Raw genomic sequence first — 72,089 nt, 5'->3', positions numbered from 1 at the left:
AAAATGGACTGAACAGTAAAGGTTAACAAGATACAAAGACTTATAAAAAGACTATAACACGTAGTTAAGATGATAAACAACGTAAGTACCTAGAATCAATATTTAAAAACCTTCATGTATTATTTGTGAAGTAGTTACGGAATATTTATCAACAGGGTATTGGTAAAACCTTCGGCCGACCGTGGGAAATTTAATTTAATTAACTAATGTTTTGAACTTTATTCTTACTTTACAAGTTATTTTAATTTCTATGTTAAAGTAATTTTCAATCAAAATTTCAGAAATAAAATGTATTACTCCTCTTTCTTTATGCATAAAAAGTAAAATAACAAAAATACCGAACCCCGAGGAAAATTCTAAACGGAAAGCCCCTAAGCAAATGGCAAAATCAAAAGCTCAAACACATCAAACGAATGAATAACTGTCATATTCCTGACTTGGTACAGGCATTTTCTTATGTAGAAAATGGGGGATTAAACCTGGTTTTATAGCTAGCTAAACCTCTCACTTGTATGACAGTCGCATAAATTTCCATTATATTGACAACGTTGTGTGAACAAAACAAAGTTACAATTTAATATGTGAAAAAAAAAATGTATTTTTCATTACAATGTTAGTGTCTATGTATTGATTTTACTATTCCAGTGATCCTTGCCCTTGCATGGTAAACATCCAGAATTACTTTGTCATTCCCCGTGCCCCTGGGATGACATTTTGGTTCTGGTCCTCAAAGTCATTCAGGTTGTTGTAGATTGCTGGATATCTCAGTCTGATACGATTGTGAAGGTTCACACAAATTGCGATGATTTTTCTGCATTTTCTGGCCTCTGGTTCATGATCCTGAGCAAAACTAGAAACTTATGTGCCGGAATACCAAAGGCATTCTCCACTAAGCGCCTGGCTCTGGGGAGTCTATATTCTCTCATGGTGCTCCATTTATCTAATGGAAAACGGGTTCATCAGGCGCTTGTTGATCCCAAAAGCATTTCCCCCTACTATGTAGTATGGGACAGGAAAGTCATCACCAGGTAGAAACTTCTCTCAGGGCCGTGAGAACAATGTAGAAGAAACCCTTGTAGTTTCTGTACACAGAGCCAGTATTCCAAGGACAGGTGACCGCCACATGCTTGCCATATAGAATACCACAGCAGTGTGAAAATTTCCATTTCTTCTCAAACTGCTTAGCAATGGCGGTCCACTTCTCAGTTGTAGTAGGACAGTGGATCACCGCAACAGCAAAATCGGCTTTGTTGGCATCGAAGACATCATTAGTAATTAGGGAGATTCTGTTTGGAGCAACTCGGAAGTTGAAGGACAGGCGTCTTGGATAATTGTTACCGCAGGCCAAGTGTCGTAGATTGATGTACAGCTTAAGATGAGGATGGGGACACTTTCTGTACCTTGTGTCTTTCTTCACTATCCTCCCTTATACCCTTCATAGGAATTCATCGAAGACGCCCATCTCGATATGACATCGTATAACCATCGTGTCCTGCGTATAAACATCGTAACAAAAAATCACATCTTTGTGTTGCTTTCGTGTGTTGTTCTGTGCCATCGTGTGACCTTCTGTAGGCAGCGCACTTGCTTCGACTGATGATTGGCTGTTGGGCAAGTTCGGTACATCTTCGCGCGAAATTCAAAATTCCATATTCGTATGGCTATCTGTTGTCAGTTTCGGGGCAATGTGACGCCTGCATAAAGAATTACTACTAAATATGCATTATATTAACATGTTTAGAAGAGACTGATAATTTGTCCACGTTTATATATATTTGTTTCATTTAGAATGCTATTGGTTATCGAATTTTCAATGTTTAAATTATTTATTCTAATAAATATATAATTATCAATCCGGATCTCTGGACTTGCAACTACTTACGTTTATGCATAGTTGTGTTTACTAATTTATCTGTTGGTTCACTGTCTCCCTGTATGTTATGTGCTACCAATCTGACTTCATAATCAGTAAGGGGACTTAATCCATCAAGTTCATATGTAAGTTCTTTGTCGTTGTTATCTTTCGATGTTTCTGGAATCCTGACCCTGTACCACGATGTAGTATTGAGCAGACGATACTCGACAAAAAATCCTTGTGAGTGGCCACCATTGAATGCCGGTACCCACAGAAGGGTAAAACTATTCCTTGAATTTGATAGTATTTTGAATACTCTCGGTGTTTCAGGTACTCCTAGTAAGTCAAAAGGACAATTTTAGTCGTACTTTAAAATGGAAACTACAATATATTTATAATTGTATAAACTTTTTATCACGGTTGGCATTTTATCTTTAATCAAAATAAAAGCGTACATTGAGAAAACTGGAAACTGTTGAATTAAATCTTGTTTTAGTTTCATGTGAATTTATGCAAATGATATAAAAACCCATCTATGAAAGACAATTGATTATGTTTTGTAACATTATGCCATACTAATATATAAAAATAAGAATGTGTGGTATGATTGCCAATGAGACAACTTTCAACCAGAGAACAAATGACGTAGAAGCTAGCAACTATAGGTCGCCGAACGCCCATTAGGAATCGACAAAACTCATCCCGCATAGTAAGCTATGTTAAAGGCCACACATGCCAAATATAAAACAATTCAAACGAGAAAACTAGCAGCCTTATTTAAGTACAAAACAATAAACGACAAACTAATATAATTATCAGCAACAAACGATAACCACTGACTTCAGGCTTTTTATACATATAAAATGTTTCGTGGTTAAACATGTCTTCACCAAGAGTTCCAAGTGGTGAAGTTGAAATCGTCCATTTGAAAATTTTACGAACGCCATCACGAGTTTATTGACTGTTATCGAATATCTGTTTCACAAATGACGACAGATATGTATCAATTGTCGTAACCACAATCCCGTCCTCTTTTCTACGAATGTGACATACCGAATTAGACTTATCACCGGGTTTGTGCTTACATGAGCATGGCTTTGTCAGTTTGTTTTTTTGACGTACATGTATGATGTTGAATATCCCTTTGGTATCTTTCGCCTCTCTTTCAGCGGGCGCCCAACCCTCCCGAACCTGGGATAGTGGTGCAACAGCACAACACAAGAACAAACTATACAAAACAATAAAAAAAAAACAACCTAGGCTGTTTCAAACTATGCAGTACACAATAATATAGTATCCTGTAATCAGAAAAATATTACGTATTGCGTTTGGATAATGATGATCCAATTAAACTGATTAAAAAAACACATAAAAAAGACAAAAATAATTGTACACAATAATTTAAATATATATGATGAAATTTAGACGCGATTTAGAATGTACATTTTGTCAGAAGTTAAAATTTAATATCATTTTACTTAAAAAAATATAAGATTAGTTTTTCATGTTACAAAAAACAAGTAAACTTTTTCTCAAATCAGGATTCAAACAAAAATTATGTATTACATGACTAACATGAGCTGTCAAGAATTCTCTAAAATAAGACACAATTTCCCAAAATTCGGTACAGTATAACCTTACCGCTGGGGTTCAGTTCGAACGTTTTCTCTGCAATACCATAATCATTAACAATACTTATTTTATATTCTGTAAAATCATCCATGGTCACATTGCTGATAGTTAGGGTCAGTTCGAATGCTTCCTTATTGACATTTTGCACAGAATCAAAAACAACAGTTTCACTGTCAGATATTCTATATTTGACAGACTCAGTTATTACGTGCAATTCAAGACGGTTAAGCTTCTTTTGGGTCCTTCTTCTCCTCCTCCTTTGTTCTTTAGAATTTGTGGTTTGATAATACCATCTGACAGCATGGAACTTAGGAATACTACGAACGTATACGCAAATGTGGCCGGTTTTTCCGAGATGAGCGTATTGTGTAACACTAAAATCCGCTACTAGTATAAATATTGGCCAGGCTGAAATCATCGCGGAAATTTAATGAAAGTAACGTGTAAAAGATAATAACAATAAGTATACCAAAACTCTTGTATACTTTATTTTTAGGATGATTTTTTTTATCTTCGGTAATTTTAAACAAAGTTTTTAAACTATTTATGTTGGTAAACAAAAACAGCAAATTAATAGAATGACAGAATTGTTGGGAATATTGTAGTATATGGTCCTGTCTGTTGTTGTTGTGTCAGTTCACACGTCTCAATGATGACTAAAGTTATTTTTTTAATATCAAATACTTATAAAAATAAAGAGATGTGGTATGATTGGCAATGGTACAACTGTCCACAAGAGTTCAAATGACGTGGATGTAAGCAATTATAGGTCCAGTAAGGCTTTCAACAATGATGAAAAGTCATACAGTATATACAGCTATAAAAGGTCCCAACATAAAAATAATGTAAAACATTTCAAAACTAATGATCTTACTTATAACAATTTAGTTTCCGAAAAACAAATATGGCAGACATGAATCAACGACAACCACTGAATTACTTATTATTTTCAACATCAAATACTTATAAAAATAAAGCGATGTGGTATGAATGCCAACTGTCCACAAGAGTTCAGGTTCCTGACTTGGGACAGACAAATAAAGGATGTGGCGGGATTAAACATATTTGTAAGCGCTCAACCCTCCCCTAACCTGGAACAGTGTTGTAACGCTATCATTTTTTCACGAATGCTGAAATTGCTATCTTTTTAAACATGCATATTGCAGTTAAGGAATAAAGCCGTTCTTCAAAGTATTTTAAAAATTCTTTACTTTTGTATCATACAGTATTCTCTACTGTTATCATTATTACAAATACTGAGAAGCACTGGTAAATGTGTTGATATCTCTAATGGACTTCAATGTAAAGGTCAGAGTTACGATTTGTAAACAAAACAAACTCTCCGCCATGATATTGGTCATGATGATGGTTTAAAGAATGACTGCATGGGCTCTACGCCATGAAATTGGTCATTTTGTTGTTTTGAAGTGTAGATGATTACAAAATAAAGATGTCAAAACTAGGGATGTATTTATGGTTTGCAAGAACTGATTATCTTCGGCATATCATTGTTTTGGATTTTCACAGCGAGTTACCGTAACGCAAAGAGGTCTTCATGGCTGGTTAAATTGTGGAACCTCAATATCAAACCGCAAATATCTTAAAAGTGTTTCAGCTTCAAAACGACCCATTGTAGATATTCAACTCCGTGTGATAGACAAAGACATTTGAAGAAAATTATACTATTGCCATCACCGAAATGAATTGCGCATATTGACCTTAATATCTGTCGTTTTTAGTGCTGTTCAGAACATTCTAGCATTCATACTAATGAAACAATTACTACTCTTAATCTTTAGTTGAGTATTTACCATATTAATTATCTTTATTGAGAATTTAAAAATTTACAATTGTATTGTATTGCATATACTGGTGAAGAAAATGCTATTACCGAGTCTCAAAGGCAATACTGATATGAGCATTGATATTTAAAGAAAAGTGCTTATACTCGACAACATTCTAACCTAATATTTTATTCTCGATCAAATACACATCTCCCAGGACGTTTTATTTTTAAATATAACATCTTAGAATAGTATATATAGTATTATACTTACTATGAATAATAACAATGCCAGACCCATTCTGTGACCTTTGTCCATATTTGTCCAAAACACCATTACTAACCATACAGACATATTTACCACTATCCGTATATCTCAATCCTGATCGTGAGTTCATCTCTTTCGATGACAATGTCAACTGTTTACTCCCCGTATCTATTTCTCTTATGAATTCATCGTTAAACGAATACTGCGTCCAACGATAGGTATAATTACTGGGATTTCCATACGCATCGCATGTCAGCGTCACCTTATCAACACGACCAGCTGTCATATTTGGACGGACTTCAACTACAGGTGGGTCTGGAAAATTGACCATAAAAAAGGAAGTTTAATTAATTTTGTTAAGTTTTGCTCTTCTTGAAACAGGTATTCTAACCAAAGGAATATTGTTACAAACATACTCTGAATTAGTCATGTCGTTTTAAAGCTACATTTATTTATTAACGATAGAAATGTCATGTTGTTAACTGAAGAAAACATTTATATACAGCACTTGTAAAGAAGGTACACTAAATGTCTTACGTTTCTATCTTTCTTTGTTTATAGCGCATTCTACATTTCATTGAATAAGGTTGTTGATATCATGTACAAAAATGTATTTTAATATGCACCTAACTATATTTTAAAATCAATACATTCTAATTTAAATTAATTTCTTTTTTTCCCCCATTCAATTCTGTATCTGAAACTGACCGATTTATGATGATTATCAGTAAATAAACGTGTCCGAAAACAATTTGATTTTTTGCGAGAAAAAATACATTATAGTAATTTGTTCATACACTGGGATAATGAAGAATCACTGTAAAAAAAAAAAATAACAGAAATACAATATAATTGTATATTACGAGATTTCAAAAGATATTTCGGTATATAACTTTACAGTGCGGATCGTGCTACTCAATCTGAAGTTTAGTTTTCTGAATGGTATTTTGTGTCTTCTGAAATAACAAGTTTCCGAAATGCGGATATGGTGTATCAATTGTATTCGATATTTACTATCGCTAGGGTTGGTGTCTCATCGGATGAACAGCTTAACCTCTGGGTATATAACTTCTACTTGGCCGATGCCATTTTGGATAGACCGCTAGTCCCCTGTGTATATTACTACCACTGGTTCGATGCCACTTTGAAATGACCGCTAATCCTCTTGGTTTTTCCGACCGCTGTGTTGTTGCCGGTTCCGATTAACCACTAGACCTTTCGGTATATTACTACCAATGGGTCGATTCCATTTCGGATGAACCGCTAGTTTCCTGGATATCACGGTTTTTTAAAGGTTATCCTGTAGATGAACCATAGTTCTTATCAAAATTTTGTATTAATTTTGCATTACTTCTCTTCAATGTTTGACACTAGTATCAAATTAAAAATGATATATTGCATTTTGAATTGCTGATCGAAATACACAAAAAAATTTACTCTTCCTCATCTCAAATGATTATACACGTCCTAATGTTTCTGGTAGGCATGTGCTAATTGTTCCAATCCAACATAAACTACTAAGAGACTTTTTGTCAGTGAGGTCTTGGATGCATATAATTAATTCATTCCGACACAAACCACGAAAATACATATTTTTTGTCCGTTTTGTATTAGTCTTTTTTCAACACGTTCAAAAACATGTTTAAAGCTATTGACATCAATTTTCATCCATTTTCCTTTTGTATTATTAATATGTTATATCTTATAGCAAGAGACAATTCCCGACAAAAAGGTAGAAAAGGGAAGAAATCGATAAGCTGAAGGAAATGACAGAAATAATGCATTTTATATACTTATAAAAAAACAAATTTGATAAAACTTCGCACATATCAAATCTATCAGTTCTATTCTTGTAAATATAAATAAGAAGATGTGGTATGAGTGCCAATGAGACAACTCTCCATCCAAGTCATAATGTATAAAAAGCGAACAATTATAGGTCAAAGTACGGCCTTTAATACGGAGCCTTGGCTCACACCGAACAGCAAGCTACAAAGGGCCCCACAATTACTAGTGTAAAACAATTCAAACACCTATGAACCACACCAACAAACGACAACCACTGAACAACAGGCTCCTGACTTAGGACAGGTGCATAAAAAAAGGTTCGATTCATGATTTATTTCTTTTTTAATGACATTCTGTAAGTTTGTTCTGTATATATGTACGTACCTATGTATGTAGATATGCTAAGTGCATGTGAACTTACTGGCCTGTTCACCTTTTTGTTGGTCAAGTGCCTTTGACCTCTTGAATATTTTGTAAAAAGTTTAACATTTTGGTAGTGTATATTGTTTACTTGGATGTAACCTTAAAGTACTCCCCTACAATATCACATTATAAGGATAGTTACTGCTGGAATAGTAAGGCCTAGTAATCGAACACTTGGATATTTCAGTCAGTGCGTCTTCATTGAATTATTAAAGTTACTGGTATTTCCGTTATTAACTCGATATATGGATTTTTTGGTGTTGTAAGGCTTCTTTCTTCTTTATTTTGATGAAAATACAATTTAAAAAAATAGTTTTGCTTGTTGCATCTTTTGTTTACTAATTTTTTGGATCATAACAATTGTTATTTTTGGTGATGATAAGTTTTTCATCGAAGTATAACAATTCTTTAATTGAAATACATATGTTCGATTTTTAGTTTAAAAATTGGTAACCATTGGATGATGTTAAATTATATTCCCAGCTTCATTAATTGTAGCTAGATTTCATGTTGAACAAGTTTAATCATCAAGTCTTGTCCATGTGGGCGTATCTAAATTCAATTTAAAACTTGGAACGAGACAACTGGAAATTAGAATATTCTGGTATTTATTTTCGCCCGTTTTGACATGTACAGCGTCTTTTCTTTTATTTAATAAACTTACACGAAATATATATCCGTATCCGTTTTGTTATTGGGTTTCGAACTACAGGATTTTTAGCCTGACAAATCATCATCGTTAGATGATAATCTCGTGTGATATTTTGTATAATATACAGAACAGCACCAGATTCACTGTGATTCAGAATTTTATCAAGGAAAATCCACCACACCTCTGACTTCGGTTGCCCTCCTAAAGCAGTACAATTTAAAGTCAAATCTTTTCCTTCTGTACCAAGCAGCTTGTTAGATAAAGTCTGCCCGCCTACTATCACATCGGTAGGTGGCTCTGATAAAACAAAATCTGATATTAAGTAAGACACACACACAACGTCGACAAGTCTTAATAAAATATGCTGGCATGAGAAGTTCTAAAAAAACTCATCAAAGATACCAGGCTTATATAATTATGTACGTCAGACGCGCGTTATGTCTTCAAAAGACTCACTGCATTCAAAACAAAACAAAATAATTTTGAGTTAAATGAACACTTCGATAACAAAAATAAATTATCTTGGTGAAAAAGGGATTAATAATAATATTTGACTAAGCTGTAGTATTACCTAGTAAATAAAGATAAAACATGTAGGCTGGTTCATGGAAATCTTCAATGAAACAACTGTAAACTCCCTCGTCCGTCTTTAATATTTCATCAAGTTGTAAATCATACCATAGATCTCCTTGAGTGAAGTTAATTGCCAATTGTTTTCTAGAAGTTAAAATGTCGGGAAGATCTGTATTCATTTCCAAGCCTAGAAAGTATATAACTGTATCATTGGCATACGGACCCATCCACTTTTTAATGCTGTCTCTGTTTTCATCGGAACACCGTAACAGTACCGTCGAACCCATCTTCTGGTAAATGTTAGTTTCAGTACCGCTCGCTGTACAAAACTGTGGCACTGTCAAAAATACAAGTTGTAAAAAATAGGATATAAGGATAATGAACATGAGACAATAAATAAAAAATGGACACCTGGAAATAACCAATACATTAAAGAGGCACAAAGCTTTAATTGCGTCTTGTCAATATTTGGGTCTTTATATTTATATAACTACATCTAGAAGAGACTCAGAGGCCAAATATACCAAAGGGACATTCAAACTCATAAGTCGAATATACACTGACAACGCCATGGCTAAAAAAGAAAAAAAAAACCAACAGACAAACAACAGTACACAAAACACAACATAGAAAACTAAAGACTGAGCAACACGAACCCCATCAAAAACTGGAGGTGATCTCAGGTGCTCCGGAAGGGTAAGCAGATCCTGCTCCACATGTGCCACCCGTCGTGTTGCTCATGTTAGTACAAACCCGGTAATAAGTCTAATACGGTAGGTCACATTCGGGGAAAATGGCGACAATTGGCTCATATCCTTTGTCATCTGTGAAACAGATATTCAATAACGGTCAACCAACTCGCGATGGCGTCCGTAAAATTTACGAAGAGATGATTTCAACTTCACCACTTGGAACTCTTGGTTTAATAGCTTCCTTGTGAGCTCAACTCTCTAACAAGGAAATCATGATAGGAAATACAAGCCCTGGAATATCGTATAAACTGGGAGATATACTGTAAAAGCAGAAATTTTCGTGGAGGATTTAATTTCGTTTATTTCGTGGAAAGAATATATCCACGAAATTAAAACCCCCACGAAAATTTAACCTACATATAATATCACTTCCATTTAATGGAAAGCACGAAATTAAATCCCCATGAAATTTTATATAGAGACAAAACCACGAAATTTTAACCTCACGAAAATTAATGTTTCTACAGTATGCTCCGAATGTAGGCGCTGCTAGAATGTTGCTACATAGAAATGAAAAGTTCACAATTGGGAAGCTGAAATCATCTCTTTTGTCGTAAAGTTTTTTTTCCAACCGACCCTCATTGTCAATTTCTAGATGTAAGTCAAGATATGAGGCAGACTTGACTGTATCTGTTGCATCCTTTATCTAATGTTCGATAAGATACATGCGTTCAACATAGTCACAAAATTTTGTATTTATTGAGAGAACATCATCTATATAGCGGAAAGTGAAGTGAACAATCTAAGATATATCTGTGCAGTAACTTGGTCTTTTTCTGTCATGAAAAGTATAGTTCGATTTAGTTAGAGTTTTTGCATCTTGCAATATTTGACTTACGTACAAAAAAGTTTAGTTGTACACTAGACAAAGTCGGCTCTAGTACGCTCTTTGTGACCTCTAGATGATTTTCGGTAATTTGTGTCGTTGGGTTGCTATTTCATTGGCGTATATCCTAAATCTATCTAAATACAATTCATGGAATTGTGATCAGTAAAGAAAATCAGAGAACAAATGAATAACTCTTTGATTATAAAAAAGATAATATTAATAAACAACACACTGAACGGGCAAAGTATAAATTAGATAATGATCAGAAGGAAAGAAGGTTGAACTATATTTCCCGGAAATTATTTCACAGCAGGATTATTTTGAAAAAGTCTTCCAACTTTAATTTATTCAAACCAGAATCATTTTATATAGTCTTCCAATCTTTATTAAAATTAGAAGTATGACAACTTCAAGTGTGTCCCTTGAAGAACAACATTATGGTACAACCCTGGTTTATCTGTAAACGTTTGCAATTGCACGCGTACGATAATTTTCTACCACTTTCGATTACCAATAATCACATAAAATCATTATAAGATTATTACATTTAATCTAAAAATTGGTAGCTAACCTAAAAGCCTATAAACTTGGAAACTGTTAAGAAAAATCAGGCCAATATATCTCTTTCTGTTTGAAAATTGTACATTATCTTAGGACAATAAAGTAAAATTATTTACAAATTAAAGGTAAATTTTGCTGAGTTTGAAGACCGTCTGAAGCTGTGAAAAATAAAGGTTGCCTCTGGAAAAAGACGATGCGTTGGATAGGCGCAGAAAACTTATAGTATATCAATAATAGAAAAAGTAAAAGAAAAAAAAAAGAATTGGTCATACAATAAAATTGTCTATCAGACTAACATCATATCTATAATGGGATGTAATAACTCTTATTCAGATAAAACATCATTAGAAATAAATTTCCAAGAATGAATATTGCATTTCTTTGAATTAACTTTCGACAATAATAAAAAAAACTATTGCTTTTGTTTCTATACTGTCACCTTTGATGTATCAAATTAATTCCTTGTAGACAAAATTTCATTTATAAAGTTGAAAACATAACCGTTCGTATCATTTAGGTTTTGAATATTATGGTATTGTGTTCATTAAATACTGAAGAAGCCATGCCTAAAATGAAAATGATATGTAACGATCAAAACCCTATCACTTTAAAGAACATAAATATTTTATCTTGTTTCAGCAAAAGTTGGCTTTTTCAAAACTTGAATCAATAAAATCATTGATTATTACATGAACAGCATATTCTTGCGTTTATTTCAAATAGTTTCAGTTAAAGGGACAACACGAGACAGAGACGAAACACAACTTTACGTTGATTGTCAAAGGAGTTTGTTTCGTATTATTTTCCGTTGCCCTGAAATTTAATGATTTCTAATCAGCACGACAACCGTCTCATTTTCTTCGTTAAATATGCACATACAAAGATTGAAATAACTTATAGATATATATTACATAGGAATTTGATTGTTACTTCGAATGTGGCAGAACATTTTAGCTAAACTACATTTCAATACAGCATTAAGCTGTAGAAATATTAAATTACACGTCAGGGCCAACTAAAATTCAAATAAAAGATATGAATAAGGTGACTATATTTGTTAAAACTTGTATTTTTATATATACTGAGTAAAAAAAGTTTAGCAACACATTATTTTAATTTCATATTTCAAAAATAAACTACTGTACTACTCTAAACACTACAAGAAATAAAGTTTTGACTGTAACAAATAAAATAAACCATGAGGTACATGTTTGTACTCGACAAAAACAGTTGTTAATAGATATAAGAAGATGTAGTATGAGTGCCAATGGGACAACTCTCCATCTAAGTCAAAATTTATAAAAGTAAACGATTATAGGTCAAAGTACGGTCTTCAACACGGAGCCTTTGCTCACACCGAACAGCAAGCTATAAAGGGCCCCAAAAATTACTAGTGTAAAACCATTCTAACGGGAAAACCAACGGTCCAATCTATATAAAAAACGAGAAACGAGAAACACTTATGAACCACATCAACAAACGACAACAACTGAACATCAGATTCCTGACTTAGGACAGGTGCAAACAATTGCAGCGGGTTTAAACGTTTTAATGGTACCAAACCTTCACCCTTTTCTGAAACAATAGTGTAACATCACAACATAGAAAGACACACTATAAAATATCAATTGAAATGGCTTAACTCAATCAAAAGACATATTAACACCAGTGAACAAACACTGAACAAATAAATTTGATCTATGATACACTGCAAATACAAAATAAATAAACTAAGGGAAGAGTAATTAAAGTAACATATTATACCGCTGTGAAATGTAACAAGTTAAGAAAAACAATATGCTTGAAAAAAAAAAATATCAGCCATTTGCAATTACTTTAAACACAGGTAAATGAAAATAATTTTATTGTTAGGTATACGTGTACAGTTCAAATAAAGAAAGGAAATATTTTTACAAAATAAATAATTTTGATGTTCATAGTACGAAGAAGTGAAAATTTATAGTAATACCAAACACTTATCAAAGCTGGTATATAGACCAGATATAACCCTGAATAACATTAAATAACAAAAAAGCATTACAATTAGTATCAACAGATCAAATAAACAAGAAAGTACGATATGAGTGTACTCGCAGTTACTGACAGCTGGTTAAAAGCCAAAAACAATTAATAATAAAAAAAATCATGCATCAGAGACTTAAGTCAACTAAAACACATCCCAGGGATTTAGTATTTTAACGTCATGGACAGTCAAAGAAGACATGACTTGTGCAATGCCAAAAATAAATGCATCGACAGGCAGTAGGATAGTTAGGAGTTAACCTCTTTATAGATCAAAATGAACGTGGGTGTGTCTTTATTCATCCCGTTTGAAAAGAATACAAATTTAGTTGTGTTTTAATTTGCTGATGACAAAATCAATATTAGTGCCAATGTTAACTATATTCAAAGATCTAATTACAACATTGGTGAGATAACCTTTACTTATAAGTTTGTTTAAAGGTTCGATGAGTTTACACGTGTCACATAGTGATTTCCGCGCTTTAAGTACAATATTACCGTAAAATTTAGGATGTGAAATACCGTTTTTAATCAGTTTTCTACAGGTACAGCCAAATTTACTAATCAAATCTTTGTATCTATGAAAAAATTTAGTAAAAGTTTTACGTAATTTATGGTAACGAAATCCCTGACTTAATAATTTACCAGTGTTGCATTGATTACGTTCTTAAAATCTATGACATCACTACACACACGGGCATAACGAACGAGTTGGGATATATAAACACCGTATGATGAAGCCAAAGGAACATCGCCGTCTAAAAAAGGAAAATTAACAATAGGGAATGAAAAGTCGTCTCTTTTGCCGTAAATTTTAGTATGGAGTTTTCCTTTAGAGATTGAAATGTCCAAATCTAGAAAAGGACAACTACTGCTGTTTATGTTAGATTTAGTTAAAGTAAGTTCTTTTGGGAAAATTTCGGTAGTATATTTAGAGAACTCATCTAGATAACGGAAGGTATTGTTGAATGTATCAACCAAATGTAACAATGACGTGTCTTTACTGAGTTTGGTCATAAACTGAGATTCATAGCAATACAGGAATAAATCTGCTATTAAAGGAGCGCAGTTAGTGCCCATAGGAATACCTACTTCTTGTCAATACACTTTATCGCCGAAACGTACATATATGTTGTCCAGGAGAAAATTTAAAGCTTCAATCATATCTTCACATTTCCAGTAAGTGTATCTAGCATACTTTCCTTTTTCGTTAAAGAAAAAGGCTTTAAACGAGTTACAGCAAATAAATTTGTAATGAGATTTTTCAAAAGACCATTTGATTAAATATGAAAACTTTTTCTTGATAAGATTGTGCGGAAATGTAGTATAGAGAGTAGAAAAATCATAACTGTCAACAGAATTAAAAGGACCATCAAAAGCATGTATTTTATCTTAAACCTCTAAAGAGTTTTTAACATCCCAAAAATAATTAATACCATTATTTTCATAAGCTTTATTACAAAAGTTAATAACAGTCAAGTTCTTTGAATGTAGTAAGGGAGGTAGTTAGAAGCATTGATAGATTGGTAGTAGAACACTTACTAGATGCGGAGATGAAACGGAATTTAAATGATTTTTTGGGCAATTTAGGTAACCAGTACATAGTAGGGACTTTCAAATGTTCGGAAGAGGCTTTAAGCTGGGTAGTGGCAGTGATATGCTTGTTTACAATTTGACTCTCTGTGGAGCGTACGGACCTGAATGTAGATGAATTTGCAATTTCGTTTTGGAGAACTTCCTTGTAGTATATGCGTCACACCACCACTACATTATTTGCTGCTTTGTCTGCCGGTACGAACACAAACCGCTTTGAGAGTACTTCGAGTTTATTTTTTTATTCTAAAAATGGGAATATCATGGACCCCAATACTAATTTCAGAATTGTTTTCAAAATGAGATATACGAATATTAACAGTATTCATAATTTTATTCAAATAACTGTCTAGAGATTTTTTATCAGATTTGTCACGTTTACACCAATTTTTACAGTAGACAGATAAAGCGTCTTTAATGACCTGACGACACTGTTTCCAATCTATTTTAGATTGAGGACGATATTTCGGTCCTTTCGTAAGAAAAGTTATGACCTCACGGTCTTCGACGATGTTGAGGTCTCCTGTAAGGACATGACCATAGGGAACATATCTAAAACTAGATGTTTCACAGTCTCAAGTGGAAGGAACATTATTTTCTATATTGACGTCTGATGTAACTGACGTATAATTAAAAATCAAACTTCTGTTAACAATTTATTTACTCAAATTTTTATATTTTGATTAAAAATGTTTTGATTCAAAATATGTTGCTAAACCTTTTTACTCATTATAGTTGAAACGGGATATGGCCAAACAAAGTCCTTACACCTACTGACAGAAACAAAAGAAACAGAGCCTCTGCACTCTTCCTACCGCCGGTTTGAAGGCAATTCTTTGCTTGTATCGATAACAATAGAACACTTTGCAGTGTATTAATCTTAAAAAGCAATAAAAGAATTTATCGGGGTAAGAAATCCAGGAAATCCAGCAAATATTGTAATAATTTACACAACAATCTCATTGTAAAATACAGCAGCAGTTAAAACAATCATACAAACACGAAAAAACATCAAGATATTTGTTCGATATAATATTATGAATGAATCGGTTAAAGGAATTAACTTTTGATAAACTTTCATACCGAAAGAAGTGGAATATAACAAGAAGTTATTTCAACAATAAATACGCTATAATTTGAAAAGAATAAGAGCATACACCTCAAGCTTGGAAAAACTTTCTACGACTCCAAAATTCATAAGAAACAAACTTGGCCAATTTAATGAAAAAGAAGCTGTGTGGTGTATTAATCCATGATACCCGTTCTTAACCAAAGCAAAGAAACAAAAGGTTATTGCCGTTCTTCATCTTACAGTCACATAGACCTTTAACATGAAGCAGACTTCATGCATCACTGCAAGTTCATTGCTTGATTCGATAACGCTATAGCGAGATCTGTGCATTGAAGAACGCAGATACGGGACAATGTCAACAAATAATAAACTAGAACGGACAAAAAAAATTATATATCTACAAAATATTTTGAATATATTCATTCTATAAATAATACATAACCACAGAAGAGGAGACGCAACAACACTCATTTGCACCCTAAACTGTTTGCAGCAAACCTGCACAAAACGTGATTTCTATTTCAAATTAATATGTTTGCCTTTGTGCAAACTTGCTGCTAATACACAATAACTGATTGCTGCAAGACCATACAGCTGTATTGATGAAGAATTACAAAAATGAACATTATTTTGTTCCTCCTCTGAGTAAGATATCAGACTGATTTTAACCTGTTTCATTTAGAATGCTTTTAAAAAATAACACACAAAAATCAGACAAACAAATTCACTTACCACAGGTACAGTATACAATTAAAACTATAAAATCTGAAAGTTTCATTGTTACAGAATTGTTAGGAAGTCAACAGAGCAGATTTAGGTAACATCTTATTCCAATCCGGACAAATTAATGGTTGATATTTCTATAGAATTCTGAAATGTATAACACTGTGGTTTTTAAAAGAATCATTAAAATTTCATTACTAAAGTATAATAATATCTCATTTCATTGACTTGACTTTACAAGCATTGTAGTATACTAGCTTGTCTTTTCATTATATGTGTTCAGTCCAAGTGTGCGTGTGTGTGCTTGCCAGTGTGTGCGTGTGTATGTGTTATTCTTAATTATGTTTTAGAGAATAAAACAATTGAATCTTGTAAATATCTATTCTGCATAATGTCTACTTTTAGTATATTATTTCCCACCTGTATTGAAAAGAAATCAAAATACTGACCACGTTAGGTTTCGTATCCAATTTGAATCGTGTTTTTTTTCGAGTGTATAGATCGGTTTATATCGAGTGTGACCAGGTGTTTTCGTGCGAATATGATGCAGAGTATAAACAAACAGACATCTCTTTTGGTAAGACGGAATACCAAAGCTTAAAATAGTATAAAAGGTAAATTAGTATATGTTTGTGAAATATGTTTTTTTACCACCCATTATTTGAAGTTATACAAGATTAATATGTCCTTAGAATTTTTACTTATGTCTGGATTTCCCGGTGTTAACTCACCGTAACAATGATCTTTATTCGCAAACTGACGGAAATTTTAGCATCATCAGACGGTTTCGTTTCTCCAGTAAATGTTTGGGTAATAGATGCACGGCAAATGTCAATGACAGTTTAATATAACTGTTACAACACATTAAATGAAAAATTAAGATAAATGGTCAAACAATCCTACACCAGAGAAATATAATACAATATTATTTATTAATTATGAACTTTTGACGAGGTCATTACGTTATATATGGACTTTTTCAGATTATATTGACCGAAGACGAAGTCCGAGGTTCAGTATTATCTAACAGGTCCACATAGGACATATTGACTAAGTGAAAGTCCTTAATTTATATATTACATATGTAAATGGTGTATTATGGAAATGGACTTTAATATTCTTTCTGTGTATTTTTTGACACTGTTTCCTTTCCCTTGTACCTTATATAAAAAAGAAGATGTGGTAGTATATTTTTCTAAATATTTTATTTTCTGTTCCCATTGTCTGATAATAAAATTGAGAATGGAAATGGGGAATGTGTCAAAGATACAACAACCCGACCAAAGAGCAGAAAACAGATGACTATTATTTCACAAATTAATTATACATTAATAAAGGAAACGAAGACACAATATAAGTTGATTTTAAAAGAGGTTTCAGGCTTTTTGCAACATGTACAGTTCAGACTGATTATCCTAACAAACTTATAATTGGCAAAAAAATAGAACATAACATTTTTTAACAGAAAAGTCATTATGAAATAGTGTCCTTGTCCATGAAATTTTGTCTCCTCCTTCTGGACAATATTTCACTATGAAATACTGTCTGTGGTAATATTTCACTGTCAAATTTTGTCCATGACAATATTTCACTGTGAAATACTGTCCATGACAATATTTCACTGTGAAATACTGTCCATAAAAATATTTCTTAATCTAATAATGTCTTCCCTAAGAAATCCTCTGCCATGAAATTGTGAGCATTTCTGGATTTTTTAAAAATATTTTTCATGAAAAGTATGTGTATAACCATTAATAGCTGCATAAACTAATTATGCAGATTTTTTGTTATTATCAATCAAATAAAATACTTTAATGATACCATTATCCGAAGTACTAAAGTTTATTACCTCCCTTTCATGAGACAAAATAATATACCCAATATATAACTTTGGATAACCTCCCTTTTACAAGACAAATTTTTATACTATCCATCTATGAAATATTGTCTGTACATGGAAAAAATTTCAAATGGAAATTTGTCATTTTCTGGACATTATTACATATATGGGAACACATTTTCATGATACAAAGTCAAGAAATATTGTCCCTGTTCCTTGTCTTGGGATAATATTTCATAGGACAACATTTGCTTTTCATATGAACATTATGATTATAATTATTATCCGTAAGAACGGTTCATTCGGAGCATGATCGATCTTTATATTTTCTAATTAAAAACAATCATACGGCGATATTATTCGAATGAACTGTAATCCTTGCGTTATTATAACTTCAAAATTACTTATAGCTAGCCTCATGAAAATAAACACAATCATTTTTACTTTTAATGTAAGCAATATCGATCCTTAATATTTCGAAGACCCCCTAGGGGACCTCAGTGGCCGAGTGGTCTAAGTAGTCCAACTACTGTATTACTAGCCTATCAACACTGAGGTTGTGAACCCTGCACAGACATGAACCAACAACACCCACTGAACTACAGGCTCATGAAGGCACATACAGAATGTGGCGGGGTTAAACATGTTTGTGAGCGATCAACTCTCCCCTAACCTGGGACAGCGGTGGTACAGCACAACTTGTAGCATATTGTATTCTTCGAAACAACTATTTTGTTGGACACTGAATTCTAATCCCCGTATATTACTGAAAATCTGGAATTAAAAACGCTAATTCTGTAACTTTAGAGTTTAAGCGAGAGAGACAGGGTGATAGCTGAACAGTTATTGTTAAATAATTCAACCTAAATCAAAACTTTCGGTTTGAAAATATGTTTACATGGAAAATAAAAAAAAACTAAACTATTCCTTTCAGATTACGCGATTTCTGTGTCTTGAAAAAATATTTAAGCAAACAAAACAATTAAAGGAATCATTACTTTCGATTTGACTTAAGCTAGATATATTCAAGTTGTATGCAAATTCTTATAAAAATCTATAGACTTGTTTATATATACATACATACATACATACAAGCAAGTCTTAATTGAAAACAACGTTCAAACCTATGATTGCGTTGGATAAAAACCGCAATTTTTATACGTGTTCATGTAAAACAAATTTCTTTGTAGAGGGGTCTAAATACAGCACAAACAACATTTTCCAAAAGACCAAAAGAGTGAAAAGGAATATTTTAACAAAACGCATTTGACTAACAGGTCGAACAACGGATGTTCTTAAACCCTGCTGACTGCCATTGGCGATTGCCAAATAAATTGATCACCAGATTTAACAAAATGGATCTTAATATTAATTTAATACCAAACAGAAAACAATTAACTTGCGGAAAGATGGTATTCCACAAACTTGAGGTGCAACCTTTTCGATATAATTACATTACAAGTGACCTTTCTGCACTTGGTGTCAAGATTGTACAAACCTGTTCATCTAGCAATAAAATTCACATATTTTTGAAAGGCTTGAATAAATTTACTATTTACTACTCTTATACCTCCCTCCTTTAGATTATCAAGTTCGATTTTTTTTTCTTTCTCAAAACGAATTTTCGATCAAATTTCAGATGGTGTGCCAGGGGTCATGGATTTTTTCTCTTGGTGCATTTAAGATATCTCGATATGTTATCTTGTAAGATGTGGCAGGCGAAACTTCATTTTCACAAAGACATATGTAAACATGGTCTACTATATATTGTTGCCCTTAAAGTATTTCCAAAATGTTCTGTCTACAATTGCGTTTTAGTCCTTTATACAAAACAATGTTCAAAGAACAGAAAATGAAATTTCCCCTTTTATCAAACCCCATCTAACATTTCAGTTAAGTCCGTGGTTCTTGTCGAAATATAACTATGCCCTCCATGAAATCATTCTTAACTAGAAGAGACATTATGATTAAAACAAAAAAATTAAAGCTTAGATTTAGTTTGTCCTTTGTTTATAATTTGGTTTTTATGGAGGTTAGATGATAGATTCTATTAAATTAATCAACGGCTTTGTCTTAACTCATGGGATAAAACGAGCTTAACATTTAACACATATCCTTGCTTATTGTTGAAGACCGTATGTTGTCCTCAAGTCGTCTTTTGTAGTTTTGGCTCTTCAAAGTTTACTACACATTTCTTTTTATTCATTAAATGCAAATCATTTGGTCATCCAGGATACACCATACACTGATTTTAAATCGAAACTGCTGACAATATATTCTAATTACAGTAAACTATACAATAATATGTTTGACATTGGTCCAACTTTAATAATTGAAAATGAAGGGAAAATCAGGTTTCTTTCAACATCTGAATAACATAAACGGTAAAAATTTACTGTACCAGATGTCTTATATTTCGAGAGCTAACTAAGTATCTTCAGTAATGCTCAAGTCCAAAATATTTGAAAATCAAATATTTTATACAAACGTTGAAGAACTGATAAAACAAAAAAGAACCAAAAGTAAACCAAAATCAGGACATCTAATCAGAGCTTTACATGATGGAGATACATTCCTTAATTTAAAATGATTTTTAAAATTGTATTACAGCAAATTTCAATAAAAAATATCCTTGTTTTCATGACACTACCGAGGCACTGCCTACTAGGGTGGTGATACCCTCGGGGACTAAAAGTCTATCAGCAGAGGTAACGAAAAAGTGGTAGTAATAACATAAACGGTACCAATTTTATTGCACCAGATGCGCATTTCGACAATAAATGTCGCTTTAGTGATGCTCAAGGTCAAAATATTTGAAATGTGGACAAATAATCACAGTTATGCGTGAGGAAGATCTATGATTCCTCCTTACTTTAACAATTAGTCACACCAGCAATATCTTGTTTTACAAAATTCAGACTAATCTGCAATTATAAAGCAAGTCAAGGTCGTCTCTCGATTATACTAAAGAAATAATGTGACATTCTGTTAAAAAAATGTCACTTCGAAGTTAACATTTTTACGATTAACTTGATATTTCTCAGTTCCAACTTAACATTTCCCACTTCAAAAGAGAGGAGAAAGATTCCAAAGGGACATTCAAACTCATAAGTGGAAAACAAACTGACAAAGCCATGGCTACTATTTGACATTTCTCGCTTTCTATTAACTGTTTATGAAGAACTTCTTTCATCAGTCAGGTACAATTCACTGTTCCAATTAAGAACAACAAGTTGCTTTCTTTAAAAAAAGAAATGCAATCGTGAACGAAAACATATCTCTATATTTAGAATAGATTGTACAACATGCTAAATAAGAGGCAACCACTGTTTGTTCCATTCTGAGGTGCTATTTTGGAAATTAGAGGTAGCTTCCTGGCTAAAGTCGGAATGTGAATGTGAAACAGTCTTTGTTTTGAAGAAGTTTATGAAATGAATCATGATTATTTGTTTGTAGCCAGTTTGAAAATAGTTCAAAACCCAAAGCTATATTCGTATTTATTAATTCCGAACTAAGACCGTTTTGGAAAATCAATTACACTGGTTTATATGGTTTGGTCATTGGCTCTCATATTCGAGATATGCTTGATCTCAATTTATTTATACCCCAGGCAACAAACTCAAAACAGACTTTTAGAGTAGAAACAATTTGAAACCTCAACTTTATACTTAAATCAGTTTGCTCAAACATTTCGTTTTATACGGATATTGATTTTAAGAAAAATAACTGATTACTAAGTTGTTACCAAAAACGCTCTAGACCTCTGTCAACTAGACCCTCTAAATTCGCTTATGACTACATATTGGCTCGACTCCTTGAAAACAAATTGACGGAATTCCCAGAAACTTGCACTGATTCTTCTTTAGGTGGGACATAATGTTGTGCACCAGCTGCTTCAACTTTTAATATGATTTTATTTTGAGAGTAAGGTGGGTTGTTTCACATACCGAAAACAAAAGAATTCACTTTGCCATTTATAACTATATGTTTTGGAGAGGGAAGTCGACACATGTGCTCGTTGGAAAACTCACACATTTTCATAAAGAAAATTAACATACGCATCTCTAATTTCATAAAAGAATCATGAATAGATAATACGCATCTTCCTGTTATTATAAGTCTTTGGACAATTGCTAATCTATCCTCGCTAACCACATATCGGTAGTAATTTATGATAGTTTTCAATGCCAAACATCGAGGAATATATCAAACCTCAATTTGTTTTATTTCATTGACCATAAGTTTTAAATAAATAGAGTTATCGCCTCAACTCCAATGAAAATCATTCAGTGTCTGTAAATCTTTTCATATCTTTAGAATTATTTAAAGGACTCAAACGCATATTCATTTATGAACTGTTTCGATGTGACGTGTAATTCCTGCAGTTTACACACATAAATGGTGCCTTTAAATTTCGTCGTAATTTCCAGAGTTAACTTGTATTTTTAAATAAGATTAAGTATGGTTTCTTTAAATAAAAAAAAGGAGATGTAGTATGTTTGCCAATGAGACAACTCTCCACTAGAGACCAAGTGACGTAGAAGTTAACAGCTATATGCCATCGTACGGCCTTCAACAATGAGCAAAACCCATACCGCATAGTAAGCTATAAATGACCCCGAAATGACAATGTAAAACAACTCATACGAGAAAACTAACTACCTGATTCCGTTGTCATTTATTATAACTATTGCTTTTGTTTCTTTATTTATATTTAAGTTTGATAAAAAAGTAGAGCCTTAATTACTATAAATAAAAATTCATTGTCTTATCTCTGACTGTATCTATCATCACTCAGTCTCTATAAAGGACATTCGTTATTTTATTTCTGACTCTGTATTAGTATTTCACCACTGCTATTGCATATGCATAATCATTTTTTCTGTTATACGACATCACAAACATCAAGCCCAAACATTTAATTATTTTTTCAGAATCGTCAACATACCGCTAAAATATATTAAAAAATAAAAATTTTGTTGTAGCCTCTTAATTCTGCATTTTACACACCTCAACGATTCTTTAAGGTTCAGGGCTGATATGCATAAAACCAATTAAGTAAGGATATCCAATCGTAGTACTAATTTATCGTAGGACATGTAGAAAAATCCGTCCGTTCGGAACAAATGTTAACTTAAGTAGCTTTATGCATGATTGTTCCCATCCTTCCTGCACGTAGAATTTTAATTACTGCTTAAGGTAGATAGGGTGTCTTCCTCCATCTTGGATTTTGAAATACCAGAAAACAATCGGTCTAGATCCTTAATAAAATGTGCAAATTTTGAGAGTAGTCGGTAATTCATGTGTAAGAATTTTCATTTAAATATAGAAAATGACATGTTTTATCATATTTATGGTTGTATTTTACAAAAAACAGAATACTTTTGTTTGATTCAATTTTTTCCAACTTTGTCACATAAGGGGAGGCAACTCAAATGTAAGGGCAGATAATTCAGATAAAGTTACTTTTACAATAGAATGTGTTAGGAATTTACCTATTTTATTATGTAGCAAAAAAAAACGGGTCCCATGACCCTATTTTTTCTTTTTCTTATCTGAAAGCATAATATTAGAGCGATCTTCTCATTTTTTATCTCAAAATTCTATGGTGTAGTTTTCGTTTTATGGCAGAAAATTGGGTTTTGCATGCATAATCTATACAAAAATCTGTCAATTTTGCACAACCTGTAGCGTGAAAATAAGCCCCGTGACCCATTCTTTTTATTATTTTTTTTAAAAAAGCATGAAATAAACTACATTTTGGCAAATTATTAAAAAATTCTATGGATTATAATTTAGACACCCCATCTACCTTAAACGGACTTACTCTTTTTTAATTTCGCTAAAATGGCTCAGTTTAAAATCGTAAAAACGCCCTATTCATTGACCGACACTTTTTTGCGTGAACCCCCTGTGGGGTTCACGCTTATATATTGGCAAGTTTTGGAAGCTTCAATGGGCAATTCGATATCCTCGGAAACAAGATTCTTCGAACGACTTGAAAATTTTCGATCATTTATACAAGTAGTTATCTATGTCTTTGATACGGTCCCTCTATTGATATGTAACCACGTGACATTGTATTAATATTTCGACTACCAAATTAAACTTCATTTGTAGATCGGAAAATGAAAAATTGAAGAATAGATTGCAGTAAGAAAGCCATTTATATATTACAACCTATTTGCATTTGACTGCATATGCGTTTTTATTTGCAAGTGTGTATAATTCATGTTTTGAGACGGTCCCTGTACGCATTGTTTGTGTAGTATTACGACGTTCTATTGTCCATTGTGACAATACACATTGGAATAATATATACTGACATTAAATTATGTCCCAAAATAAACTGATTATATTTCTGAACGTTTAACATGTCATATTTGTAATTCCACCGTAGCCTGAGCAAATGTCGGAATACAAGAAGAAACTGAACAATTTCAAAACAATATTACTGTCAAAAATATTTATCTTAGGTCGGAAAACAGAGAGATAATTAAACAAAACGGTATTGTGTCTAAAATAGTTATTTTCATTAATACATACTAACAGACCAAGGGAACATTCATTAAAATAGGCTAGGATGAAAAATTTTGTCCTGCATTTTTTTTAGTTGTAATCTCTGTCCTGCCTTTTTATTTTTCACTCTATTCGGTCCTGCCTTTTTTTTTTCATTAATTTATCCTGATTTTTTTTACATAAATTGTCATCCTGTTTTTTTTTTGGGCCAAGTTGCTCATCCTGCCTTTTTTTTACTCAAAACTCCTGTCCTGCCTTTTGGTTCAAATTTCATCCTAGTCCTAGAATTAAGTTACTTCAGGAAATCCTTAAAATTTGAAATGTTTTATCTGACCAAATAATTGTCAGTATATAAGAGGTCCTAATAAAGCTGGTGTGTTACTCTCAAGAACAAAATACGAAATATTCTTATAATTTGTGTCACAAAGTTACACTTCACATGGAAATTGGACTTTCAATTTCTCTATACAACCTCTTCCATGAGTACAGACAGCTTCAATGAGTATAAGATTAATTTAAAGCATCCAGGAAACAAAATATGAAGATAGGAAAAATAAAATAAACGCATCCAGATTATGAAATAAACTGAGTGCTGAACATTATATCTTGATCTGTCTGTGCAATTTGCTTTAGACATCCGGTTTGCAGAAATTGAGAATTGCAATAGGATTAGGTCTTTGTACATAAAACACGGAGAAAAAATTATGTACACTCCCAAGTAATAAATAAAATAGCCAAACCTTAACAGATAATTTCAGATGGTAGCTGTATACAATTTTCTATTTACATGTAAAATCCAACAGTGCTTTTAATTGACTTGTGCAAGAATCTACACACAATAAAATATTTTCAATAAAGGTATTTTAATATCTTCATTACCTCATTTTATTTACAGTCAATTGTTTCAAATCAAAAGCAAAATAAATTCAGCCAAAAATATTTGGTGACCAGTCAGCGGTGTCGGGTTCACGTGTTGCTTTTTTTTTAAAGAAGCAACTTGTTTCTCTTAAAATCTACTTGATCTCCAATGTGGACACAGCTTGTATTTCAGAAACCTTAAAACAAATGCGATTCTAATCTAATGAGCTACTGATGTTCGATATCAATCTGTCTCGATTGACACTTATCTCTATAGCAACTGGGGGGCCTCGGTGGCCGAGTGGTCTAAGTAGTTACTACTGTAATCACTAGCCAGTCAACACTGAGGTTGCGAGTTCGAACCCCGCTCGTGCGGATGCACTCGACTCCAATCTTAATTGACTAGGATTATCTGTTTTCCTATCGAAGGTCGGTGATTTTCTCCGGGCACTCCGGCTTCCTCCACCAATAAAAACTGGCCGCCACGAATAGCCCAAAAGCGGTGCTTAAAAGTGGCGTTAAAACACCAAAAATCAAAATCAAATCTATAGCGACTGTTGGACGCTAATACATATTCATTATTACGCAGGTGACCATAGAAAAGAACAGACGTATTCCGAAAAGACAGTAGGCATTTCTGGTATTCCGAAAGACTACAGCATCAACCAATATATATGCGTGACCCTCAGGGGTTCAGGCAAATATAATTATTTTATGATTGTCTTTGTTTAAATACCTCTAACCTATAGAAAAAGGCCATTTTAGCTTTCACAAAACGTATTCTCAATATTATTTTATTATATCAATTCAGAAATATTGTTCACTTATTTAATAAAAAAGATATCTAAAAGGCTTTTAATAATTGAAAGCTAAGTTTTCGTACCAAAAACGAAGAAAAGGAAACTTCCTTGGCTTACCAGACATGTCAGTGTTTTAAGAGCAGAGTAAGACCAGCTATCTCTTTTTCTTTTCGTATCCGCCCTATTCAACGCTTTAACTCTTTTTCCCGGGGTTCAAATATAGAGATTAGGAGTGCGACCCTCTTATAAGACTTCGAGCATTTAAATTGAAAGTTACAAGGAAAGGTAGAGAGGGTGGGAATATTTTCTCCATTTTGTTCGCTTGCACTAGTAGATAATTGTTGTATTTGGTAGGTATGTATTTTTCCCGTAACTTAAAATAGGAAGGTTCTACCTGAATACATATTTCTGGGATCACGCAGGGAAGTTTTTAAAAATTTCATGAAGACTCATTAAGCTATAGCAAAAAAGTAAATTTCGAGACAATCAGTACCCAGTCAATTATATAAATTTTTGTGCTTTGCGTCGATCTTGTGAGTCAAGCCCTTTTCAGCTGAATTTTACTGTTTGTTCTCATGTTGTGCTGTTATACTAATGTCCCATATTAGGGGAGGACTGAGTGCTAGCAGACATGTTTAACCTCACCATATTATGTATGTGCCTGTCCCAAGTCAGCAGCCTGTAATTCAGTGGTCGTTGTTGGTTGCTGTTTAACATATTTGTTCATAAATTAGGCCGTTAGTTTTCTCGTTTGAATTGTTTTACGTTTGTCAATTCGGGGTCTTTTATAGCTTATTATACGATATAGCTCAATGTTGAAGGCCTTACATTGACCTTTAGCTGCTTAATCTTTGTCATTTGGTGGTTCTACTGCATAGTTGTTTCATTAGCAATCAAACCATATCTACTTATTTCTATATAGCGAACGAAAACAAGTACATTTTTTATATACCACAACATTTCTACGGTATATATTATGGTCACAATCTATGTTGACATTACACATCGATACAATGGTTTATACTCTGAATATTGGATTTCATGATTAGAGGATCTCTTATATCCCCTTGCAAAGTGTCATATAAGGTTTTCGTGCTTTACATTTTTTAGCATTATAGATTTTTGTATTAATCTCGGTTTTTTTAATGGACTGTTTTGACATGTATTTTTATATTTCTTTTAAGGATAAAACAAACTGTATTGTTTCTGTGAATCCTTCAAATATGAATTTTGCAACAATACTTAGAATTCAACTGTCCGACTTAAAGTATCTAGGTTTATGTATTTACAGCGAATTAGGCAAGTACCTGTGACATATTCAGTTTTCAGTACTTTTTTTACCCCCTATATCGCACATCCCCACTTTTTACCCTTATATCTCACATCCCCACCCTTTTATCCCCTATATCCAATATCCCCACCCTGTAACCCCCTATATCTCACATCCCCACCTTTTACCCCCATATCCCACATCCCCACCCTTTTACCCCCATATCCCACATGCACATCCTTTACCCCATATATCACACATTCCCACCCTTTTTCTCCCTATATCCCACATTCCTACCCTTTTACCCCCTATATCCCATATCCCCACCCTTTTACCCCTATATCCCACACCCCATCCTTTTACCCCTATATCCCACATACCCACCTTCTTACTTCGTATAACCCACATCCCCATCTTTTTACCCCTATATCCCACATCCCCACCCTTTACACCCTATATCCCACATCCCCACCTTTTGACTTCGTATATCCCACATCCCCATCTTTTTACTCCCTATATCCATCATCCCAAACCTTTTCTCGGCTATATCCCACAGCCCAACCTTTTGACTTCGTATATCCCACATCCCCATCTTTTGACTTCGTATATCCCACATCCCCATCTTTTTACTTCGTATATCCCACATCCCCACCTTTTTACCCCCTATATCCCACATCCCCACCTGTTTACCCCCTATATCTCACATCCCAACCCTTTTGCCCCCTATATTCCACATCCCAACCTTTTTACCCCCAAATCCCACATCCCCACCCTTTTACCCCCCTATATCCCACATGCCCACCTTTTTACCCCCTATATCCCACATCCCCACCTTTTTACCCCCTATATCCCACATGCCCACCTTTTTACTTCCTATATCCCAAATACCCACCTTTTTATCCCGTCGTTGTCTGTATTGTTAGTATACAAACACCACTCAGACTCTGTTTTCCCCCTTTTTTATATTGAAATAAGTTAAATCAAGTAAACGCATAAGTGCTTACAGAAAACCACCAAAACAACCGATACTATGTACATACATATCAATCACAAAAAGAGGTACTTTCTGTATGTACCTGTCCCAAGTCAGGAGCCTGTAATTCAGTGGTTGTCGTTCGTTGCTGTATATCATATTTGTTTTTCGTTTATTGTTTTTGTACATAAATCAGGCCGTTAGTTTTCTCGTTTGAATTGTTTTACATTTGTCAATTCGGGGCTTTTTATAGCTTACTATGCGGTATGGGGTTTGCTCATTGTTGAATACCGTACAGTGACCTATAGTTGTTAACTTTTATGTCATTTGGTCTATCATGGAAAGTTGTCTCATTGGAAATCATACCACATCTTTTTATTTTTATAAGGGTATTTTCTCCTGATTTTTTTTTTTACATCAAGACCATTTTCATAAGGTCTTTATTTGAGGTTCAAACAATCAATAACCAATAATTGTTATTTCTAAACAGATGACCAAAATATAAAGGCATGAGGATAAATCAAGACCACAATTTTGACAGATTTTGACAAGCTGAGCATATTCACGAAATTTAATTTTTAGTAGTTTTCATAAAAATTATGTAAATATGTAAAAACATCTGACAAATAGAAATCAACAAGCTTAGATGCATTAAATCTGTAATTATTTGATCATCTTAATTTTTAAAGACCAAACAGCCTATTCAGTTCAACCAGTGATTTTTCCTTAAAATTTTGTGTGAAGGTATTTCATGATTTGAGGAACAAAATATGATGAAAAAAATTGGGGGTCACAGACTTAGTTTTGTAACTATAGCAATCTAAGTTTTGTGTCTTCCCGAATATTAACATGATATTTGCTTGTTATTTAAACTCTCAAAAATCCCTTTATATTAAACCTACAAGCATAATTCTTGTTTCACTTTAAACAGTAGATTTGTGTCTATCAAATACAGGTTCAAGAGCTTAAGACTCTTATTGTTTTGATCTTTGAAAGTATGGTTTATTTCATTCCCGCCAAAAATAAAACGTAAGAATGAAAAACGTTTCCAGTACTAAAAAATATCTACCAGTGATTTCTTCATAAAAATTTCAAGAAAGAAAGTGCCATGTGTACTCTACTGAAATTCAATAAAATGTGTACTCATTGTTCCACTACTAAATTGTCTATTCTACTTACTAGTACACTTGGTACAATCAAAAACCTGATAATAAATTGTTCAAATAAGGCCTTTGAAAATAGTGGAATTAACTACTTTTGGAGTGTCAAAAACTCGTTGGAAGTACTTGATAAATTGCATGCATATATTGGTGATTTTGAATCTGTTCAAAGTTTTTATTTTTTTACCCTATATACCACTTTACCTCATATTCTTATTAAGAAAAAATTCACACACCTAATTAAATGGGCATTTAAAAAGTCGGAATGCGAATACATATGTTCAAACTCTTTTAGGTCATTTTTTAGTAGCAACAAACAAAAGAGCTATGTCAATTGAACATGCTTTGATACTATATCTGCCCTTGAATTTTTACTTGATAACATTTTTGTTCGCTTTGGAGATTCCGTATATCGTCAAGTTATCGGAATTCCAATGGGGACTAACTGTGCACCACTTATTGCGGACCTGTTTTTGTATTGTTATGAGTTACAATTTATGACTAAAATCAGCAAAGACCCATCGAAACAACATCTGATACAAAAATTTAACAATACTTTTAGATATTTGGATGATATATTGGCTCTCAATAATGACGACTTCAGTATGTATACTATAGAAATTTATCCTGTTGAACTTACTTTAAATAAAGCTAATACTAACAATGACCACTGTCCTTTCCTCGATCTTGATATCTATATCATTAACGGGAAACTTAATACAAAAATTGATGATAAAAGAGATGATTTTTCATTTCCTATCGTTTGCGCGGATTTGATTCTTTCATCAGTGCCTATTTTATTTCGTTATCACTAGCGCCGATACTATATTTGCTTTACGATTAAATACATGTACATGCATTAAACCTAGAATGTATATTGGTAATATTTAAGGAATGACTGTAATATTTTTTCTGTCTATGAAGAAATAACATCAAAAATGTGGTGCACACTGAATAACACGTGTAGCGGGTTATTTTAAAGTGTGCACCACATTTTTTATGTTATTTCGAATAGACAGAAAAAATATTACAGTCATTTCTTATAATTTAGTTCTAAATTCCATTGTAAACCGGAGTAAACCATGAAAAAACGTTGATGACGTAACGGTCACATGACAAAATTATGTCTATGAGCTGATAAACAAAACAACGTCAGCCAATCAGAAGACGCGTTACATCCAAAATTAAATTATATGGATATAAACAGTGTTCCCTTATGTTTAAGATCAATTTCGTCATATTTTTTCGAGAACTTCGGTTTGATACGAGAAAGAAAAGATAGACTTCGTTGTTGGCAAGTACAACACGTATAGAAAAGATGAAATGACGAGAAAGGAATATATCATTTGAATTGTTTTACATGACAATGGAAGTTTTTAACGACCTTGACTGGCTATACAGCCCTTGCACGGTCCGTTGTTTTACATTTGTTATTTCGAGGCCTTTTATAACGGACTATGCGGTATGGACTTTGCTCATTGTTGAAGGCCGTACGGTAACCTATAGTTGTTAATTTCTGTGTCATTTGGTCAGTCTCTTGTGGAGAATTGTCTCATTGGCAATCATACCACATCTTCTTTTTTATATATCAGATGTGTAGCATATAAAATACTCGGCAAGTACAGATAATAATTCATTCATTGTAATACGTTTTTATGGATTTTATTGTGGTGCTTAAAAATGATGTAAATAGAAATTTACTCCGTGATTTGTATTGATGTAAGCAGAATGCACAGATATCTTTCAAATTGACTTATCCTGCTCGAAATTCTACTCCCACCGCCCCTTTGTGAGCAGGAGACAACAGTTATATACATTATATAGTTGACAATTCATAACATATGACTTTTTGTATAGCTGGATAACGGAAGAGGTTTATATGATAAATAAAAAAAATAACTTTTACCTATAATTTACCTGTACACAATCGGCGCAAATGAAAGACAAAATAGGTTCAAGTGAAAGAAAAAAAGTTAAATGCAGATCGGCGCAAATGCAAAAAGCCGAGTTCAAAATTTATATTTCATTATTTTATTAGTACGGAAGTCACAGATAGTGTAGTATCTTTTGTGTCCATTCGTGTTTAATTTCCACTAAATATCAGCGCGACGCTTAATTCCACTTTTCTTGGAAGACGTAATTTTAAGCGTACACCATGTTGGAATCCGTGAAAAACGCGAAAAAGGACGTTATTATTTGACGTTTTTTCATGGCTAGAAATAACGTCATAGAGCTTTTATGTCACTACCAAGTTGCGTTAGTTGATGCGCATAAACAATAGGCTGTTTGTCTTAAAATTTCACTATAATTCTTTGGTCAATTTTGATTGTTTTGGCTTCTGACGACCTTGGCCACATGCATGGACAAACATATTTTTTTGTTATGATGTATATATCATCCATATGCATCATTTTATAATTAAAAAAAGCATTAATGCAATTTTTAGGGCCAAATTTTTGCCATGCTGGCCCTTCTTAGTCCTAAGCTGTTAATAACTATATTGTTCGATAATTTTAATCAGATAATGAGTAATTTTGAATTCAATTTATAAAACAAAAAATATGATTATTTGGTTTTTATATCAGTTAAAACACATTAAAAACTATCTTTTTCTGACAAACGCAACTAGCAAAACCATATGAAATTATTTCCGTGCGCAAAACAGCTGCCTCCTTCTTCAGGTACCATCTAGACCAAGAGTTTTTGGAAGGCACATATAAAATTTTAAGGAGTCTTAAGGTAAACTTTTCATCAGGGCGTACAATCTTATCACAATTTTATATTGATATACTTGAAATACACAGAATGTATTATCTGAATCATGGCAAAACCGAAGACATAAACACAACAATATACGGTCAACTATGTCTGAAGTAGTTGCAACCTGTGCTTTACCGCAATTACACATTGTAAAAAAAAAAGAAAAGTTACGGGCAAAATTTATTTTTGGAATCATGTCAATACCAAAGCACTGGTCACTGAGCAAATGGTACCCTCGGGACTGAATATCCACCATCAGCTGTAATTTAGAAATTTGATTAAGTTATTTGCAAAAAGTGGGTCAAGCAGGACCTAATCGATGATAAACCTGAAAACCAACGATCTTACGAAGTGGGAAATATCTAAGTGCAGATATAACTTCCTTTTTAATTCACATGACAATATTTTGATTTGCGTTATTTGTATACTTGAACTTGATTGGGTGAAATGTTAGTTTTGCATTTTATAACCACTCGGCGGCTGCATATGAAGCTGGAATAAGAAAAATGTCCTACGACGTTTTTCGTTGACTCAACGACTGAAAGTGTATTTTATAAGTAGATATAGCAGAAAATGTCTAAAAATGGTAAGATAATAATAACATCTACCAATAGTACAAATATTTGCCTCATTGTTCGTGAGTTCAAATATTGTAGATTCTATAAAATCTTCTCTTTACAGTCGTTTTTCAAGCGGAAGTCATTTTGTCCAAGTTGATATTTCATTTGTCAAAGCAATTAATGCGGGTTTTTTTACCTGATATTTCAATAAGTTATTTATAATTAATAAAAACAAAAGTTAAATACACGAAGAGTACACAATGCCTAGATTTGTTTTTTATTAACTACATGCTTAGGTCTGAAAGGAATAAAATGCTACGAAACATTACAAAACGGTAGTCATTTTGTCCAAACGGGTGAAAACGTCGAAAAATCCGAAAAACGCTTATTTCCGACGTTGCATGTGCTAATTTTGTGTCAATTAAATATTCCTGATAATAAAAACAAATCGTGTGGTGAAATTTGGAAAAATATATTGAAGGCTGTCGAAAAAAGAATAGTGCATATTAACAAACTCGGAACATAGATTCGACACAGATTAAATTTTGATATTTTATAACCATTTTTAGCTTTTAGTGATTTATTGTTGCTAAAGGCAAATGTTTGATTCAGAATGCGAATTATATGTACAACTTTTACAAAGACAATTTGGAGACACCAAGACAGTCCTCTATATGTTAAAGGTGAATTTTTCGTTATGTTGCGGAAGTACCCTGAAATAGATATACATCATTTAAAGTCGCCCCTTCAGTAAGGTACATTCACCAAATTAAAAGTACAAGTACTCGAAAAGTTTAATTTCGCGACTTGTCCTGCTACTCATGTTATAACTGTCGTACTGAAACTAATTCATGTACTAGCGAAGCTGGGCCTTTTCGTCAAAATAAACTTGTGCATGAAACGGAGGTAACTTAAAGACTAATTGCAAACATCGACGAAAACAGTTTCATTGAAATAATACAACCCGGGATTGTATTACCCGTTTTTACGGACGGTCCAGGAGAAGATTTCTAAAATTTAAAAAAGTACATCAGACGTTAGAAAACTTCAGCAAGAAACTATAGATGACCGGGAAAATAATTTTGAAGCTGGGGTTCAAATAATTGAAGGGCTGTATTTCGACAAATTGTGTGTCAAGGAAAGTACAATTCATTTCAAATCAATCAAGGGTAAAAAAAATGATTTCCTTGCAGAGTGTCGGATATATTTGTATTGGGGTTGAATCAAGATATGGAAAATTTATAATGACATATGATATGCACCATAAAATTTTAGCAGCCTGTGATTAAAGTTTTGTGCTTCTAAAATTATGTTTTATTTATTTATGGAAAACTGTATATTTAATGATTCCGTCCCATTTTGCCTTCCTACATTATTTACGACAATACGGCATTTTAAGGGGAATTAAGGGTAAACATTGTTAATCGATTTCTACAACTTGAGGTAATTCATGGTAAAAATAACAGAGACCGAATCAATCCATAACATATAAAAAAAAAAAAAACCGAATGAAACTAACAGTTTTAATTAATCGACGTCAAAATTTCAGAAAACACTCTTTGACGTCCCATTTTTGGTGTAACGTCGTGTTGTAGGAACATCGTGCACAACGTTACAACGTATGTCCTATATCTTCTTTTCACATTTATAAGGAAGTCTGGTAAGAAGAAACAGCATTTTTGTATCATCTAAGTAACTACAAAGCTATATAGAAGGGTTGACTATTTTCGTAACAACAAAAGGACATTACACAATGAAAAAGATATATTTTTTTAAAACCCCAACTAGGTAATATTATATAAAACAAGACCATTCAGCAAACAGTTACTGAATGTAATCTCAAAGCGCAAAACTGTTGATGAAAAAGTCATGCCTCACCCTTGAAAAGTTTGAAATGGAATGCTCGTTCATGTATTAATATTCCAAATAGCCTAATAAAATATCAAGATTTCAGCAAACTTAGACCGTTAAAATTAAACTAGATTTAAATATCGTTGGCTGAATAAATTAATTCGAAACATCAAAACTGTTCATTTGGGGGTTAAAATTATACAAAAAGAATATTTGTTTTTCGTTTTTTGTTTTGTACATAAATCAGGCCGTTAGTTTTTTTCTTGAATTGTTTTACATTTGTCAATTCTGGACATTTTATAGCTTACTATGCGGTATGGATTTTGCTAATTGATGAAGGCCGTACGGTGACATATAGTTGTTAACTGCTACGTCATTTGGGTTCTGATGGAGTGTCTCATTGGCAATAATATTACATCGTATTATTTTTAAGGAAAAGTTTACGTATATTGAGACAACCATAAAACTTATTAAAAAAATGCTCTGTCCTAGGCAAGGGGTGAGATAAGTCTTCACAAACATGTTAAACCCCACCCCATTATTTGTGTGTCTAACCCAAGCTTTAAGCATGTATTCAAATATTGTCATTGTTTTTGGAGTTAATGAGATTCCCTTAGTTTTTGTTTATTACCTTGATTTGTCTTCATAGCTTACCATCTTTATTTGATTTGCTCCGCATTAAAGGCTGAATTATTAGTTGAGAATCGAATGAAAAACAAACTTACGACAAAATGGTCAGGAAGTTGTTTGGGATACATGTTGCATTTTTGTCTTTTACAGTTCAAAATTACAAGGTTAAGAATCGAGTGATAAAAACGATGCTTGACCTCCACTATCAGGACATCGACAGTGGTTTTTGCTAGTCATGCATGCTACTCCATATTATGTAAATGTATTACAATGTATACTTTATGTTTTTTTTTTGTTTACATCATAATCTTAATTGTTATATCATAAGTAACAAACTCACATCCTTGAGAAGAGATCGTACTCGCCCACACCAAACAAAAATAAAATTAAAGAAGAAACATTGATGCAATTCATGATTAATTGAAAAATGCTTCGGACGCAACAAATTTTTTAAGTTTTATTTTTCATAAAATGTTACATTTTGTCTTTAAATTTTGCGTTCATGGAATTGTGCCAAAGCTATGGTTTGAACTCCATCAAGTGAACATCAGGCCTAATCAAATAGGAAGTTGAAGAACAATAAAAACTAACCATTCAGGAAATTTTGTGCCAAATAAGTCTAAGGCATTCATCTACTTCTTTGGGTCGTAAAATCTTTTCGTGTCTTGAATATTTCAACATTTTATCAACAGTTAATACAGAAAATTAACATATCAATGATATTTCATGTCAACACAAAAGTGCTGACTACTGGGATGGTGATACCCTCGGGGGAAAAAACTCAACTAGCCGTTGAATCGACCAAGTGTTGTAATAATTTATCAAAGATACCTCGCTGACATAGTTATTTTGTTTTTAAAGTGATTAAGATTTACTCAGTCTTTAGTTTTCTACATAAAAGTGGACTGTTGTTCTTCTTTTCGCCGTCTTTCGTTATCTGCCATGGGATAGTCAATATGAAAAAACAAGGAGATGTGATATGATTGCCAATGAGACAACTATCCACCAATCTTATGAGATTGAATATCCCTGTAGTATCTTTTGCCTCTTTTTTTATAAATCACTAATGTGTCACAAGTTCAATTCATCTTTAGATGTATTTTTTTAAAGCATGTGAGAGAAATCTGAAAATACAAAATTCAAACTATTCTTCTACATGTAAAGGAAGTTTTTGATCCTTTTTGTTATGTTTTTGTAGCAGTTCAGTGTTTCTCTCTTATAGTTGATGTGTTTCCCTCGGTTTTGGTTTGTGACCCGGATGTGTTTTCGCTTATTCGACTTATGACTATTGAACAGCGGTATAGTACTGTTGCCTTTATTTAATATGTATTTTGCATGCTTATCCACTGGGTCGATACCTTTGCTGGTGGACTGCCAGTTCCCGGTGGTAGCACCTGCTCAGTAGCCATAACTTCGGTACTGGCATGAAGGATATTGTGTAACAGGTATTTAAAATTCCTGTTTCAAATTTTTGAAGTTATCTAAAATTAAGGAATATATCCCTCTTGTGCAGAGCTCTGATTCCTTTCCCGGCTTTGGCTATACTTTTTGTCCTCTTTTGTTTTATCAACTCCTCAGTTTTTAAATAAGTTTTGGATTGTCAAATATTGGACTCGATTATCTATGAAGAGATATTTATTGTCGAAATACGCATTTGGTGCAGTAAATTTTGTACTGTTAATGTTATTCTTATGAATGTGACTACACTATCATTTCCAAAAGTAAACCCACACATTACAAAACCTGTAAAAATTCATAACCATTAGCTAATTATCAGTAATTAAACATACAAATCTTACTGATGATATGAATTGTGAACATGCTACCATCAATTTTAGAATTCACTCATACATTTTTGTATTATTCAAAATTATCAGTCAAAATGTGTTGCACATTCATGGCTCTACAATCTGTCGATACCTGAATCTTGGCATTTGCACAATGTCATGTGTTTCGCCGACTGTTTATGACGTCTTTAAACTAAATCCATTGGATGTTGGATGTGCACTGATTAATATTTTAGACTTAGATGCATGATTTTTTTATTAGTTGTTATTGACTTTGAACAAACTGTCAGTAACTGCGAGTACTCTCAGATCTGTACTTAGTGTCATTTTGTTGTGGGGATGTATAATTACCCGTCCACGTCCACTCTGTGTTTTTGTTAGATGTATTTCTATTTGTATCCATCTGATGAGCCTTTTTCAACTGATTTTGATAGTTTGTTCTTATGTTGTACTGTTACACCACTTTCCCAGGTTAGGGAGAGGGTTGGCGCCTTCAAACGAGTTAAACTCCACCACATTCTGTATGTGCCTGTCATAAGTCTGTAATTCAGTGGTTGTCGTGTTGCTGTGTAACATATTTGTTTTTGTTTATTATTTTGTACATAAATTAGGCCGTTAGTTTTCTTATTTGAATTGTTTTACATTTGTCCTTTCTGGGCCTTTTATAGCTGACTATGCGGTGTGGGCTTTGCTCATTATTGAAGGCCGTACGGTGACCTATAGTTGTTAATTTCTGTGTCATTTTGGTCTCTTGTGGAGAGTTGTCTCATTTGCAATCATACCACATCTTCTAATTTTTTATATCTACAAGGATCCCCAGTCCTTTAACTTTCATTTGATACCAAAATTACCAAAATATATTCTACATAGCTTGATAAATACCCCTAGCTATGCGTAGGAACTATTTTGATTTAAATATGTACTACTTTCCAGTTTGATCTTTTTAACCGGGTCCGATTTGATGGTGTTACAATTCCGCTGAAGCCGGTGCTATGGGCCATCTTAAACTTGCAGTGAGGTGAGAGTTATTATTTTTCTCCATGTTGAAGGCCTCACTGTGACGTTAAGATGAAGAACAAAAATAAATGCGCTGTTCTTTTGCTTTGCGTGTGATTTTGCTGTGCATGCACTGATTTTGTGTCATGGATGGATGCCCCATATCCTTTGTATTTCTATAATATTCTGGACACTGTAACGAAAGGGTGTAAATAAAGGCAATAGTAGTATACCGATATTCGAAATTCATAAATCGATTGAGAAAAAAACAAATCCGGGTTACAAACTAAGACTGAGGGAAACACATCAAATATAAGAGGAAAACAACAACACAACAGAAACTCAACACTAAAATGCAACACACACAGAAACAAACTATAATATAACAATGGCCATTTTCGACTTGGTACAGGAAATTTTAAGAACAAATTGTGGGTTGAACCTGGTTTTGTGGCTAGCCAAACCTCCCGCTTTTATGGCAATGTTAAATATAACATTAAAATGACAAGTTTACTTGACAGGACTACAATACAAATAAATGGGAGAACATACAGGACAGAGACACACACAAATAATAGCTATCAAAAGGTACAATGCTTATAATTTAATACGCCAGACGCGCGTTTCGTCTACATAAGACCCATCAGTGACGCTCAGATAAAAAAAGCCCGAAAGCCAAAACAAGCTTAAGTACAAAGTTGAAGAGCATTGAGGACCAAAAGTTCCAAAACGTTGTGCCAAATACGGCTAAGGTTATATGCCTGGGATAAGAAAATCCTTAGTATTTAGAATAATTCATACTTTTGCAAACAGTAAATTTATAAAAAGGACTTTATAATTGATATACATTTTAACACCGATGTGGTGACTAACTACAGAATAAAAACGAATACATAAAACAACCTAAATCAGCACATATAAAAGCACAGTCGAACAACGTATTATATGTTAGCCGAAGAAATCGACGCACAATGTGGCGTCACATTTAAATTTCTATAAATTTTCAAAAAATAGGATAGAGTTAAAGATTAGGTTTGTAATACTGATATAACATGTATTAATAACAATGAAAATTACAATACTTATTAATATAAAATTGTGGTAGTAATTAGATAATTAATTGTATTATCAAGCTATGTCGGTATTTTTTCTAAATCAAACTGTAAACCAAATACATCGTATAAATTTAGTTGACCCAAACTAAAATCTTATAAATGAACTGGGTGATTATTTATCTTTACCGTAACACACGAATTGAACAGAAAAAAATAAGATTTACAACTACAAACGATAAGACATTTGACAAAATCCGATGAGAATAACAAATATAACATCAAAACTAAATACATGGATTTTGGATAGAAAAATACCGTGACACGTCTTATAGCAATGCAAATTCACACTCAGCAAAACAGTCACAATCGGGAATAAGTCACGTTCGGTACTTAAAAGATCAGACGACGTGGCAAACCACAATCTATATATAATCGATGATTCAGGAAAACAAACGATCTTACGAAATGGAAAATTTTATCAGTTGAATGGCTTATCTATTTAACATACACTACTGTTGGTTGTCGAGTTTATATTCTAAATTCAAAGGACATTGCAATAAAGTCTTTTTCTTATATACATGTAATGTCCCGCTGTTATTTTAGATATCAAGGAGTAAAGTATAATAGAATTAAATCAATTATGTTCCATGGATATAGAGCAATTGTGTCACCCATTGAACTTCCTTTTTAAAATTTCATCACGAGGTTGAGAATTATTATTAATGAAAAGCTACCTATAGAAATACTTATGAATTTTTGGTTTTTGGCATGGTTAGCTTGTTGTCTCATTGACGTACAACGTATATCCTATATCTTCTTTTTACATTTATAAGAAAGTCTAGTAAGAAAAAGTAGTATTTTTGAATAATTCTAAGTAACTACAAAGCTATGTAGAAGGGTTGAATATTTTAAACAGTTCTCAACTTCTCTATATGAAATAATATGAATAGATTCGTAACAATAAAAGGACATTACAAAATGAAAAAGATTTCTTTTTTTACACCCGAACTAGGTAATATTGTATAAATAAAGATCATTAAGCAAACAGTTACTGAAAGTAATCTTAAAGAGCAAAACTGTTTTATAAAAGTATATAATGTTTATATTCCAACATTGAAAAGTTTGAAATGGAATGCTCGTTCATGTATTAGTATTCCAAATAGCCTAATAAAATATTAAGATTTCAGCAAACTTAAGACCATTAAAATTAAACTAGATTTAAATATCGTTGGCTGAATAAATTAATTCGAAACATCAAAAACTGTTCATTTGGGTATTGAAACAATACAAAAAGAATATTTGTTTGTTGTTTGTTGTTTTGTAAATAAATTAAACCGTTAGTTGGTTCGATGGAATTGTTGTATATTTGTCATTTCTGGGCCTTTTATAGCTTTCTTTGCGGTATGGGTTTCGCTCATTATTGAAGGCCGTACGGTGAAATGTAGTTGTTAATTTGTACGTCTGGTCTCTGGTGAAGTGTTGTCTTATTGGCAATAATATCACATCTTTATCAATTTTAATGAAAAGGATACTAATACTGAGACAATCATAAAACTGAATAAAAAAATGCTCTGTCTTAGGCAAAGGTTGAGTTGAGCCTTCACAAACATGTTTAACCCCACCCCATTCTTTGTGTGTTTGCCCTAGCTATAAGCATCTATTTAAGTGCTTGTCATTGTTTTTGGATTTTCTGAAATTGTTTAGTTTTTTAATATTACTTTGATTTGCCTTCTTAATTGATTTATGAGATTTAAACATCGGAACACTTCAATTGCCTTAATTTACCGTTTTGCATAATTGTTTTTTTTATTAATGTTATTTTCCTTCATCAGGCCGTTTATTGCCCCTTTTTAATTGCTACACATTATTTTTCTATCCAGTCTTTTATAGCTTACCATTTGTATTCGATTTTCTCCGCATTAAAGGCTGAATTGTTAGCTTTAGTGAGAATTGAATGAAAACTAAACTTACGACAAATTGGCTAGGAAGTTGTTTGGGATAAATGTTGCAGTTTTGTCTTTTACAGTTCTAAATTACAAGGTCAAGAATCGAGTGATGAAAACGATGCTTGACCTCCACACATGTGTCTGTCCAAGATCAGGACCTTGACAGTGGTTTTTGTTAGTCATGCATACAACTCCATATTATGTAAATGTATTACATTTTATGCTTTTTGTTTACATCAGAATCTTTTATTGTTATATCATAAGTAAAACACTCACATCCGGGTGAAGATAGTGCACTCGCCCACACCAAACAAAAATAAAATTAAAGAAGAGATATTGATGCAATTCATGATTGATTGAAAAATATACAATGAGTTGGTCATATTTCGTGGAAATTTAACCTCGAGTGGATAGAACAATCGGAGGGGAACATGATTGTTCACACTAGTGACATTAACCATGAATAAATGCATTATGGACCAACGGTTATTTCGTTTCTCATGGAATGAAAACAATATATAAATAACAGGAATTGATGGTGCATCGGACGACGATATAAAGGTTTCATACAGTAAAAAAAGCTATGTCATATGCTATCACCCCTTTGTTCATTTGCTTTTAAAGGTTTGCTTGTTGGACGTTCTTGTTGAAGGTAATTCAAGAAAAGCGCTTTGGATGTAAAAAATTTATTAAGTTTTATTTTTCATAAAATGTTACATTTTGTCTGTAAATTTTGCGTTCATGAAATTGTGATAAAGCTATGGTTTAAACGCCATCAAGTTAACATCAGGCCTAATCAAATAGAAAGTTGAAGAACAATAAAAACTAATCATTCAGGAAGGTTGTGCCAAATAAGTCTAAGGCAATCATCTACTTCCTTGGGTCGAATTTTATCAACAGTTAATAGAGAAAATTAACATATCAATGATATTTAATGTCAACACAAAAGTGCTGACTACTGGGATGGTGACAAACTCGGGGAAGAAACTCAACCAGCAGTTAAATCGACTAAGTGTTGTAAAACTTATCAAAGATACCCCGCTGACATAGTTGTTTGTTTTTATAGTAATTAAGATTAATTGGTTCTTATTCACGGTAGGTATAGTGTCCGACTGGGATCGTGGTTTTCGAGTGATTTGATCGGGTTTATTAGAGTGTGACCACTTTTTTTCTCGAGTGAATATGACCAAAAATGTAAACAAGCAGACTTCCTTTCTGGTAAAACGTGAATGCTAGAACCGTATATAAGTATACAAGATCGTAGAAGGTATATTAGTATTTTTGATAAAAAGATATTGTCAACCCTACATAATGTTGTTTTAAAAACGTTTAATTTTGTCTTACATTGCTTTATTCCAAAATATAGATTAAAGCCATTTTTATACACATACCAATGCAAATGTCAACGGAAATTTGCACATGGAATCTATATATATACTTAGATATACAGACACTTTACAAAAATTCTTGTTTTTCCATTGAAAAGGACATTTTTGAGAGTAAGTTCAATTTGATATGTCCGTGTTTTTTTCGAGTTTGTCCTTGTTTTATCGAGTGAACAAAACAAAATTCCTATGGCTAAAAATGTAATATGTCAGTGCATTCACTTTTTAACAAAGAATGAAAAGGTTCAAATAAAGTACTTTTCAAGGCACGAAACAATGCATAAAACCAGTTTAATAATGCTGTAATAAAACGTACATTTCATAAATAGTCATCGTTCATTTGCATTCAGAAATCTTCATGTTAGTGTGACGATATGGATTTCATACAGTAAATAGTTCATGATGTAAACAACCTTTATGTGAGCTCAGACATGTTGGACTGAGACGTACGAACACATAGTGTGTAAAGCAGGTAAATGTGTTTGTTTACAGAAAATATATCCTTAATGTTTCAATTACTATTTGTCTTGATTGTAATATTAGCTATCTTGGCGTAATCAGGAGTGTACAGAATTTTACCCCGGTTTTGAAATTCTATACACCCTGAGATTTTCAACACCGGTGTAAAATTCCGTACAACCCGTTTACTATTCTTAAATTCTTTTTTAACCTAATTTTTTTTTATCATTATTATTTTATCCAAAAATTTTAATTTTCATAATTTTGACAAACATTATATATTTTGGAAATTTTGGTATATTTTTTTTATCCCCTTGTGAACTAGGGTGGGTTGTTATTTACACCCGGGTAATTAACCAATCAGATTGCAAGATTCTTGCTTCATAGGAAATAATGTTTTATCGTTCTAGAAATGGAAATAAAGAACAATGTTCAATGGCTCCTACTGTGAAGAGGTTATGATCAAGCGTAAGCTATGCTTGGTCACACAGTAATAAGATTCAGGATAGCTTCATTTCCATCAGAAATTAAAAGAATAAAAATTGACAATGTATATTTGTGAGGTGAACGGAAGGACAAAAGGATCGTATTGAAGCTTACAGATTATATATTTCGTTGTTTATTAAACACATTGGACAAGTCCCCGAGTTTATCATCAGCTCAGTTGTCATTACTTTGGTATTGACATGATTTATAACAATTCTTTCTAAAATTATTTACATCCAAGGGGGACAGGGGAATAGAAATATGGTCACTTAAGTCCTCTTCCAACCGACCCTTGTCAAAGTGGGACGTCCGTTTGGCTGTGTGAGTTGTCCAAGTACGCAGCCACGTCCGGTCAGAACGGGGCGTGTAGAAAGAGTGCTACGCTCATTGCATTTAAAGAAAGCTTGCAACAGCTCTTTGAAGGGTCCGTAGGCGGTCTTTTGTAAGGCAAAATTTCTGTCCATATCAAATATACTCTCATTTTCAGTGGCAGTCTAAATTTCCCGACCTTTATCTCGAACGTCCTCTGTTACAGGACCTACTTATTGGATTTATTGTTCTCGTCTTGAACATGCATGACACATTTGCCACTGGACGTTAAGCACCAACAATCAATCATTTAGAATTCTCTGTTTATAAATTTAAAAATTATAAAAATGCTAAGGTTTCAACTCTGTCAGGCAAAGTTGACCTTAGATGGATTTGGCTATTTTGTAGGTCTTTTGGTCATATAGCATAAAATTATAAAGTGTTGTTTTCATTTTTTATTAGATATTCCATATATCAATCATAAAATAGTATAATATATATCAATCATAAAATAGTATTGACTGTAAAAACAAAGATAGCATGCAATGAAATTAAAAAGATTATGAGTCCTGATATTCGGTTCTTAAGACCGTTTTAAAAATGACCCATTGATCTTTTATATATCGTAATACTGCAAGGTTATGGTGAAATGTTTTCAAAACAGAAAGTTATCATTAAATTGAGAATGATTAAATTTGATCAACATAATAAGTCTGTTTTTGTGACTTATTAAGAATATATGATATTGTCCTTCGCTAAATTACAGTTTCAAACTAGAAAAAGTCAGTTTTAAGCCAAAGAATGTCTTCTTTCTTATTCACATTTTCTTCAAAAAACCATTTGTTAAAAAACCCGGACGTTTTAAGTGTTGCTCTCGAAAAAAAAACAAGGACTATATAAAACACTATATTGTAAGTGAACTACAAGGAAATTCTGTTTCGTTTGTGTACAAAACATGTATAGCATTCAGAATAAGATGAACAGTCACGAATAAAACTATTATACTCGCGAAATAGCAGTAAATCGAACTAATTGCTTGTAAATTCACTCGATAAAACCTGATCTACACTCAAAAAAAGCGGACCGATTCACTCGAAAAAACACGATCTCCGCCGGACACTTTACATACCGTGTTATTACTCGGTCTTTAGTTTTCTACATAATAGTGGACTGTTTTTCTTCTTTTCTCCGTCTTTCGTTATTTGTCATGGCATAGTTAATATAAAAAATAAGATGTGATACGATTGCCAATGAGACAACTATCCACCAATCTTATGAGATTAAATATCCTTGTAGTATCTTTTGCCTCTCTTTTTATAAATCACTAATGTGTCACAAGTTCAATTCATCTTTAGATTTACTTTCAAACCATACTTATAATGTTCAGTTTCTGTTTCGTGCAGAAGAAATATAAAATTAACCGATTTCAAGAGCGAAAAGGTGACACCATATTAGTATGTAGTATCATCATTCAGACTAAACTCAAAATATTTATACTCTCCAGTTATATAGTACTAGTATTTAATCTGAAAATACAATTCAAACTATTTTCCTACACGTTAAGGACGTTCATTGAGTATGCATGCTTGATTTGGTTAAATATTTCTTGGTTGCAGCATTTAAACTTCTTCACTGAAGTACCAAAGTTTTCTTGAGATTACATTGAGTTTTATTTATAAATTTATTAGAGGAAGTAACTGAATTTGACACACGTTTTTGAATATCAAATGAGAGGTGAAATTGAGCATTGAGTAATTAAGTCAGTACCGAGAAAAAGAAAAAAATCACTTCAGGAAAATTAAAGGCATTAAAGTTTTTTTAAACGGTATCCAGTTTTAGTTCAGTTGAATAAACTCAGCTTATCTCTTAATCGATGGTTACTAACTAACATCATTTATATAACAAACATTCGCTTAACAAATAAGTCTAAGTCTATTTTCTTTCTGTAATATCCATTAACTAAACTTTAAATCTATAAGACGTGACGTTTGATAAGAAATCAATATGAATTTGAAGTATCTCATATACTATATCAAACTGTGTTTTAATAGGAATGTGTTAAATCAAATGATTACTGTTGCCCTCATTGAAAGCTATGCGTAATGAAGCTATGACCGATTTGGATTCCGAAGTCGTCATTCGGGAAAAAAAAATTATAATATTATCTTGTTTTAATGGCATATTTTTTAAATTCTTCAATAACCATACCAACTTTTCTGAACATAGGGCGATTAAGAGATTGATTGATTGCATATACACTTGTCTTCTCGAACAATTTTTTGTGCCCATAAGTTCATATTGACGCATTCCTTACACACCCGTTTTACTCAAAAACATAAGAAGTTCGTTAATCGAACAGGTCTGAAAACCTATGTGAAAAGTTAGTTGTTAATTTTCCCCCTTTTGATTAAAAAAATGTTGAAGCGGATCGGATGTCATATTACCAATTACTTATTGGTTGCTTAGAATTTGAAGAGTCTAATTTTGTGGAAGAATTTAGTCGTTATTACGCATCATTTGTTAAAATCAGACATAAATACATGGGAAGTAAAGCATGTTGCTCAAATCTTAAGAGAAAGTCACTGCTGATAATACAAAATATGCGAGGATATTAGAAAAAAAGCCAGTAAAAATTTCTTAATAATATAAACAACATTTATTTTAAATAAATGCTGTTTAAATTTCCTACTTGATGGCTCAGATATCTAATTTCGTTTTAAAATTTTATTTCAATGACATTTCTAGTTGACAGATGTTATGCAAGGTTGGAGAAAATCTCATTATACAACAACAGCAAAACTAACAATTTCCTTGTCTGTTTCTAAAAAAATGTTAAAGATACTTATGAAAACAATAGATTAACCGACAATCCTAATGAAAACTTCCGACAGCTGCTTCCGGGAAATTTAGTTTATCAAGATCAAAGAATGAACAAACAATGAATGAAAAACCAGAAAAATACAAAAGAGCGGGAAGTTTTTTTATAAAATAGAAACATAATCGTTACAGGACAAAACAGATTGAAATTTTTTTAGTACAAAAGTACATATCATACACTATATTATATTGCTTTTAATGACGACCTCAAACGATCTCAACATGCATGCATATCCGTATTTGGTAAGATCCGTTTATATTTTCAACAAATGAAATGGCTGCAACGGTTATGAATGTAAATTTTGGAAACTATTCAATACTTTTAAATAAAGGTAACAGTAGTATACCGTTTTCAATAATCATAATTCGATTAAGCAAAAACAAATCCGGGTAACAAACTAAAAAACTGACTAAATGTGAACTTACTAATTCAATCTAGAAAGTTTACTTTGTTAAACTTACTTACAGTAAAACAACCAAACAAACCAAAGCAACACAAAAAAATCCTCAACAAACTAAATAACAGACAAATGTTTTTTTAAGATTCCAACGATTTTTCTAAAATGTTCATACATGTCCGTATTGTCGGAAACATTTTCATAAGGTGTAGAAGTTTCTAAAGTATAAAGAGAAGAATATTCTTTTATTTAAAATTTTGCATGCATTAAGAGCTCGTTACGCGGCAGCTTGATATTTAGTACTAGCGTTGTCGTGCCGCTATCCAATATATATGCTTTACAAAATTCCATATACTTTGTAATACAGGCTATTCTGCTGCTTTACATCCAATGTCGTTTTTTCTTTACTTAAGTCATGAAATGATGGAGTCGTCACAAGCAGAATATTAGAGATTTAGGTTTCGAAACTTGTCAAAGCTCAACAGTTTAGTAGCTAATGATTACCAAATGAAAGAGCCATCTAAAGGACAGCATTCTTTTATTATATATCTCATAACTTACGTCAAATTGACTTGTAATTTAAAAAATGCACACTATTTTTTTCATTTTTAGTATATTTTTATGTACCGATTGAAAGGAAATTATTCATAACTTAGTTTATCATAATAATAAATTATTTTTTGTCGCATATATAAAATAAACGTATCATTCATTTGCATTTTGCATGCTTATCGACAGGTTCGATACCTCTGCTGGTGGACTGTTAGTTCCCGATGATCACCATCATTAGCCACAACTTCGGTACTGGCATGGAAATAAGAATATTGTGTTATCAAAATTTCCTGTTACAAAAGTTTTGAAATTATTCGAAATTAAGGAATATATCTCCCTCGTGTAAAGCTCTGATTCTTTTCCCGGCTTTGGCTTTACTTTCTTTGTCCTTTTTGGTTTTATCAGCTCTTCACGTTTGAAATAAGTTTTTGATTGTCAACTATTTTGTCCTCGATCATCAATGAACATATATTTATTGTCGAAAGGCGCATTTGGTGCAGTAAAATTGGTTATTGTTAGTGTTATTCTTATGACTGAACTACAATATCATTTCTAAAAGTAAATCCAAACATTGAAAAACCTGTAAAACTTCATAACCATTTGTTAATTATCAGTAATTTGATATACAAATCTTACTGATGATATGAATTGTAAACAGAATAATAGTCTTGTCATTGAAACGAAAGATTTGCTTAACATCGACTTGGTGGTCACATATCATCAGACATCAATGATAATCTTAAATGGTTGTTTTACAGCTTTTTAATCTAATCATTCTATATTTTTTACTGAAGCTCGCATTTTAAAAAAGCAAAAATTAAACCTCAGAAATAAATATCTCAATCTATTTTTTGTGTGTTCTTTTACAGTCATCAAGTTGCTATTAAGTAATATAGATACAATGAATAAGCGTTGATTCTTGAAAAAGAAACCACGAGCCCGGAGGGCAAATGGTTTGTTTTTCATGAATCAACGCTTATCCATTGTATCTATAACTTAAACTATTGTGTTAATGTCTTTTCAAAATTAAAGCCTTTTCTTAATTAGAAGGTATTGTAAGTGAGTTTAAATAACCATGGTATCATGTTCAACGATGCATTACTAAATATAAGATCACAACTTATTGGTTAGAAAAATACAAATATAACACAACACGTCTGCCTTTAAATTATCAGGCATCTGAATATTATCTATGTTTACAAAATAAGACATATTCGAACTTATTTCTAATAAAATTGAGAATGGAAATGGGGAATGTGTCAAAGAGACAACAACCTGACCATAGAACATATATAAAGTATATATAATAAATATGTTACCGAAATTTCTAGCAAGAAGCCTAATTCTAGGCACATCACGATTTACTCGCATAGGAATTTGCGAATAAACATTTGTAAAATTATGTAGTGAAACAGATAAAATCTTACTATATTTATAAAACAAAAATGGACAAATTAAATGTAATCATTTTCGTTTGAAATATGTGAAATAGCCAATAATAATCCAAAAATAAACGGTAAAACTCGCTATTATTTCAAAAATATCCACAGTTACATACAAAATAAGAAAAAAAACCCAGAAAAACTAAAGAATAGGGACAACAAAGAGAATACAGGGATTAGAACCTAAACCGACAAGTCCCTATCTTTAACTTTTGACCTTTGACTCTTTAACTCATTGATCTTAACCATGCTAACATGCATCGCGGCTACCAACTTATACTGTACGATTGCCTAGTATGTATATATAAAGGTACAAGCCCTGTGTGTCCGTTGTACCTATGTATATCATATGTTCATTTATATATATAAAATAGACATATAAATTGTAACCAATTGGTAACCGCGAGGTTTCGTCGATATGTTGATGTCAGTCACACATAACAGATTTCAAGGACGGGTTCGATTCCCAGTGAAGGCATATAAAAATTACAAAAATTAAAGGTAAGTTTTTAAATTAATTCCATTAGTGAACAGAAATCAGTAAATTAGATAATTTAAACTTAATGAAATTAGGCACACAAAGGAAACAATTGAATATAATTTGGTGAATCAATTTCAGAGACAGATTTAGAAAGCGTTGATTCTAGAAAAAGAATCCACGGTAAATGAATAAGCTGACGTCACGACAATGGTTTAACTATTCTGAGTACCTAAAATCTAAAAGTCCTCAATCCCAAATTTTTTGTACAAATTTATGAGACTTGGTCAACGGTAAATTAATGTTTACCTATACTCAACTTTTTCTCAGCGGTTGCAAAGCACTTTGTCGAAATCATCAGGATGACACAGTCACTATAGTATAGTAAATAGTCTTTTGATGTTGTAAGACAATGTCATAAAACTATGACAATGTAATTTACACTGTTCAAGCATCACCGCACGTTAAACTTTGTACAACAGAAAAGCTGATTGGACATTAGTGACAATTTGTTTGGCCCTCCTGAATGGGCATCTTTTCAACGACCTTCAGTAAGCTTTCACTAAAATTATCACACACACACACACACACACACACACACACACACACACAAGTAATTGTATTTTCTAAACAAAACAAAAATATTAATACATTTATTTTGCATTAAACGTTTAATGAAGCCACGGATTCATAACCTTAAAAAATGGTTCACTAACAGTTGATAAAATGTAGTAAGTCTGAATATAAATATAAAAAATATATCCAGTACGCGTTAAAAACTTGCTCTATTCGGACACTTTTGGAATGTTTCAGTGGTGTACTTGTTTTGTGTGTAAAGAATTTTAGAGGTCAATTTGACTTTTACTCAGTTGGATTTTCAATTCAATTCAAAGATGTGTTGGGTTTTTCTTTTCTTTTTTTTTAAAATTTTTATCATTATTCTGTGATATTTTCCATTATCTTCTGAAATTTTGTATTGAAGATGAATGATTTAACATATTATATCTATACCGAACAATTAAATTTTACTCTTGGTTTATAAATACCATTGAAAGTACAACATCTAACAAAAGATAAAAATTGCCAGAAGAAAATGAGCCACTCGTTCTCAGGTTGAAATGGCATATGTCCGTCATTTGATTTTATGAGGTAAACGAAAAGTGGCGAAACTGAACTTCCAACAACGAGATGATATAATTATAAGCATATAATACTCTTGCAGTGGATTTTCAAAATGTTATGTAAAGCTTATCAATTTAGACATTTCTTGTCCCGAATTACTTCTTTGTTAAAATTATAATACATTATTTCATGGTACACACGACCAGAGAATTAAAATGAAATATGGTAATTGTATCTTTCCCTTTAGGTCACTTAAAACACTGCACAATATTCAATTAACATATACGTTTATACATGACCTTTCATAACTCCGGGCATAACATAATTTTTGAACTTTCAAGTCGAAAGAAAGAAAAAAAAATATTTCCAAGAAACTGAAAAATAAACCAAACACTTTGACTGTGTTTTATTTCTTCAGCGCAAGCTGTTTTGTACTTGCGGTCATTTTTTATTTTAACATTGAAGTAATAGAGAATTTAAGATTAAAACAGTCATTTTGATTTCATTTATCTTGAATTTTCAGGAAACTTTGATTACATTTTGAATGAAAATTATGTTATTTATTAACTAAGTATATTTTTTTATTTGTATTGATGGTCTACTGCCTCATTTTAATACATGTATTCTTAATATCGTGATCATATATCGAGAAAGATAATTGCTTCCAAGATCGCATTATGTAATGGACTAATTTTACCATTTTATCACTGTCCCCCTTTATTTATCGATGGGAATTCCACACTCTTTTGAAAATACTGAATCGAAAATGAAGTACATGCACAAAATAGTTTGTCTGACGTTAAAATACATAGTTCAATATCTAACGGCTTCATTTACACACACAGTGCACTGATTCTTTATAATATGTTCACGAAATCATTTGAAATTTTGTTTTTTGAAGAAAGACCTATTTTACAATATATTACATTAAGCATATTTAAAGTACGTCGACATGCCACTGCATGATAATTAAAATTTTTTTAAGGCATGTCAAACTGTCACCAGTATTTGATGTCCTAATAATGGACATCTACTAGTATCCAATCAACTGTTCTATCGCACACAGATTGACGTAAGGTGATGTTTGAAACAATGTAATGTCTAAAATGTCATTGTCATAGTTTTTGAACGCTGTTGTTATCTGTATATGTATCTGTATCAACACCAAAGAGTAAAATACTTCATTGCCGGAGTTGTGGACTAACGTTGATTTCGACAACGAACTTTGTAATCGCGGAGAAAAAGTTGAGTGTAAATTTATAAAACATTGAAAGATGATAATATGGTAAATGATGATTCAATTTATTAGATCAAATATCAGATTCTATTTTGAAAAAAAAAGATTTGCCAGTTGAATTTATGAATGTATCCATATTTCAGATTGATTTCGTGAAAAATAAACCTTCTGAGAACCTACAATTTTGTAAATTCGTTATTTACACACATATTGGTACAAGAGCATTTATAATAGATATTGCTGAAGGCTTTAATACCGTATCTTTGTTTTTTAAGGTTTTTACTATTTTTATTTTGTTTTTGTAATTTCCGAATGAAATAACAAATTGATGTTATAAGCCTTTACCATATCGCGATGCAAAAAAGTAAAAAAAATGCAACGAAAATCTAGTTAGTACAAACAAATTGTATGATGTTGCATTATTGATGACTACTGTTACTTAGCTGAAACTGGTCTTCGAGTAATAAGATAATTGATGCTTGTTTGTCTAAATCTTTACTTTTGAAATAAGTGTATGATAGGCAACAGTATATTAGTGATGTTCATATTTCATGCATTGATTAAGAAGACAAATCAATGAACTAACAAAAACTAAAGAAAATAAGAGACCAAGCATAGAACAATTAATAGAGATCGAAAAAAATATCCAAGGTCAATTGTGAAACATAACACTTGTCTGTCCTTGTGATGCCTCATACAGTTGTTGTTGAGAATGGGCATATTAGTCACGGATTTGTTGTGGATATAGCAACACGAAATGAAAAGTGATATTATAATTATTTTCAAATTCAAATGTATTGATTCCCCTGTTTCTTTTTGCAAACCTGCAAACGCAAGAGAATCTAAACCAAGACAAAAATAAAAAAAGAGCATCTTACCACCCAGTTAAAAGGAAACGCTATTCGCGTTTTGTTGACATAATACTCATTAGTCAACCAAAACAGTGGTAAAGACAATCAATAACAACGTTGAGTAGCATTGAACATCAAATATTCCAAAAGGTTTTGCCAAATCTGGCTAAAACTATCTAATAAATTACGTTTGAATCATTTTACCATTTAATGTACAGTTAATTTACTGAAAATGACCGCATCAATCACAGGAAAGGAACCTCAGTCGGTAGCATTATCAACCAAATGCCACTTATAAGAAGTTTTGATACATCAGGCAAACCTTTTAAACGCACCGACGTAACACATGGCTCTACCGTATACCATTCGAAAGTATAACATAGATACTGATTTGTTTTGATTTCTAGAACAGCAGTTAAATAGTAGTATATGACATCGTAGAATTAACTTTTTCACAAAATCCAGTAAATATAGTAAACAAAGGCGACAGTAGTTTATCGATGTTCAAATCTTTTTAATCGATTAGGAAGATACTCAAGCCTTTAGCTCTTCGAATTTAAAGTACATGTCCCAATGATACTATCTGAAACTTCTTTTCGAACGATAATGCTAAACTGGTAAAGTACATATTGAAGAATGTTTACAATTACACCAAAGCTATAGCTAGTTTGTAGTTTTGGCATTCAAATCAGGCAAAGAGATTATAGTAAAAGATTAGAGCAATTCAGCACAATCTCTCTCGTTGAAATCGAAAACTTGTCAACAACAAAAAAACATGAAATCATTTAACCCATAGTTTATTTTACCAGGTATTCAGTAATGAACGTAACTATTTTGGTCACGACTATCTTGAATTCATAATTGGAAAATACGATTTAGAAGGAAGTGTATATAAATGCATAGATAAGCAAATTTTGTATATGCCCTTAAATATTTCCGTTTTACTATCCATCGCAATCGGACGGAATGGCAACTTCAAGCGATGAAACTACTCCTTTGGTAGGCCAGTTTTATTTTTTCTAATCAGTTTAATCAATGAATATACTGAAGGCATTATAAGGAGTACTGATATTAAATTATGAGGCAAAATGTGTACATATGTTATGAACATTATTAATATCGTAGAGAACATTACATATGTTCCATTTGATTAGTACAGTTATTATTAATGATAAAACCAAGACTAAAAAAAACAAGGTTTTCATTTTTTAAATAAAATTTTCCAATTATTAAATTATTATCTTCTCTTTTATATAAATTTTAAAAAGAATAGTAATTTTGACATATCAAACATGTTTTTGTCTCTGTGCATTATCTTTTATTTTACAGAATCAAGTAGTGATTGGCGACACGTCTAACAACAATGAAAATACTTTACTCTCCAGTGATGTAAGTTTTATAAGGTCTTTCCACTTTTCCGTGGAAAGACCTATTGATTTTGTTCTGATTATTAGGTCTTTCCACTGTCCGTGGAAAGACCTTTTGTTTTTCTTCTGATTATTATTATTATTATTATTATTTTTTTTTTTTTTTTTCTGCCGTCTGAGATGCTTTTTTGTTTTACAGCATATCGAATAGATTTTTGGCCAATGATGTTGTACAGTAATGGGGGTTTCAAAACTCACCCTGTGTGACCGAACACTTATTCGTATAGGAGTTATCTCCCCGCGTCCCCTTTTTCTTGTTATCGCTATATCTCTAAAACCGTCAAAGATTTTAACAAACTGTTTTCACCAAATTGTTCGTCTACTCCTAAGAATGATTTGGTTAATTTTGACTGAAGTGATCGGAAGACATCTTATGGGAGTTATTTCCCTTTGAAAATTTAAGATAGGCGATATGTTGGATAAATTCATACATTATAAGTCGTAGAGGCCTACAGTCTTTTGATATGAAGTCCTCGGTCCATTTGAAGGAAATTGAGGTCAAGGTCAAAAGTCAAGGTCATGTTATAAATTTTGAATTTTGCTTGTTCTCGTTATTCAAAAGAAACTGTTACAGTTAATGATATGATGTGTTTGCCAAATAACTGTTTACAATAAGGCGCAACTTCAACCTATTTAAATCGAAGTGTTTTGATTAACCCTTATAGGAGTTTTCTCCCCTTATGCATTTGAAATCAGTATTTCTCCACAACCATACAAGTTATTGACCTCAGATCTTCCGATTTGAGTTCACTGACCTATGGCCTTGAAATTGAGGACAAGGTCGAAGGTCAAGATCATATTCTAAATATTGAATTTTGCCTGTAATCTATATTCAAAAGAAACTGTAACAGTTAATGATATGATGTGTTTGCCAAATTACTGTTTACGATAGGGCGCAACTTCAACCCATTTAAGTCGAAGTGATTTGGTCAACCCTTATAGCAGTTTTTTCCCCTTATGTATTTGAAATCATTATTACTCCACAACCATACAAGTGATTGACCTCCGGTCTTTCGATTTGAGATCACTGACCTATGACCTTGAAATTGAGGTCAAGGTCAAAGGTCAAGGTTATGTTTTAAATTTTGAATTTTGCTTGTTATCTTTATTCAAAAGAAACCGTAACAGTTAATGATATGATGTGTTTGCCAAATAATTGTTTACGATAGGGCACAACTTCAACCCATTTAAGTCGAAGTGTTTTGGTCAACCCTTATAGGAGTTTCTTCCCTGGTGTATTTGAAATCAGTATAACTCCGCAATCATACTAGTGAATGACCTGGGTTCTTTTGATTTGAGATCACTGACCTATGACCTTGAAATTGAGGTCAAGTTCAAAGGTCAATTTGACGTTCTAGATTTTGACCTTTGCTAAAAATTCTTACTGGTTCTTTATAAAACAATTAAGTCTTCTGCATTTGGTTGTAGATATTTCACCATTTATCAGGTCAAACGGAAATGACCGTATTTTAACCGGAAGTAGCCTATTTCAGACTAATCCTATGAAAAAGTATCAGAATTCTTATTATTTGATATCAGCTTTAAGTAACAAATTAGTGACATTTTCCAACACCGTTTTTTAAATTTCATTCTTTATTATCGAGGTGGAAAGACCTTCAATTGTTCTCTGAACAATTGGTTTTTAATATTTATTATTTTGTTTTCTTCCGCATAATTGTTTTCCTTCGCTGTTTTTTTTTGTTTCGCAAGATGTCGCTTAGATATTTGGAATATGATATCGAACAGTTCATACGCTTTTGAAACTGACACCGCTTAACCGAATACATTTCCATGTAAGAGTTACCTCCCCAACACTGTTTTTCTTGTTATTTCTAAAACTTTGCAACCGTATAAGAAACCGACAAATTTATTTTACCAAATTGCTCGTTATATCCTCAGGATGTTACGTTTAATTTTGACCGAAGCCGTATAGAGATTCCATAGAATCATATATTTTTGTAATCAGTGTCAAGTGAACTATCAAACAATACCGGAAGTGACATTTTTCAAACCGGAAGTAAAAAATTATCTCAATTATTTATATCTTTTTGTATATAAACCATATATTTTTGGAATCAGCTTACAATAAGCTGTCAATTGACGCTGGAATTGACATTTAAAACCAAATTTTAATATTTTGGTATCAAAATAGATCCTTACTGGTGGAAAGACCTTCAATTGTTCTCTGAACAATTGGTTTTTAATATTGTAATTACATCTCTTCTGAAAAAAAATCCTCATGCATGTTATGTGATCTTCTTTGAAACTACATGTCCGATCGATCTCAGTCAGCAGGGTATACATGTACTACATCTTCATATAACAACGTTGTGCAGCTACCTACCAAGAATTTTCGTAGAGAAAATAAATTGCAATGCGTAAAAATCGCTTGCAAGCTCCGTAAATTTCCGTGAAATCCTACGATGAAATGTCTGGTCCTAGATTAAAATACAAATCTGTGTTAAAAAACTGGTGCTGAAAAATGTACGTTGTATGAAAATAATCGATAAACGTGTTTTAAATGTACACAGGATCAATTAAATCCAAAGCATACACTGCTCTCGAACTGTGATCAAAACGTCAATTACCTACACTGACAAAGGATATACATTGTGTGTATTCCGTCGCTGTACATGTTGTCTGTCCAACGTTTCCACCTAAAAAGAAAAAGTTTTCGCTATTAAAAACCCTCGTCACGTGACGTATCAATCTGGCGCGATAGACGCACGCGGGACCTGAAATAGAATAAAAACTTTCCTAACTAAATATAAAAACTTAACCATGCCAAGAAATTGCCTCCGTTGAAATTCTGCAAGTATCCCATAGAGCAAATTACATGGATGATTAATATTGACCATTTGATATATGTCCGTGTTCTAAGCGACACGTACATGAAGGTAATAAATTAATTTGTTGAATGAAATCAAATCTTTAACTACTAATGGGCGCCGTAGGAGGTGTACCGGAATTTTTAGCCAGTATTTATTGGCATGCAATACAATAATATGGACCCTTCAGTAAAGAAAGAAAGAAACAAACAAACAAACAAACAAACACATATCAATCAATCATGTTTCAAAGGGGGAAAGACCGTTTACAATTGCTTTTTTAAAGCAATTGATTTATATTTCTTGATTGAATATCTGTTATTTCTATGTGAGTCTCAAAAGTGGAATACATAATCAGATCGAGGAAAGTTGACATTTGACTAATACAGTTATATTGTTGCAGACGTTGCTACTTGTGATTGAGTTTCATCTTTTGATATTTATTCTTTTATTCAAATTTAAAACAAAATCAATCATATATACTTATTGATAGTCCGTTTGCGTTCTAAAGATCTTTAAAATAAATGTTTACAAATATGATTTCCGATTAATACTATTTATTTCACTGTGTTTGTTTGTGTAAGTTGTAAATTTTGTTATAAATAAGTGCTCATTTCGGTCTGTCTAATAATCATAATAATAACAAAGATAAGAAAGCTAAATTATAAGTATAAATATACTTTCGGAAAAACGTTGTCTATGATAAGTAACATTTTCTGTTTGATATTAATTGTCCGAAACGCCACATAGATTTGTCTATCCCCATGTTTCGTTTGAAACATGTCTCAATAAGATTACCAAACAAACATATATCGTGCACACTAAATCGGTTTCAATTTTGTATACAGATATAATTGGTTTCGGTTTTTTTCAGATTAAATCAGTATTTAATTATTATACAAATAACTCTTGTTTGCACAGCTTTGTATCTTATCAATATTTTCAGGACCCACCGCATGAAGGCGAGGATTTCGTGGAAGGCAAAAATACTCTCGGCGTAAGTATTTATCTTTTAGGTAATAAGTAATCATTTTACGCATAAAAGTGCATTGCGTGTATATTCTGCCTTGGATTGAGATTGTTTGTTGCATTATACTGTTTTGCATGGGGCCTGCATGTCAGCACAGGAGTAATCAGAATAATCGGGATATCGAATATGTATTATAGTACACCGTCATAGTTGGAGTCGCAATTGTTAAGCTTCAATGAACAGAATCGATATAATACTGAATATTCTTTCGAAAATACTTCTAACCTTGAGTGTTTAAAATTGTATTCTAGGATTGTCAGTTTTCTACAGAAAGTCGGCGTTTCTCTCCTGGAACTCTGGTTTTCTCCACCAATAAAACCTGCCCGCTACGAAATAGCACAATAGTGTTGAAAGTAGCGTTAAACACCAATTAATTAATTAAAAATATATTCGATGCAATATCAAACTTTGTAACAACGGAATAAAAAAACCAGTAGCAAACAAAATAGTTCCATAAAAGTACATGACAATTATTTGAGATCCTTTATATTAAGGCATCTCGACTATATCTTTTTTCTTGAATTTTATCAAAATAAGAATATATATAAGAATTGATTGCAAACACACCTTTAAAACTTTTCTATAGCAGTTATAATGTGTCTTCTGATTTCAGGAAGATGAAACTGACAATACTTCTAACACCGGTGTTTTTACAAACAAATTCCAATCTCGACGTGAAGTTACAAAAGGATTATACGACGTTGCCTTACTGATGGCAAATGTATCTCAGCTAAAATCAGTCTTGGATTCAGATGATAGTACATACTATATGGCCCTAGTTTGTCTGCTTAGTTTATCGATAGCATTACACCTGGCAAGCGCTATTTTGCTCTATATTTTGCTCATTATAGAGAAAAATGCAAAGAACAAACAACAGCATGACGCTGTGAAGATAAACAGCAAAGAAGGATATCAAACAAAACAATCATCTCTGAAACAAACTCCAGCTAATGAAAGTGAAAAAACTGCAGTATGCACAAACTGTTTTGCAGTAACACCGTACTGTCGATGTTGGAAAATTTACAAAATTGACATTATAGCAACATTTTGTGTATTTGGTGTGACAGTTCTCAATATTTTTATTACAGCGTTTGGAAGCAGTATCAAATCATAATTCACAATCGATCATAAGTAAAGAAGTTAATTGGAAGCCGAAGACAACTTCAGCCCAACATAGTTGTTTAATATGGAATGGACAGCTGTTTATTTTCTCAATCTATCTCTTGTATCCATTCATCCTTGTATCACCGCGTCTGGTTTTGGGTCTATCCTCTCCGTGGTTCATCTTTTTACTAGAAAAGGGTCGATACCGCTACAAGTGGAATGTTAGATCCCAGGGAAACCACCAGCTCTGTAGTCAGCTAATAGGTACTGAAATTATTTATAACATACTTTTCTAAAACATCCCGTTGAAAAAATTCAAAAATTATTAAGAAACTATGGTTCAAAACTCCCCCAGTCAAAGTTGACTTACGATTAATTTGATTTTTCTTTTTTGGTCCTTTTTGGACATGAAGTTTCTTATGTTTTACGTATTTATACGACTCTGGCTTTCATTATTTTTCGATTTGAGCGTTTCTGTTGAAGGTAAATCCTGAAAAACGCATCGGACGCACTCATTGCATACAATGTTATTTCATTTTCTGCTGTAATCCTCGCTTGCTTTCTCTAATTGTTTTCCCCTTGCTATCCTTTTTAAAACTCCGGATTGCAAAATCTTATGTTGATGGTGGTGGGTGTTGTCTGTTTTCATTATGGGTTTGCTAGTGCTGCATTGCAATTTGTATCAATGTATTACATAGTTGCATCTCTTTTTCATGCATTTTTCATGCTAATCTGTTTTATGGTTGTTATGGTTCGTATTGTTCTTGTGGTTTTTTTTCTTAATTGGTAAGTCCTTTTACATTACTAATTACGGAGTCACTAAGGAATTTCATTTATGATTTATTCAATATCTGTTTTCATAAGCTGGGATATTCCAACTTCGACGACACTGAATAGTCTTATAGCATATTTCATAGCTTCAAAATAATGAATATAACCATTAAGAAAGTGACAATAAAATCGTTCGCTTGCTGTTTTCTAAGTTTTCTAAAACTTATGCGCAATGCCCCCAACTTCTTAAAACTGTACGAAATAGATGTTTTTAGAGGTTAAAAATAAGGTCGAAGAGAAACTGACAACGCTGTGACAAAAAACGAGAAACAAAGAAAAGATAAACAAAGTCTACAAAACACAACTTAGAAAACTAAAGCCTGAGCTACACGAATCCCATATAATGTTGATCTTAGGTCATGCGGAAGTATAACTGTACAATAGATATGTCCCGAATATTAATAACGAAATAATCGAGTCTTATTTTTTGCTGTGTAGATATAACCAATTGGAATATTTTGTCTATTAATAATGTTTTTAAAATAATAGTAATGTAGAGGAAACTGTTCATAATTTTAAAATAATACAATTCAATAAAAAATCAGTTATTTCTCTTTTGTCCTTCAGGTGTATCAGTCGCGGCGTGTAAGATGTGAAGAGATATCATAAGGGGTCATCTTTAGAAAAAAAGTATTAACTAAAATAGCGAGCTCCAAGGTAAATTCAAAAGGAAGAAGTCCATAAAACCTTACAGAATCAAACATTAGACTATATCAACCAACGACACTGGATTTATAGCTAGTTATACCTCATACTTGTATGCCAGTTGTTTATAGTTCCGTTATATTTACAAAATTGGCTGAGCAACCCAAACAGACATACGGTATATGCCGACTATACGGTATGGGTTTTTTCTGATTGCTGAAGGCCGTATGGTTGCCTTTAATTGCTTACATCCACTTCATTTTAACTTTGGTGGATAGTTGTCTCATTGGCAATCATACCACATATCTTTTTTTATATATAACTGGTAATTGTGACAATAGTTGAGGTCCAGTTTAATTTAGTTTCATTGCAAATTGATCAATCAAATATGAGTGCACTATGGTGAGAACCTCCCCTCACAATCCCTGACCTCTGCACATATAAATTGACAGAATTGACACAAATTTCAAACGTTCTATTGATTATTTACTTCCGGTATATTATATAAGAAAAAAATAAAGCAATATACCCGACAGTGTTTTGATAATACATCAATTCATGGAAAGATTCATCATCCTTTATATAGTATGTCGTCATATCTTACAAACCGCGACAAAAAATAAGACTGAACAAAGTAAAATATCTAATCAAACAGATGGGAATCATTGAGAGGTAGATTTTTACGTTATGTTCATTTCTGTGCAGTCAAATTGTCTCTTTGTATTATTGTTCGGTTAAAATTGGTGATTTTAAAAAAAATTTACAATGATGACGATCAACGGACTCCAGATGATAACATAAGTTAGCTTGGATTATTGTGTGAATTCAGCTAGATTTTTTTTTTTAAATCGATTTTTATATATGCACCCAATTCATCTACGGCATCTAAATTCGTTCTACTGAATTATTTCTCTTTCTAATATAATACTTCACAACACTATAAAACCAGCTTTGATAAAATGTTTTGTCGTTCAATATTTTATTTGCTGTTGTAGTCGATACATTTTTAAAGTCACAGTAAAAGAATATTTAGATATAAATCAAGGCGACTGTAGTTTACAGATGTTAAAACAAAAAACACCAGAGGAATTGCATGAACTCTAAAAGGATTCCCACTCAGTCAAAATTTCATAATCGGAAATAGGACACCATCTGTAAAACTAGAAAGAAGACACCTATACTGGTATCTAAAGATCTAAGATCACATGTTGCAAGGAAATTGAGACATCGACACATTGTATCTATCAATCAATTCGTGATGGTGACCATCAAACTTGTGTAGTGTCGATTTCAGTAGTTCTTCCTTAGAACTCAAATTTTGTGTAAGGATCACAGCCCCGTTAATAAGTTCCGTATAGTGTGAACCTGCACTATGGTACCATATTAACTTTTGTCATAGATCCTAGTTTGAAGTCGTCCATATGTGTCTATATCGAGGAAAATATCAAGATATGAAACAGACCTTCTACTTTCGGTAGAAACTTTAAATCTGAAGTTCACTGGGATATATAAGAAGTAAGTACTCATTAAAATTTAGGTTATTGAGTGACAGAACATCAGCAGTACACATGTATGAAATTGAAATTAAAGAACTTTGAAGGATGCTCTTTGTCTTTTTCTTTGAGAAAAGAGAATGTGTGGTTTCAAATCAGACATCAAAACTAAGGCCAAGGTATTGTTTGTTAGCAATTTAATCACTTGATTCGTTTTATGCGCGTTCCCGTCTTAAAACAATATACCACAGAACAAATAATCATCGACTCGCAAAACACATGAAGGACACGGTTTCAGAACTAGGATCTACAGTATACTATGGTCTAAATAACTATTTCATCATATCTGAGTTTTTTTTTACTTTTGTTGTTTTACCTTGACTTAGTTGACTGGTACAGTTCTTGAAGGAACACTTCAGTATATGTGTATCTCATTTAATCTTTTATGCACATTAACCATGATATTTAACGTAATTTTAGAAAGATAATCGTGCACGAGAAAGTATTTTAAACAGAATACATTTTATAAAAAATTAAGACCTAAATCCGTTTCATTATGCCGATAATCCTGTGGAACATATTTCAAATTTCCAAAGCATTCATATTGAGATTGAGGTAAATTGAATAAATACAAATATCGGTTCCTGTAGCAAATAAAACGTTTAAGAGGAAATAAATTACAGTAAATGATAGCATAAAAAATTTGCAAATCAATATTTATGAAGCGTACATGATGCAAAGATACTCTCATACTACTTACAAACGATAATGGAAAATATAAAATAGGGAGGCGCAAAGGAAAAATTATAATTTATGCATACAATTGGACTGCCAATTTAAGATTAGAACAAAACCATAGACAGTTGGTGGTTGTAAGTCATAGCAGTCAAGATACGTTTAAAGGTAAAAAATAATTCAACATAAATATAAAAATAAGGAGATGTGGTATGATTGCCAATGAAACAACTTTCCATGAAGTTTGTTCCATGAAACTTAAATAAATGCAGCAAAATGTATATCAACGATTCAGAATCATTTATTTGAGTTTCGATGAAACAAGAATTAACCCACCCACTCTAATATTATTAAGTTTTCCTAGTATTCAAGAAATTGATGTATATATTTGGGTCAAGCAGAATTGTTATGAATGGAAAGTTGGAAAAAATAATACAAGGGGAAGCTATTAAAGTGTCTTGTTCTTATGTTGTACTGTTACACTACTGTCCCAGATTAGGGGAGGGTTGGGCGCCCGCTAACATGTTTAACCCCGCCACATTCTGTATGTGTCTGTCCCAAGTCCGGAGCCTGTAATACAGTGGTTGTCGTTTGTTTCTGTGTATCACATTTGTTTTGCGTTCATTATTTTGTACATAAATGAGGCCGTTAGTTTTCTTGTTTGAATTGTTTTACATTCGTCATTTCGAGGCCCTTTATAGCTGACTATGTGGTATGGGTTTTGCTCATTGTTGAAAGCTGTACGGTGACCTATAGTTGTTAATTTCTGTGTCATTTTGTCTCATTGGCAATCATACCACATCTTCTTATTTTTATAATTAAAGCAAATGAACTAGCACATATTTTTTTGTTTTCACGTTTGGTTGCATAGAATAGATACTTCGGTAAGAAATATTTTGATTATCTGTATGTTTTAATCAATGTTTACTATGGGCTTCATCATAATTACTTACACGAAAAGCAGAAACAATAGTTTTACGTAAAACAATGATTGTGTATAGAAGAAAAAAACAATTCAATGATGTCTAATACTAATTATTATCATATTGTATCATTTTTTTATCGTTATAGGTTGTATGTCTGTAAATATAGACAATGTAATTTCCCATAGGAACTCATTTTACGGCTAAGACTGTGCCACTTTGACTATGAAGTTTCGTAAAAAGTTATATCCTAGAATGGAAAGTTCATATGCACTATTATTATTTTCAAAGGTCAAAACATAGGGCTGTGCGGCCTAATTTCAACACTTATATGCCTCGAACTTCTGAGAGTTTAAACTTATACTAAAATTCTGTACTACTCCACTCATCACTTTGGGTCTTCCTCAGAATTCAATTTGGACGATATTCATTTGTATTTATACTGGTAAAATTCCCAAGTTGTATCTCTATGAGATGAAACATAGAGATAATATCTGTGAACCAGTAGGTAAACAAAACATAGAGATCATATCTGGGAACCAGTAGGTAAACAAATAAAATATCTATGAATATTATATATAAAAAGGCGTGGTTTGTGAAACAGCTATATTTACAAAGTGCAACCTATAGGCATTTTGTTAAACCAGGTATAAAGGCGCCAAATTTTTAAAATATTAATCATGCATATCTCGTCTCACTATGTTTAATAGGTAACACCTTTAATAAGTATTAAGTATGACGATAAAATTTTCACTTCCGTACTCGTACTCTGAACAACAAATTTATCAATTTTGTAAAAAAAAATTTCCGTACTCCTAACAAAAAATTATTATATTTAAATTTACCTGTGTACGTTGTTTTATTTAACGCAATTTTGTCTAAAGGTTAGAGTTGGCTTATTGACACTCTTATTCATCTTTTTTTATTAATACCTGTAACGTCTATGTTATATAGGCACCTACGTTTTAATATTGTATTGATATTGTGTCATAGATCAAACTTATTCGTTTAGTGTATGTTTACTTGGTTTTGCTTTAATGTCTTTTTGATCGAGTTAAGCCATTTCAATTGATATTTTATAGTGTGTCTTTTTATGTTGTAATGTTACACTACTGTATCCGGTTAGGGTGAAGGTTGGCGCCTGTTAAAACGTTTAAACCCGCTGCAATTTTATGCACTTGTCCTAAGTCAAGAGCCTGTTGTTCAGTGGTTGTCGTTTGTTGGTGTGGTTCATAGGTGTTTCTCGTTTTTATATAGATTAGGCCGTTGGTTTTCCTATTTGAATTGGTTTACACTAGTCATTTTGGGGCCCTTTATAGCTTGCTGTTCGGTGTGAGCGAAGGCTCCGTGATGAAGGCCGTACTTTGACCTATAATTGTTAACTTTTTATACATTGTGACTTGGATGGAGAGTTGTCTCATTGGCACTTATACCACATCTTTTTATTTATATTTACTGCAGGGTTTGTTGCTCGTGCTGTGTGGATGCAGTTGAATGTGTCCCCGTGCTGGCGGTGTATGCCCTTATATTTTACAATAACGGGTTGTTTGCCTGTGCGAGAGCTTTCACATGTTTATTATATCTTTGTTCTTTATTTGTTTATTCAATAGAATGGTGTTGGGATGTATAAATACTCATCCACGCTTGCTGTTTTTATTATTGTCCCCTGCTATGGTTTTCTTATAATCTCTGTTTTTGCTCTGTGTTTGTTATATGTCTGTTTTGTATTACTTAAGTCTTTTCGTCGGGCATTTTACAGTTTTTGTAAGAGTTCTTTTACTGCTTTGCCTATTATTTCTTATACCGTAATTGTGATCCTTATTCAAAGTTACACCTCCGGTCTTTTTTTATTTTCCCTATACCCCTATTTATATAATCATGTTATTACGCAATGGAAAGAAATTAAAAACAATCCTACTTCTAGGATATCCACGTGCTTTAAAAATCGAATTTCTAATATAAATTCTACAGCAGCCTATCAAATGTATACTACTACATTTAGAACTGTGTACAATTGTGTCAAAAGAGGCAATGCCTCTGCAGCCAGATTGTTGAACAAAAATGCACGTGGATATCCACAAATTTTCCCGTGCTATGCCAGAAATGACTTTATTTTAATAAATTTTATGTAAATGTGTATTGAAATCATTAATAAATTTTGTTCAATTTAAAAATAATTGTCATGGTAATTAATTTGACAGGTCAATTGTCCAGTATATTGATTGCTATTGTTAATCCCTAAAACATCAAATCAATTAGAACAAAGACAACTTGTCTATCAAAGCTCGGGGCAAGATCTTAAGTAAACATAATTAGCGTACATGTAAGCCGATTAAATTTTAGGATTTACTTCATCATTTCATTTTTTATTTCATATTGTGTAGACCTACATCTTAAACTGTCACCTCCATCGTTCAAGGATTTGCTCTACTTTAAATGAAATGCCGACTCAAAAATGGTAGAATGCAAATCAACGTAAATGGAATTAATGTATACTGGGTGGTACGAGTAACACGCTTAATCATTTCAAATGGAAACACTTATTTTTTGAGACATCAGCGAAAATGAAACAATCACCGGTTTCGGATATTTTCAATTCGACAAGATCAAAAAGATATTCATCTTCTCAATCTGAATTTATTACAAACGTCATAGTAGATACGGTAGTATTGTATTATCAAAAGTAAAACTTCACCAGGAATACTCACAGTCAAGTCTTATAATGCCAACGGATAAACTTCAATTCATCGTATCATAAAAACGTACAATTGTAGGGTACTATAGGTCAGACTTTTAAAAACCAACTTAACTACCGATTAACCGGTTAATCGGTCGAAAGATTATCCGAGTAAACGGTAAGCCAAAACTGTTCGATTTGACAACACTACTTTAAAGTCACAGTATGGAATAAAAGAGAAAGTGATTTTAAAGAATTTTGAGAGATGATTTTTCTTTTTGTCTTTGAGAAAAAAAGAATGTGTGGTTATAAATCAGACATCAAAATTAAGGCTAAAGTATTGTTTGTTAACAATTTAACCGTCCTGTTTTGTTTAAAGCGAGTTCCCATGTTAGATGTAGACCACAGAGCAATCATCGACTCGAAAAACATATGGAAGACACGATTTGAGGACTGGCATCTATTTACTATGGTTGAAATGACGAAAAAGTTATCTGCCTTTCTGTAATGGAAAGTTTCAACTTTCTTTATCGGTGAAGATGTATTTATGGTCATCGCCATTATACATTCCCTGCACTTTATGGTGAATCAATGAATGACCGTCTACAACTTTTACGGAATAATTACATTCACACGAAGATATTTTCATTGTCTTTTATGCAAACTGAATTTTATATATAAAGTATGTTTTAAAACCCTCATATTTTACAGAAAATATGATTAATGCTGCAAACTTTGATTTAATTCAAATCTTCTGCATTTGAAAGTAAAGGATTCAAACGGACTGGGTCGATAATGTCCTTCCTAAATTTACCAACACATAAACCAACACATAAATAGTTTTTTATATATACTCTTATGAATTTTAGGAACCACCTCCTGAAGGCAATGACAAAGAGGAAGGCCCAAGAACTTTTAGTAGGAGTGTAAGTATCGATCCTTAACACGTATGTGTGTTTAAATTATGTATACAGTAAACGTATAGCAGCTACATCTTAAGCAACATGCCTATTACAGACCGCAATGGAATTGTTTGTTGCAGAATATTGATTTGTATTAGATGGATTGTGTAATTGCATTGAAATATTATTTTCCCACAAAACATGTATCTAACGCACGAGGAACAATCGATAGTAATATTGTTTCTGAAAAGGAACATTTTTATGATATCAATAACTTTAAATCTGGACTATTTATGCCGTATGTTTCCAACGGCCAAATGACGACATATAGCTCTGTAACGTACGCTTTATTATTCATTGTTATCTCATTAACTCTTTTAATACAAATTCAGTTATATGAAGAGATTCACCCGTGGGCTGCTTTAAAAAATTATACTGGAGACCATGAAATTCATGTATTTCATAACAGACGATTCTTTAGAAATTATTTTCCAATCTAAGGACTTAAGGTAGATCGGGTGTCTTTTTCTGTATATCTATTCTGGTCATGTTGCTAAACAAGGACTAAACAGTAAAGGTTCAAAATATACAAAGTCAAATAAAAAGTACACTATAACAAGTAATTAGGATGATAAACAACGTCAGTACCTAGATATTATACTTCAAGACCATCATGTATTATTTGAGAAGTTGATACGGAATAACAAGGTCTTGGTATCTTCCGATGATTTTTTATAGAAAAAGGACGGGACGCTCTTTGACATAACCATAGAAATATATCTAACCTTCATTGTTTAAAATTGTATTCGATGCTGTATCAAACTTAATACAAACGAAAAAAAAACAACAGTAGCTAACAAAATGGTTTCATTGAAAGAACATGAAAATTGTAATGTCATTTGAGAAAAAAAACCAATAATGAATCAAAATATAAATTATGAGTTCAAAATTTTGGTTCGAATCAACAGTTAATATCAGCACTAATAATGTTCCCTTTGATATCAGACAGATGACTATTTAAATTAAGGTGTTTCGACTACATTTTTCCTCCAAAATTATATCAAATTGAATAAGAACTGCTTGCAAACGATATCTAAAAATACTTTTGAAACTTTTCTATAGTAGTAATAATGTGTCCTCCGATTTCAGGAAGATGAAACTGACAGTACTTCTAATTCTGGTGTTACAAACAAATTCCAATCTCGACGTGAAGTTACAAAAGGATTATACGACGTTGCCTTATTGATGGCAAATGTATCTCAGCTGAAATCAGTCTTGGATTCAGATGATAGTACATACTATATGGCCCTTGTTTGTCTCCTTAGTTTATCGATATCACTACACCTGATAAGTGCCATTTTACTCTATGTTTTGCTCATAATAGAGAAACAAACTAAGAACAAACAACAGCATGAAAGTGAGATTATAAACAGGAAAGAAGGAAATCAAACCCAACAATCACCTCCGATACAAACGCCAGCTTAAGAAAGTATAAAACCTGCAATATGTACAAACTGTTTTGCAGTAACACCGTGCTGTCGATGTTGGCAAATTTACAAAATTGACATTATCGCATCATTTTGTGTATTTGGGGTGACAGTTCTCAATGTTTTTATTACAGCGTTTGGAAGCAGTATCACAACATAATTCACGATCGAACATTAGTAAAGTAGTTTAATGGGGAGTGTAAATGTAGAATAGATATGTACTGAATTTTGATAACAAAATAGTCTTTTTTGCTGTCTAGATATAATCAATTGATACTTTTTTGTCTATCATTTATGTTTTTCAAGATAATAGTAATGTAGGGGCAATTGTTCATAATTTTGAAATAATACAATTTAATAAAATTCATTGATTTCACTTTTGTCCTTCAGATGTATAAGTCGCGGCGTGTAAGATCTGAAAAGATATCATAAGGGGTCATGTTTAGAAAAAAAAGTATTAATTAAAATAGTAGACTGGAAGGTAAATTCAAAAGGGGAAATCCATGAAACCTGACAGAACCAAACATCAGACTATTCAACCAATGGAACGAATAGACTTGGTACAGATATTTCCGAAGAAAATGTTGGGTTAAACCTGGTTTTATAGCTAGCTATACCTCCTACTTGTATGTCAGTTCTTCATAGTTCCTTTATATTGACAAAATTGGGTGAGCAACTCAGACAGACATAATTGGTTAATGTGACAATAGATGAAATCCAGTTAAGATGAGCGAGATTGCAAATTGATCAACCAGACATGAGTTTCACGCGTGTACTTTGATGACAAATTCTTACCACCACCCCCCTTCCCGCGCAAAAATAAATTGACAGAATTGACACACAGTTCTAGCGTGCTATTGATTATCGACTTACGGTTTACGATATATGAAATAAATAATTTACCCGACAATCAATCAATTCATGGAAAGATTCATGACCTTTATAGTATGTCTTCAAATCTTACACACCGCGACAAAAATATTACTGAGCAAAGTAAAAGATCTGATTAATCAGATTGGAATTATTGAGAGGTAGATTGTTACGTTCTTTTTATTTCTGTGCCGTCAAATTGTCTCTTTGTATTATTGTTTGGTTGAAAATGGTCGTGTGGTTAAAGTTTGTTTTGAAATTTAACGATGACGACGAACAACGGACTCCAGATAATACCATAAGCTAGCTTGGATCTTTTGGCGAATTGTGCTAGAATTCTTTAAAATTTAGATTTTTAGATCAGAATCCAATATATTTTTCACGGTACCTTAATTCATTCTGCTGAATTATTATATCTCTTTCCAATTTAATACACCACAACACCGCATAACCGTACGAGAGACATCAGCTTTAATAAAATGTTTTGTCGTTCAGTATATGATTTGCTTTGTAGTCGATATATTTTTAGTACTATAATGTCACAGTAAAAAAATAAATATGATATGAATCAAGCAGACAGTAGTTTACAGATGTTAAAATCTCGTTAATCGATTAGGAAATGACAAATCAAGGTAACAAAAACAAAAATGAGAAATTGCATGAACTCTGAAAGGATTCGCACTCGGGAATAGGACACAATCATTAAGATTATAGAGAAGACACCTATACTGATATCTAAAGATCTAAGATCACATGTCGCAAGGAAATTGTCACATCGGCACATTGTATCTGTCAACCGATTCGTGAAGGTAACCATAAAACTTATGTAGTGTCGATTTCAGTTGTTCTTCCTAGAAAATCAAATTCTGTGTAAGAATCACAGCCCTGTTAGAGAGTAGAGTGTGAACCTGCACTAGGGTATCATATTAACTGTTATCATAGATCCTAGTTTGAAGTCGTCCTTGTGTGTCTATATCGAGGAAAGAGATCACGATATGAACAGACCTTCTACTTTCGATAGCAACATAAATCTGAAGTTTATCGGGATATACGAGAAGTAAGCACTCAATGAAATGTGGGTTATTGAGTGACAGAACATCAGCAGTATACATATATGAAATTGAAATTAAAGAATTTTGAAGGATGTTTTTTTTTTCTATTTGTCTTTGGGAAAAGAGAATGTGGTTATAAATCAGATATGAAAAATAAGGCTTAGGTATTGTTCGTTAGCAACTAAATCGCCCTGATTCGTATTATGCGCGTTCCAGTGTTAAAAAATATACCACAGAACAAACAATCATCGACTCGAAAAACACATGAAGGACACGATTTGAGGACTAGGATCTACAGTATTTTACGGTCTAAATGACAAAAAAAGTGTCTGCCTTTCTGTAATGAAAAGTTTCAACTTTCTTTCTCGGTGGAGATGCAGTTTTGGTTATCGCCAGTATACATCACCTAAACTTCGTGATGAATCAATGAATGACCGTCTACCATTTGTACAGAAAAATTAAATTCACACGAAGATATTTTCAATTTCTCTTATGTAAACTGAATTCTATATTTGATTTATATTTTAAAACCCTCGTATTTTACAGAAAATATAATTTATGTTGCAGACTTTGATTTAAAACATACTGACTACATTTTGAAAAAAAAGATTGCGCACAGACTTGGTCGATTATGTCCTTAATAAAGTTACCAATAAATAAATATGTTTTTGTATTTATTTATGAAATCCCTTTAATTGAAAAAATTGAATCGAGCGTATCTTATTTAATTCAATGCAACTGTTTGTACTATTTCATCATTTCAGAGTTTGTTCTTACCTTGGTTGTTTACCCTTGACTTCGTTGACTGGTACAGCTCTTGAATGAACACTTCAATATATGTGTATCTCATTTAATCTTTTATTCACATGAACCATGAAAATTTACGTAATCTTTGTAAGACTATCGTACATGATAGCTTTATAGCTTGTTGTTCGTTGTGAGCCAAGGCTCCGTGTTG

At 32.5% G+C, this 72,089-nt stretch overlaps 1 protein-coding gene across 3 annotated transcripts; it reads left to right on the top strand.

Annotated features, from left to right (window-relative positions):
• The first annotated feature begins 33,163 nt into the window (after positions 1 to 33,163).
• On the top strand, positions 33,164 to 69,529 carry LOC127734488 (ninjurin-1-like). Of its 3 annotated transcripts, none has more exons than XM_052244390.1 (4): positions 33,164 to 33,292; positions 54,457 to 54,516; positions 58,329 to 58,379; positions 59,026 to 60,897. In XM_052244390.1, the coding sequence occupies exons 1-4, from the start codon at positions 33,290 to 33,292 to the stop codon at positions 59,524 to 59,526; spliced, it is 615 nt and encodes a 204-aa protein (XP_052100350.1). In that variant the 5' UTR covers positions 33,164 to 33,289; the 3' UTR covers positions 59,527 to 60,897. The 3 variants fall into 3 exon arrangements, with proteins under 3 accessions (XP_052100350.1, XP_052100351.1, XP_052100349.1); XM_052244391.1 differs by lacking the exons at positions 33,164 to 33,292; positions 59,026 to 60,897 and adding exons at positions 54,067 to 54,126; positions 68,872 to 69,529; XM_052244389.1 differs by lacking the exon at positions 33,164 to 33,292 and adding an exon at positions 54,067 to 54,126.
• The last annotated feature ends 2,560 nt before the right edge of the window (positions 69,530 to 72,089 follow it).

The sequence above is a fragment of the Mytilus californianus genome, unplaced genomic scaffold, assembly GCF_021869535.1.
Source record: "Mytilus californianus isolate M0D057914Y unplaced genomic scaffold, xbMytCali1.0.p SCAF_3, whole genome shotgun sequence".
NCBI lineage: Eukaryota > Metazoa > Mollusca > Bivalvia > Mytilida > Mytilidae > Mytilus > Mytilus californianus.
This window is presented reverse-complemented; position numbering and strand designations above follow the sequence as displayed.

What these genes read in the sequence shown, in the direction of transcription:
- LOC127734488 (XM_052244389.1), top strand. Translation starts at nt 54,094, where the DNA reads ATGGCAACTTCAAGCGATGAAACTACTCCTTTG. An exon ending in ATACTTTACTCTCCAGTGAT is followed by an intron (nt 54,517 to 58,328) that starts GTAAGTTTTATA and finishes CAATATTTTCAG; the next exon opens with GACCCACCGCATGAAGGCGA. An exon ending in AAGGCAAAAATACTCTCGGC is followed by an intron (nt 58,380 to 59,025) that starts GTAAGTATTTAT and finishes TTCTGATTTCAG; the next exon opens with GAAGATGAAACTGACAATAC.